Source organism: Nicotiana tabacum, chromosome 22 (genome assembly GCF_000715075.1).
Source record: "Nicotiana tabacum cultivar K326 chromosome 22, ASM71507v2, whole genome shotgun sequence".
NCBI classification, from domain to species: Eukaryota; Viridiplantae; Streptophyta; class Magnoliopsida; order Solanales; family Solanaceae; genus Nicotiana; species Nicotiana tabacum.
In genome coordinates, this window is record NC_134101.1 from 72,584,728 (window position 1) to 72,655,941 (window position 71,214).

At 38.3% G+C, this 71,214-nt stretch overlaps 4 protein-coding genes and 1 long non-coding RNA gene across 8 annotated transcripts; 3 read left to right on the top strand and 2 right to left on the bottom strand.

Moving 5' to 3' along the window:
• Positions 1-6,976: 6,976 nt before the first annotated feature.
• On the bottom strand, positions 6,977-15,428 carry LOC107791731 (ABC transporter A family member 7-like). Its single transcript, XM_016613853.2, has 18 exons — positions 15,265-15,428; positions 13,597-13,948; positions 13,431-13,501; positions 13,208-13,343; positions 12,457-12,576; positions 12,239-12,363; positions 11,420-11,578; positions 10,650-10,812; positions 10,432-10,557; positions 10,259-10,342; positions 9,401-9,753; positions 8,834-9,034; positions 8,510-8,619; positions 8,342-8,426; positions 8,118-8,246; positions 7,930-8,038; positions 7,648-7,736; positions 6,977-7,531 (listed from the first exon to the last, which is right to left on the bottom strand). Exons 1-18 carry the CDS (start codon positions 15,340-15,342, stop codon positions 7,238-7,240), a joined length of 2,784 nt encoding a protein of 927 aa, XP_016469339.1. The 5' UTR covers positions 15,343-15,428; the 3' UTR covers positions 6,977-7,237.
• A 780-nt stretch (positions 15,429-16,208) lies between these two features.
• On the top strand, positions 16,209-20,783 carry LOC107791737 (ABC transporter A family member 2-like). 3 transcript variants are annotated; one of them, XM_016613859.2, is made up of 16 exons: positions 16,210-16,643; positions 16,731-16,962; positions 17,053-17,222; positions 17,305-17,490; positions 17,588-17,683; positions 17,803-18,003; positions 18,095-18,254; positions 18,339-18,565; positions 18,656-18,773; positions 18,859-18,935; positions 19,032-19,121; positions 19,227-19,373; positions 19,459-19,728; positions 19,801-19,881; positions 19,971-20,147; positions 20,249-20,783. In XM_016613859.2, exons 1-16 carry the CDS (start codon positions 16,281-16,283, stop codon positions 20,480-20,482), a joined length of 2,829 nt encoding a protein of 942 aa, XP_016469345.2. In that variant the 5' UTR covers positions 16,210-16,280; the 3' UTR covers positions 20,483-20,783. The 3 variants fall into 3 exon arrangements, with proteins under 3 accessions (XP_016469365.2, XP_016469345.2, XP_016469353.2); XM_016613867.2 differs by having other exon boundaries at positions 16,458-16,620; XM_016613879.2 differs by lacking the exon at positions 20,249-20,783 and having other exon boundaries at positions 16,209-16,643; positions 19,459-19,631; positions 19,971-20,107.
• Positions 20,099-32,676, bottom strand: LOC107791753 (ABC transporter A family member 7). Of its 2 annotated transcripts, XM_016613889.2 has the most exons (19): positions 32,465-32,670; positions 31,938-32,220; positions 31,763-31,842; positions 31,474-31,594; positions 31,029-31,148; positions 30,811-30,935; positions 29,559-29,720; positions 28,013-28,175; positions 27,815-27,940; positions 27,625-27,708; positions 26,267-26,628; positions 24,905-25,105; positions 24,594-24,703; positions 24,393-24,477; positions 24,081-24,209; positions 23,879-23,984; positions 23,587-23,675; positions 21,580-21,902; positions 20,099-20,459 (listed from the first exon to the last, which is right to left on the bottom strand). In XM_016613889.2, the coding sequence occupies exons 1-18, from the start codon at positions 32,519-32,521 to the stop codon at positions 21,621-21,623; spliced, it is 2,685 nt and encodes an 894-aa protein (XP_016469375.1). In that variant the 5' UTR covers positions 32,522-32,670; the 3' UTR covers positions 20,099-20,459; positions 21,580-21,620. The 2 variants fall into 2 exon arrangements, with proteins under 2 accessions (XP_016469375.1, XP_075100113.1); XM_075244012.1 differs by having other exon boundaries at positions 27,815-28,175; positions 32,465-32,676.
• Positions 32,677-33,244: 568 nt separating this feature from the next.
• LOC142176625 (uncharacterized) lies at positions 33,245-34,863 on the top strand. Its single transcript, XR_012705323.1, has 2 exons — positions 33,245-33,448; positions 34,569-34,863. It is a non-coding gene; the product is annotated as an uncharacterized LOC142176625 (long non-coding RNA).
• Positions 34,864-49,757: 14,894 nt separating this feature from the next.
• LOC107774521 (ABC transporter A family member 11) lies at positions 49,758-56,079 on the top strand. The gene is made up of 16 exons (XM_016594070.2): positions 49,758-50,378; positions 51,283-51,517; positions 51,626-51,822; positions 51,901-52,086; positions 52,189-52,284; positions 52,361-52,549; positions 52,782-52,941; positions 53,036-53,289; positions 53,742-53,859; positions 53,957-54,033; positions 54,130-54,219; positions 54,421-54,564; positions 54,647-54,949; positions 55,030-55,110; positions 55,208-55,384; positions 55,750-56,079. The coding sequence occupies exons 1-16, from the start codon at positions 50,004-50,006 to the stop codon at positions 55,945-55,947; spliced, it is 2,880 nt and encodes a 959-aa protein (XP_016449556.1). The 5' UTR covers positions 49,758-50,003; the 3' UTR covers positions 55,948-56,079.
• Positions 56,080-71,214: the final 15,135 nt, after the last annotated feature.

Here is a 71,214-nt window from a genome sequence, read left to right on the forward strand (position 1 = left end):
TACTATTCTGTATTATCCCGTGAAGGCTAATGTGGTGGCTGATGCCTTGAGTAGGAAGGCGATGAGTATGGGTAGCCTTACATTCATTCCTATTGGTGAAAGGCCTCTTGCAGTTGATGTTCAGGGCTTGGCTAACCGGTTCGTGAGATTAGATATTTCAGAGCCCAGTTGGGTTCTAGCTTGTATGGTTTCTAGGTCTTCCTTACATGACTGCATCAGAGAGCGCCAGTATGATGATCCCCATTTGCTTCTTCTTAAGGACATGGTTCAACACGGTGATACCAGAGATGTTACTATTGGGGATGATGGGGTATTGAAGATGCAGGGTCATATTTGTGTGCCAAATGTAGATGGGCTGCATGAATTGATTCTTAAAGAAGCCTACTATTCGTGGTATTCTATTCATCCGGGTGCCGCAAAGATGTATCAGGACTAGAGGCAGCACTATTGGTGGAGAAGAATGAAGAAAGATATGGTGGGGTTTGTAGCTTGGTGTTTACATTGTCAACGGGTGAAGTACGAGCATCAAAGACCAGGTGGATTACTTCAAAAACTTAAAATTCCATAGTGGAAGTGGGAGCGTATTACCATGGACTTTGTAGTTGGACTCCCACGGACTTTGAGGAAGTTTGATGTTATTTGGGTGATTGTAGATCGGTTGACCAAGTCCGCGCATTTTATTCCAGTTGGTACTACTTATTCCCCGGAGCACTTGGCTTAGATTTATATCCGCGAGATTATTCGCCTTCACGGTATGCTAGTGTCCATCATTTCAGATAGGGGCACGCAGTTTACATCACAGTTTTGGAGAGCAGTGTAGCGAGAGTTAGGCACACAGGTTCAGTTGAGTACAACATTTCACCCTCAGATGGACGAAAAATCCGAGTGCACTATTCAGATATTGGAAGATATGCTACGTGCTTGTGTTATAGATTTTGGGGGTTCTTGGGATCAGTTTCTGCCACTTGCAGAGTTTGCTTACAATAACAGCTACCAGTCGAGCATTCAGATGGCTCCGTATGAGGCTTTATATGGGAGACGATATCGGTCTCCGATGGGTTGGTTTGAGCCTGGTGAAGCTAGGCCATTAGGTACTGATTTAGTTTAGGATTCTTTGGAAAAGGTTAAATTGATTCAGGATCAACTACGTATGACGCAATTTAGACAGAAGAGTTATGCCAACCGGAAGGTTCGCGATGTTGCTTACATGGTAGGAGAGAAGGTACTACTCCGAGTTTTGCCTATGAAGGGTGTTATGAGGTTTGGGAAGAAGGGCAAGTTGAGTCCAAGATATATTGGGCCTTTTGAATTACTTAAGAAGATTGGAGATATGGCTTATGAACTTACATTGCCGCCTAGTCTATCGGGTGTTCATCTAGTGTTTCATGTATCCATGCTCTGGAAGTATGTCGGAGATCCGTCTCATGCTTTGGATTTCAGTACAGTGTAGTTGGATGGCAATCTGACTTATGATGTGGAGCCGGTAGCCATTTTGAACCGGCAGGTTCAAAAGTTGAGATCAAAGAACATAGCTTCAATGAAAGTACAGTGGAGAGGCCAGCCAGAAGGAGAAGCTACTTGGAAGACTAAGCGGGAGATGCGGAGCAAATATCCACACCTATTTAAGGCTCCAGGTATAATTCTAAACCTGTTCGAGGACGAATGTTTGTTTAAGAGGGGGAGAATGTAACGACCCGACCGATCGTTTTGAGTATTACAGCCCTGTTCCCCCAATTACTGCTCAATTTATGCTAAAGTTGTTAAATGACTTGCCGTGGTAATTTGTTTGGTTCCAGTGAGGTCTTCGAATGAATGGGAACACTTAGTTCCAAAGTTTAAAACTTAAGTTGAAAAGGTTGGCTGGATGTCGACCTATGTGTAAAAGACCCCGGAATAAAATTTTGATGATTTCAATAGCTCCGTATGGTGATTTTGGACTTAGGAGCATGTCCAAAAAATTATTTGAAACCCGTAGCTAAATTAGGCTTAAAATGGCGAAAATAGGAAGTTTAAGTTTGGAAGTTTGACCGGGGAGTTGACTTTTTGATATCGGGGTCGGAATCTAGTTCTGAAAATTTTTATAGGTCAGTTATGTATTTTATGACTTGTGTGCAAAATTTGAGGTCAATTGGACTTGATTTAATAGGTTTCGGTATCGAATGTAGAAGTTGGAATTTGTTAGTTTCATTAAGCTTGAATTGGGGTATGATTCGTATTTTTAGCGTTGTTTGATATGATTTAAGGCCTCAACTAAGTCCGTAATATGTTTTGAGACTTGTTGGTATGTTCGGACGGGGTCCCGAGGGGCTCGGGTGAGTTTCGGAGTGATTTTGGACCATTTCTAGGCCATTTTTAAATGCTGGTTTTTGGCTGCAGCAGTGTGTATCGCAGAAATTTCTGCTGCACAGAGCTAACTTTGGAAGCTTATATCTTGTAATATGTAAGGAATTTGGAGATGATCAAAAAATGAAAGTTGTAGCCCTTTGTATCTAGTTTTCAGAAATATAAATCGTTTGGTAATTGGAGTTGGGTACAAAATGTTATGGATGATACACTATAGGCTATCTGGGAAGAGGTTTTGGAAGAGTTTGGTGTTTTGAGCATAAGCATGTAATGATCCAAAGGTTCAATTTTAGTTCTACAGATCAAAATTCGATTTCGAGACCTCCGAAAGTTTGATAATGAATTATAGGAATGATCTGGAATGTTTGGTCTAATTTCATCAAGTCGCGATTGAGTTTTTAACGTGAAACATTAGTTAATTGTTTAACAAGCGAAATTGGTATCGTACTGAGCAAATGAGCTCCGAATTGAGACACTAGGTTTGTATTATTATTTGTGACTCACAGGAACAAGAATCGTCGAATTCCGAGTTAGTATGATGGAGTTAGAGCCTTTTTAGTGAACAAATAAACTGTTGGTGCAAGCAGGTTCTGGTGCGGACTTTTAGTGACGGAAATTGGACCTTTAGCGACCAGATTAGTGTTATTATTGAGCAGTTTTGTTTTTTAGCTCATTTCAACATTTTTGGGCGAAGAACACGGGTTGAGGCAATTTTTGAGCGAGAATTCACGGGAAAACTTGAGGTAGGTCCCTTATGATCATTGTTAGTCAATAATAATGAATTATCATTGAGTATTCCGACTAGATTACGTATTTTTGAGGTGTAATTCGATAAATTGGGCCTAGGGATTTGAAAATAAGATTTGAGATTCGGAGGTCGAGTTAATGTCAAAATTTGGTATGGTTGGACTCGTGGTTGAATGCGCGTTCATATTTTGTAACTTTTGTCGGGTTCTGAGATGTGGGGCCCACGAGCGATTTTGAGTTAAATTTTGGATTTTGTTGGAAAATTAGAATTTTTCATATGGAATAAATTCCTATGATTGAGTGAGTCGAATTAATTATGACTAGATACGAGGCTTTCAGAAACTTCGCTAGGCAAAGGCATAGCAGAGTAAAGAATTACACGGTTTGAGGTAAGTAACATTTCTAAACTTGGTTCCGAGGGTATGAATCCCTGAATTTTGTGTTATATCAAGTGACGCACATGCTAGGTGACGAGTGTGTGGGTGTGCACCATAGAAATTGTGACTTGAATAAATTTTGTGGACTTGTAAAAAAAAATTAAGGAATCATGTTATTATCCACATATTCCCCACGTGTTAGAGAAATTGAGTAGAGACTCGTATTAAAGATCATGTTTAGGCTACGTGCCGATATTTTTGGGACCCATAGGGTCGTGTTGCTGTTGAATTTAATTGTTTAAAAATATACATTTCATACTCAGCCATGTTCATCCATTGTGAGGATATTTATGGGATCGGGGTTGCCCGCCTGCAGCAGGCCATATCGGCTTTATATATATTATCATTATATGGATCGGAGTTGCCCGCCTGCAGACTATATGGATCGGGGCTGCCCGCCTGCAGCAGGCCTTATAGGCTTTATTATTATACGGATCGGGACTGCCCACCTGCAGTAGGCCATATCGGCTTTATATCACGCTTGGGCTGAAGGAGCCCCTCCAGAGTCTATACCCCCCACAGTGAGCGTAGATGATTTATATTTAGGATGGACTTCTGAGGGCATGGACTTGCCTTACTTATTTATATTTGTGATGAATTTTTCTAGACATGGATCTTGTCCGAATCATTATAATTTGGGGATAAATATTTTCCTGGGCTGGATTGGCCATATACAGTACTGTGTGATCGAGTAATTGTGATTGGGATTATACGAGGTTCTTCCACTGAGATGTCATATTTCTCATATCATTCAGTTTAACTTGAAAGCATGCCTACATTTTCTGTACTATTATTTCTATACTGGACTGTACTTGCTGAGCTCGTCACTACTTTCAGCCCAAAGGTTAGTCTTGTTACTTATTGAGTTGGTTTTATTCATACTACACCCTGCACCTTGTGTGCAGATCCAGGTACTTACGGATACGGCGGTTGCCAGATTTGAGGATTTATCTGTTGGAGACTTTCAAGGTAGCTGCTTGGCGTGCGCAGACCTTGACTCTCTTTCCTTTCAGTTATTGTATTTTTCTATATTTTCAGACAATGTTCTCATCAGTCATACTTTGTTATTATTTAGATGCTCATGTACTCAGTGACACTGGGTTTTGAGAGTGTATTTTATATCAGTATGTGTGGGGGTTTTTCTATAAAATTTATATATTATGTTTTTAAACTTAATAAAAATTGTGGTTTATTGAGATTGTCGGCTTGTCTAGTATTGGGATAGGTGCCATCACGATATGCGAATTTTAGGACGTGACACTTCACTAATCGACTCATATTCATTTTTATACAGATATATATTTTTCAAGAATTCAGCATTATTTGATTCTATAACCGTATTATTATGAATGTCTGCATTTTTTGATTTATGAACCAGAAATCTATATACTTTACTATTGGTTGCATATCCTATGAAAACACAATTAACTGTTTTCGGTCCTATCTTAATCTTTTTGGGTTTAGGAACTTGCACTTTTGCCAATCACCCCCACACTTTAAAATAATTCAAGTTGAGCTTCCTTCCTTTTCATTTTTCAAACGGAATAGATTGTGTTTTGCTATGGGGTACTCGTTAAATATTCTGTTAGCCGTAAGAATTGCTTCCTCCCACAAGTTCGGTGGCAAACCAGAACTTACCAACAAAGCGTATATCATCTCCTTTAATGATCGATTCTTTCTTTCCGCAATCCAATTGGATTGAGGCATATAAGGGGCTGTTTTTTGATGAATAATTTCATATTCTAAACATATTTCTTCAAAAGGAGATTCGTATTCACCACCCCTATCACTTCTTATCATTTTTGATTTTCTTGTTAAGTTGCGTTTCAACTTCATTTGTATTGCTTGAATGAGTCTATTGCTTCATATTTACTATTAAGTAAGTAAACATAGCAATATCGAGTATTGTCATCAATAAAAGTTATGAAATACTTCTTTCCACCGCGATATGGTATTGACTTCATGTCGCAAATATCTGTGTGAATTAAGTCTAAAGAATATGAATTCCTTTCAACTGACTTATTAGGATGTTTAATACAGTTAGATTCCATACATATTTGATATTTTGATTTGTCACACTCAAACTTAGGTAATACTTCCAAATTAATTATTTTAAAAGGTTTTGTAATTGACATGTCCCAAACATATATGCCATAAATTATTTGACTCAAGTAAGTAAGAAGAAGCAGAAATTTTATTATTCTCAACAACCATTACGTTCAGTTTGAAAAGTCCCTCAATAAGATAACATTTTCCTAAGTACATCTCGTTCTTACTTATTACAACTTTGTCTGAAACAAAATCACACTTAACCCGTTCTTGACGAGAAGTGAAGTAGAAACTAAGTTCTTCCTTATTTCAGGAACATGACAAACATTGTTCAGAGTCACCAACTTGCCAGAGGTCATCTTCAGGAATATCTTTCCATAACCTTAAATTTTGGCCGTTGCAGAATTTTCCATAAAAATGGTCTCGTCGGGTTCAGCGGGAGCATATGACGCAAACACTTCTCTAACAACACAAACATGACGGGTGGCTCCAGAATCAATCCACCACTCCTTAGGATTTTTCACTAAGTTGCATTCAGATAACATAGCGCACAAGTCATCAATATCATCATTTGTTTCAACCATATTTGCTTGACCATTTTTCTTCTCTTTCTTTGGAGCACGACATTCTGCAGCTTTGTGTCCAAGCTTTTCACAGTTGTGGCAGTTTTTCTTGAATTTCTTCTTGCTGGGATAGTTCTTTTGTCTAGAAGACTTCTTCCTCTTTTTCGGATTAGTTGGAGCAGTCTCAACAATATTTGCTCCCATAATTGTTGAATTTCCCGTGTCTTCTTTTCTGCAACTTGGAGGTCTTGTGGTTGATTCTTTACTTATTGCTTGTTTACTGTGGGAAGTACTGTTTGATGGACCCTTAGTTTTTTCATCATGGTTGCTCCACCTAACCTCGAGGAAGGACAATCAACTACAAAACCTCCAAGATTCAACGAGAAGTACTATGGGTGGTGGAAAACAAGAATGCATGACTTCATCATGGTTTGAAGGTTAAATTACTTAATTTGGTGTAAATACTAGATGTGAATAAATTATTCTGAGGAACGACTTCAATCTCTCACCTTATGTGAAAGGGCAAGTCAAAATTCATAATTTCGATAGTTTAACCTTTTATATACTGAATTATGTAAAATATTTGAACAATAATACTGGTTAAAAGCAAATTTAGGTAGGTGTCAGTAAAGATCAATTGGTAACATGAAAAATACTATAATTGTCCTGTTATAATCAGTTATGTTACAGTGATATATTTAATTCTATTAATGTTTTAACATACATAAGTCAAATCCTTTGAGTAAACAAATCCACCTTTGCATCTACAAGCATATTACCTATGTGACCCTGCACGACAGGTTTGCTAGTCTAACATTATACGGTCTTTTTAGCTTGTTTGCACAACTGCCACCTTCATATCATTCATCTTCATAAGTAGCTCGGAGTACACATATATATAGGTGAGCTTAAAATATAATAAAAAATGTCTGACTAATTCTTTGTTGATACAACTTCTTTCTATTCCAATGTTGGCATCCTTGTACAAATATACATGACAAATAAAGCCACATATGCGCTGTACTTGATGCATCTACATGAACCTAATTTACAAAGGCAAAAACATGATCTAATATGTGTTTGATGCTAGCTGACATATCATTCATTGAAGGCCTGAGCAGTACTAGCAACCTTGATAAAAACATCCTCTAAAGTTGTATCAGCCATACCCCAAGCATAAACTGTAAATCTACTCTTTGCATTCTCAACTAGTTGAAATACATCTGCAATTTTAACTTCATGCTTTGGCAACTCGAACTTCTGTGTCCCTGATAAATGGTATACCCTATTGGCATTTGGGCATAGGCATCGCACCATGTTCTCAACTTCCACCTCATTATCAGATGATGTAGTGATAGAAAACACATAAGAGCCTCCATATCTTGCCTTCAACTGTTGATAATATAGTTGGAACGGTTTGAGAATTATTATGAGAATAAATAAATTCACAGTAGGACTACCACACTTCTGAAATTGAAGTATACAGCATTTCTATAGTTTGAAATTACCTCTGTAGAGTTTCCCACGCATTGCAAGCTTCCATCAACGAATATTCCTAATCGATCACATAAATAATCTGCTTCTTCCATTGAATGGGCTGAAATGATTATATTTGTCAGTAATCACACCATTAATGAATTTGGGATTTTGCTGTAGAATGCATGATGTTCCACTATGATTACCTTTAAGATGATGCAATTCAATCAAGTGTTTTACTAGTAAGCCGATGCAGTACTTTTATTCATGTCAAAAGGGAAAACAAGGAAACTAGAGATGGAAAGTAGATTTACTAGTGAGAATTATCGCTCTGCCTTTCCGTGCATTCTTGACAACGGTCCACAAGGTATTTCTTGAAGCTGGATCGAGTCCAGCAGTACTGGGCTCATCTAGGTAGACAACCTGGTAAATTTGCATATATATGAAGACATATCCAAATGTATTTTCGGTCCAGGAAATATGACAGGACAGACATATATACCTTGGGATTTCCTATCAGTGAAATAGCAACACTTAACCTTCTCTTCATTCCACCACTGTATCTCCCAGCTTGCTTGTCAGCAACGCCTCCGTTAAACAAGTTGAGACTTTTAAGAGAGTCTTCAACTGCCTGTAGGTTGTAACAAGTACTTTCGGATGTTAAGATCTATTTACAGGCCTTCCTCCTAAGCTAGGGTATCAATTTAGAATGGGTCCATAACTTACTCGATGTAAAGTCGCTCCTTTAAGATTTTTAAGCCTTCCGTAGAAAAGCAGGTGTTCCCTTCCAGTTAATGTATCCCAAAGTAAGCTGTCGATGATAAGACAAATTAGTATTTAATTTGGAGGTAGGAATCAGATGTCAACTTGACTTTATAGTGCACTGGTTCATACTTACGCTGAGGACATACACCCATGACGGTGTATATCTTATCCATCTCTTTACTTATATCCAGACCGTCAACATATGCAGCACCAGAGCTTGGCTTTATGAGCCCAATCATCTGTTAGCAAAAGGTTGGCTACTAAGATCAAATTTTATGTTTTAGCAACCCAAGTAATAAACAAAAGCTAATGTTGGATAGCATATCTAGGCTACAGAATGATGGATACTAAGACAAAGTCGTAAGGATTTGAACAAATCAAAGTCACTAATTTTAGAGATAAGATAACATTTTGCAAAATATATTTTCAGAAGATTGAGATCACAGAACTGACCATACTAATAAAAGAAGTTTTTCCAGCACCGTTCGGGCCAAGCATACCAAAGCATTCCCCTTCGGGCACAGCAAGCGACAGTCCTCTCACTGCATATTTATCTGGATTTCCATCTCTCCCCGGATAAACCTTTTTCAGGTTGTCAACGACGATGGGATGACCTGTTGTCGACGCAAGTACCATCTGTTCAACCCTTTCTCTCTGTTCAAAGGAGGGGACATGGTCAAGTTTGTGGATACAAAACAAATATAGTAATTAATGAGAGGGAATCTTCAACCCATCCCATTTTATGTGACATAGTTGGAAAGGGGATGAACTTTAAGAGACGTGGAAAACTATTAAGTCAAGTCTTATAACTTTCGTGTTGCAAATTGTGAAGAGAACACCATAGTTTTCTGTAGACCTTTTTTTAGTCTTTTATCCTAACAATGGCTTATCTAGAGCACTCTTGCTCTTGTTTCTGTGGCCAGGCATTTAGGCTTACAACTTGGTGCTAAAGAGAATAAGCATAATAGACTTGAGCTTTTATGAATGAAAAAATGAAAAAGTAAATGAATTTCAGCTCACCTCTTGGGCAACATCTTCTTTCTCCATTTCAAGACAAACTCCAGAGTCCTTTTCTAATAGGTTCATAGTGGATTGTGACTGCTTCTTGCGGGAGTTACCCAAGAAAAATAGGGGACTTTGCCCTGATGATGTGATCTGGTCTATGTAATAAGCAAGAAAGAGAACCACTATCCACTCTATGAACATAATAATCAAAACTTCTTTCATCCCATTGCTGGGATCATTCAAATCTTTCCATGTCATACCATCTCGTTGGCCCGTATAAACACTAGAGCCACTATATTCGGATAACTCAAATAATCCACGATAAAGAGAAAATACAGGGTATACCTCCAAAAGTACAATCCACCCTCCTACAATCATTTACCACAATTAATGTCAGCAGTATGTAGAAACATGAAGCAAAATACAAAGGGAAGTTACCACTAAAAGGCGTATAATCTAGTGGATACTGGCGGGACATGGAAGTCTTCAAACAATACATGTTGGTTTGATTCCTAAAGATTATATCATTATGCTTGATGTAGAAGACAAGGAAAATAAGTCACGATCAATTGCGTCATTCTCTTTGGTAAGATGAGGACCATTGTTACGGCCAGAAACTGAAGACATAAAATGGAAAGGCCCAAATTGTATCTTTTTTTATGAAGAGTCTCACCAACCAACCAAGCAACTGTAAAACCTCCAATATGTTAATTCTATAATGCCAACCTTCCTAATATAAACACACGAATAAAGTGTTTTAAGAAAAATAAGTTATCTTCAATCTGGAGGATGACTAGTATGATGCGGCTAGGAGAAGTATGATAAATAGTAGAGCTAGATCATGAAAGTGTTTTGCTTGTATTCTCAACTTACTTGACAGTGATGTATCTTCAAGAAAGTGATCGAAAAAGAATCCTCCTAAGAGACCGCTTGCAAACACCACCATGTAGCCCATGACTGATCATACAAATGTGGATGAATTAGTTTAATATCACATGTTATTTGCAATAGCGAGAGCTAGCTAGTAAGGATATCAGTCATCAGACCTGTGGCTGTCTTAACATTTGAGAAAAATGTGGCCAGAAAAAAAGCAAATGAGATTTGCAAGTTTATGTAGATGAAGTAGAACGCGAACTGGATGCTGTAAGCATTATAACGAAAGGTCTTTATCGCTGTAAATGAGGGAAAAGAAAAAAGATATACTATTATTTAGCCACTAAATTTGAGTTTACGGAAGGAATCAATTTACAAGCTGCGGCATTACCGAAAAGCGAGCCAAACCCCACAAAGCATAACATGTAGAGAGACGATACAACAAGAAAATAAGCATAAGTAATCGTCCAATAGGGGATGTCCTTAAGTCCATGCATTTTCATCATGATTCTTAGTTTCTGTTGCTTTTCATAAACCAGAGATACAAAAGCAACCTGTAAATAGTTAATCACAGAATGAATACGAGCAACTTAAAGAGGCAAATTAAAATATCATATGAAACTGATACCATCAGAATTCTAGGATGAAAACAACATGCAATCTTTTAATTTTATTTTTTATATGAACGACAAAGAGAAACTTAAAAGAGGAAATTAAGCTAGTTTTTAAAAGAAGATACATCTCTCCCACATTTTTGGAAAAGCTTAAGGTTGACAAAATAACCAAGTATATATGTAACACTATGAAAAGAAGTCGAAGCCAATGACTGTTCAAATTGATTGATTCCTACACGTATATCATGGGGTGTATACACTAAATTTTAGATTGCCTTAAACAAACATATTGTTTTAGCTCTCCAGAAAAATAAATTACTTTTTCACAGACCATTAGTCAGCAGAAAAACAGAAACAAGTTAAATTTATGGGGTATGATTGAATACAAAGTTTCTCCGAGAAGAGGTCAACACTAAACTTTAAGTATTAGTAGTTGTTTAGAGAAAAGATATCAGAGTTAATCAGAACAAATGGCATTAATAGAGCTTATTCCACTGACATGCTTGAACTTGTTCCGTCCTGATAAAACAGAACTTATTTTACTTACAGGAAAAAGCTGTAAAACCACCCATGAAAAGAATACTGGTCCAAGTACAGAAATAATATCCAGAACATTCCTAGATCCTCGCTTTGGCATTTCTTTGACAAAAGCAAATATCATATTGGTAGAACCTCCAAGCAAATACTGAAGGAAGGCATTTGATACCTGTACGAACACATAGTTTAATTTGATTATTGATTAGCTAATTGATGCACTAGTTTCATTAGCCAAAGTGTAGCACATCAGATGACATTTGTGTTGTTAGCTGTATTAGAAATTAAGTAATTTTAATGGAAGTCAACTTTATTAATGAAATGGTAAATTTTGCAATAAATGCACATGAAATATTTAACCAACTTTCATTAGTTAGTAGAGTCTTAATGACGAAAAACTGCAGAAATTATCTGCAGCTACTTAGCGATCTTGACCATTAGATGAAAATCATTTCATTTCCTTGCATGGTTAATACTCATACAACTGATAATTTCTATGAGCAACAAACTACTAGTCTTCCCTAAACTTACCATTTAGGGGAGGAAGTAAGTGAAAAAAATATTTCTAAGCATTAATTGCAGAAATTTTATATAAGCGATCAAATGCTCCACAACATTTTGAACCCATCCCATCCAGATAGTGACTCTATCTAGTCAATGCAGTCATGAAGTACGAAAAATTATCAAAGAAAAAAAAAAAAAGTTTCTTTCCTCTTGGAAAGCACATTAAGGATTAATCCGATCATGTTGATAGAAATCTGACAATTGTTAAAAAGGAGAGGAACAACAGGTTTTACATGTAAGAGGACATAGTAAAGAGCAAAAGATTTACCAAGTTCACCGAAGCAGGCACTCGTGTCATTTTTGTACCTTTTCCACTTCCTTCTTCCTTATAGGTAGCATTATACCAAATACTCACATTGAGCCTACTTCTATCTGTGTTTAAGAAATCATATGCTGCAAAAGGAAGGAGATCATACAAGTTGTTTATTGATAGTTTACATGATATTAAAAAAGCATGTTATGCATAAGGACATGCATGCAAAGAACCTGCTACTATCTCGTTTGTTGTTCTCGCTTGATTCCCCTTCTTGTAACCTTTATACAGCTCTTGATTGATCTCAGTGGAATTATTACGCCACAAGGGCAAACCTTCAAGACATTTCGCCTCTGCAGTAGAACATCAGGAAAGCTCAGGGCTACTTATAAACATCCAGGGGTCGGATGCACATGTTTGTTTTTGTCTAAAGAGAATAATTTTCATCAATAATACTAAAATAATAGAACTAGCAGTTTTAAACACCAATCTAAATTTTCTTCAATAGGGAAATGTAAGTAAAGAGTCTGCCACACCTTTTTCTATTCTATATTCATTTGTAGCACTAGCGTTTACATATGCGTCAGTATAGACAGCTCAGAATTATCAGATTAGATATGATGGACTCTTGGTGAAATCGTTGATGTGCTAAATTCGGTCATAACTATACCTAAATCACGAATGGGTTCTAAGAATCAGTGTGCTGGGACCGAAACATCTCAGAGTTTAAAGACCTTTGGAAGAGAAATTAATCCTGCTTGATTCATAAAGTCTAAACAAATAAAAGAATTTCTAAATCTGTCTTGTTCTATTTCCACGAAAATGTAGATCCAACACTTATAAAAATAAACATTAAACTAAACCAACTTTAGTTTTCAGCTTTTTGCCCTTGTGCCTTGTTCTTGAGTTCACATATGCAGAATCTAACACATCAAGAAGATTAAGGTGTTAAGGCCAGATAGCAGTAAGAAGCATAAGTCGTACCAACGTCGTGGTAACCTTCTATGCTGCCATGAAACGTGGAGTTCGGAGAACACTGAGATTGAATACTATAGAGTGAAGCATCTGGCGTATAAGCAGGGTCAATAAAATTCGTGCTCTGGGGTTCAGACGTCGAACCCTGAAAGAAACTTCACTATCAAACAGGGTCAAGGATATATACAGCAGTGAATCTCAAGAAAAACAAAAGAAATGAAAAGGGCCTCACCAGGATTAAGGTGGATGGATGGGTATCAGAATCTATAGCTGATTCATCACCGAGCAGGTGCTCACTGATACCTATGAAGTTCCATATCAATTGGACATACATACATTAGAAAGAAAGAAATCTCGTTTGGATTTGGTACATCAGAATCACAAAAGATAAAGCATACTTTCTCCAAAAGTCTGATTAGTTCCAGTCACAAGTATGATAGCTGGACAAGAACGAGACTTTCTGCATGAATCTTTGGGCAAGTCTGGATATGTAATAAAATCAGTTTGTACAGCAGTATATTCTTGTCCCGGTATCTGTAAAGTGGGTGGCCATTCAATTGGCTTAGAAACTTCACAACTGCTTGCTTGTATCTGATCTGAGTATTCCAGACCACATACATCTGATTTGCAGCCACATTTCAATTTTGGTGTATCCATCGTTATACCCATAAGAATACCAAGGAAATGTAGCATAATAATGAGTACAATAGGGACCGAGATGAGGCGACAATTTGTCTTGACATTTCGTTTCTGCAACAAAATGAAAACAAACCAATCAAAATACCACTTCAGTCTGTAAACAGAAAATGATACAGAATTTAATAACTTTAATACCGTAAAGAAATTATCACAATTTGCACCAAAAAGGAACATGTACAAAGTCTGTTATACACACACATACACACAGTGCCACAAAAGAAAGCTTGTTTTTGCTTCAGATGAAATGAATTGACAAGGAATCGAACAAAATATACGGGTCAATATCTTGAGATTAGTGACAATATTAGTACCTTCGTAGCTTTCCATAAACTCATCATATTTACTATAGAAAATTAAATTTTCATTTTTAGAGAAGCCATCACGTTCAATTGACCAAGGTGTCTGCTAATATTATCCTCAACAGCATATACAAATAGAAAAACGTAATTCCAAATTATATTTCCACTTTTTGTCAATGATAAATCTCGTGTACCCTTGCTGAGAATACTACATGCTCCACGTTGTTTTGCAATAATTTCCCAGAAGGTTTTATGATGATCCTTAGTTACTTCACCTACGTCGAGGTGGATGATCAGATTCTTTAACATGATATCTTGAGCATCTCCTCTCAAGAAAAAATAAATAAATAAGAAAGAAAGAAAAGGAAAAAAAAAAGTCTAGTAAACTTGGCCAACATTAATTAATTGTGTTAGAGGCTTCCTAAGGAATGTATAATAATCCTGTGGAGTTTAAAATGATCTTATGGAGCTTTAAAAGGAGTTTATAATGTTCCTAGCTGTATTAATCCATCCATTTCCTTGAATTTCGGATCCTAGCTGTATACAAAAGGAGTTTAAAAGGAGAGCAAAATTTGCACATACAAAGCCAAAAAAAAAATTGTTTTTCCAATATAGAACAAAACATGCAATTTTTCTTTTAATAGTGGCCGCGCGAACTTAAGCTGATAAGAAGATTGGCCTTGGCCACCAATTTTTCCCTATCCCATCTATGTGGGACTCAGCACTCTCAGCACGCCCAGGACGGGAACAATATAAGATGGGGGTCCAACATCGGGTAAACAATGAATTCGGTAAAAGATGGGGCCCAAATATCGGATAAACAATGAATTAGGATGAGCCACTATGATAGCATGATAAGAAACTGGACCTTCATCCTAAATCAACCCCAAAAGCTAGCTCAAGAACGATGATTGTCCAAAAGAGACGAATGATGTGGGACTCAACATAAGCTGGCACCCCTCCCAAGTGCAATGGAGGTCTCCAAACTAAGCCATGGGCTTTCTTGACTTGCAATTAGAAAGCGAAAAAAAGAAAATTGTCTCTGTAATTCAGAGTAAAAGATAATACCTGAAATGTTAAATTTTTCCTAAGCAAAGCATCGGCTTGAGTACAGAAACTCGCTGGAGCTGTCACCGAGTCCGCCATTGAAGGACCTCTGTTTCAGCCCCAGTAAGTAAAGTAAAAGAACAATCGTTGATTTTTTTATTTTATTTTTTAACTTACTACGATTGAGTTCGTTAGGAATGAGTAACTAACTCTTAAATAGGGGTTGTTACATAGTAACAGTGAACTGCCCCTACTTTCGGCTTTAAATCTGGCGGTAAGTTGCTGTCTTAATGACTCAATTGCCCTTCGCACGGTTAATTGACCACACAATTTTTCTTCTATTTTAAATATTTAGAGTTAAAAGCCACAGAAATTCAGATCAAGAAACTAATTTAACAACAACTTGAAATACTGAGAACTCATACCAGCTTCTTCTGCTGAATAGAATAAAATAAAGTATTGCAGAATCAATGTGCAGTAATCAATTCCACATTTTGTTTTTCAAAACCTAATAATTTGAATATTGTAATTATCCTCCTAGCATGTTAAGTGTTTGGTTTTAATGTAGTGAACAACTTGAAAGTTTATGGGTTCTGAAATTGTCATAGTAAATTTAATAAATTTTCTAATACAAATATATGGTATAATTAAAAGCGATATATGGTATAATTAAATTTTCCAATACAAATATATGGTATAGTTAAAACCGGTAAAGAATACTCCGAGGAGCAAAATGGTAGTTCAACATATCTGTCAGTTAAGGTAAGAAAAATTAAAATTCATGGTGGGTAGGAGTAGTAGCAGTAGCTTAGCCTAGTATTTTAGGAGTAGTACTTTTTTTCCTAACAGAAAAGTACGGTTTAGAATGAAAGATGGTTCAACGTTATAAACATCCTTATTTGCTTCCACATAAATCGGTTCGTCACTACTTGAGATCAGTCGGTTTATTACTTAATGATGGATTACAAGGTAGTTATTCCAGTTTCAAACTCTCGAGAAATTGAAGAGATAGAGAGGAAGATCGAGAGAAGAGCAATATGGAATTGCAGGGGGGAATCCCTCTGCTGGTGCAACAGTACAAAGCATTATTGAAGAAAAATTATTTACTTGCATGGCGTAACAAGCCAGCCACATTCCTACAGCTCTTCTCATCACTCTTCTTCATCTTCCTTCTCTTCAGCATTCAGAAAGCTAGCGAAGGGCGCTCGTCCTCTGTTGAGAAAGATTTGCCCGACCCTGACCCTCTTGTCACCCCACCTATCCCCCCCTGCGAGGACAAGTTTTTCATTAAGGTCCCTTGCTATGATTTCATTTGGAGTGGCAAAGATAGTAAAACTATTGGGGATATTGTCAAAAGAATTATGGCTAATAATCCTGGTAGGCCTATTCCTCCCAACAAGGTATATATGGATGGGCGTACAATCACTCGTTTCATTCATTGATTTTTGTCTTGTGTCATGATTCTCTTTCCTTAATTTCTTGTACAGGTTCTTGCATTTAACACTAGAGAAGAAGTGGATAAATGGCTTTTCGATAATCCTGTGCGTTGTCCTGGAGCTCTGCACTTTAATGTAATAAATGGAAATATTATCAGTTATGGTATACAGACAAACTCTACCGAAGTTATGAAGCGAAGAGTTTTTGAAGATCCAACTTTTAAGTTCCAACTCCCACTTCAACTAGCAGCAGAGCGCGAAATCGCGAGGACTCTGATTGGAGGTATATATATAGAGATGTGATGTGACATTAACTTGTTGTTATGATCCATTTACTAGATAATGATGGTTTCTTCTTTGTTCTGTGTTTCAGATCAAAATTTCCCCTGGGTTGTCAGTTTAAAGGAATTTGCACATCCTCCTGGTGAAGCATCCTCTACCACGTCTAGTGTAGGGCCAATCTTTTTCCTGGCAGTTGCTATATTTAGTTTTGTCTTCCAAATCACTGCTTTCATCACTGAAAAGGAACTCAAGCTTCGACAGGTATCGCCTTTAATTTTGCCATTTTGATACTGTTTGGCTGGCTAGTAAGTAATTATACCATTGGTTTATATTTGACTTACAGGCAATGACTATGATGGGTCTCTTTGATACTGCCTATTGGTTGTCATGGATCACTTGGGAAGGACTCCTCATTTTCATCTCCTCTCTTCTCACTGTCATCTTTGGAATGATATTTCAGTTTGATATTTTCTTGCGCAATAACTTCATAGTCGTGTTCCTTCTCTTTTTCCTCTTCCAACTTGCTATGGTACGGTATATATGCCTCCATAGAAAACTTTTTACTTTTGTTCTCCGATCCACTGAGATAGATTTATAATTAATTATGTTTCTGCTCCTTTTGCAAGACTACTTTTGCATATTGGCTGTCTGCTTTCATGAACAAGTCAGCTTCAGCAACAACTGTGGCTTTCTGCGTCTTTATTGTTGGTTTCGTTACTCTGGTAATTAATTAAGTCCATATATCTTGAAATGGTTTAGTGTTTATTACTTTAGTGATGATCAACAGAATAACATATATATATATATATATATATATATATATATATGTTCCATTTCTCAGATGGCTTCAAGTGGTGGATATCCCTATTCCCCTGGTTATAACCAAAGCCACAGGGATTGGTGGTCATTGTTCCCACCAAATCTTCTTAATGCAGGTCTTCAGTTACTTGCTAGAGCAACTGAAACTCCTAAAGATCCGGGTATTAACTGGAGTACTAGGGCAAAGTGTCTACCTGCTGAACCAACGTGCGTAATTACCATGGTAAGACTAGACCACACCTCTCAATTATTTGATTTCAGCATCTAATCTATATATATATTGCATGCAACTAATATATATATTGTTTTAACAGCATGATGTATATATAGGGCTCGTGAGATTGTTTTTTCTCTTTTTCGTTCTGGCTGTATACTTTGACAATATAATTCCAAATATCTCTGGTGTGAGAAAATCAAAATTCTACTTCCTATTTCCTGGATATTGGACTGGTAAAGGTGGAAGTAAAGTGAGAGGTAAGCACAAATTTACTAAACTATCTAGCTGCTACCTTTATAATAAATAAAACTGCTGATCCGTTAATTCCTTTTCTATGTTAGAGGGCGGTTGCTGTAGCGTCTGTTCAGGTTCATTGCCAAGGCCGCAAATTACTACACCAGATGACGAAGACGTTCTTACAGAAGAAAACACAGTTAAAAAGCAAGCTATGGAAGGTGGATATTCCAACATTGCAGTTCAAATACGCGGCCTTATCAAGACATATCCAGGAAAGTCAAAAGGTTGCTGTTGTTGTTTCATAACTGGTCCTCCTTTCCATAGTGTCAAGGTACTTCATCTATTTATCTCTATTGATGCTGCAAAAGTAATCCATCAGTAAACAAAAACTTACGAGTCCCTCGACCATTCATGACTGTAGGGCTTATGGTTGAACGTCGAAAAGGATCAGCTGCTTTGTCTTCTTGGGCCCAATGGAGCTGGGAAAACTACTACTATAAGTTGTTTGACTGGGATTAACCCTGTTACTGTTGGAGATGGTAATTAATAATGGCTTTGTTTCTTAATTACATTGTAGTATGATCATTCAAAGTGTTAACATGCATGGAGTGCTTCTTTCAACAGCATTAGTATATGATGAGTCCATACGAAGCTCTAGCGGCATGACAAACATTCGAAGGATGATGGGGGTTTGTCCCCAGGTAACTCCACTGTTTTTTAAGTCTCTAATATATAGAACAAGCTGCTAATCCACAGTTTTAGATTGGAGAAACTGACTCTTTGATTTCAATTTGTAGTTTGATATTCTTTGGGATACATTATCTGGTCAAGAACACCTTCAGCTTTTTGCCAACATTAAAGGTCTACCCCCTGCTTCAATAGACACGGTATGTATTGCCTAAACTATATCAATCCTTTTATAAAGATTCTATGGATAAACTTATAAATTAACAAGCTGTTTCAAATATTACTAAACCAATTTTCAAAAACAGGTTGTAGAAAAACTATTAGCCAAGTCAAAAATCACAAAGGTAGCAGCCAAAGTGAGATCCTGTAGTTACAGTGGAGGAATGAAACGACGACTTAGTGTTGCTATAGCCCTTATTGGAGATCCAACGTTGGTTATTTTGGATGAACCGGTTGGTAGTGGTAATTAATTAGAATTCTTACTTTTATGCTAAAAATAATTTTTGTTCAACATTTTCTTTTCCTGATACTCTGTAGACTACTGGTATGGATCCGATAACGCGAAGGCATGTTTGGGACATAATTGAGGATGCTAAAAAAGGGCGTGCCATTATCTTGACAACCCATTCAATGGAAGAAGCTGATATCTTAAGTGACCGCATCGCTATCATGGCAAAGGGAAGGCTTCGTTGCATTGGAACTTCAATAAGGTTGAAATCTAGATTTGGAACTGGTTTCATTGCTACTGTAAGCTTTTCTGGGGAGACGACATCTCAACCTGAAGCTTTGAAACACTTCTTTAAAAGTGTATGTCAATAGATACTTCTTTTGCTTTTCTCAGACTGGTAATAATTAACGACATATAAACTCTATTGACAGCGTTTGGACGTGGTGCCTAAAGAAGAAAACAAGTCCTTCCTAACTTACGTTATTCCTCATGACAAGGAGAGGGTGTTGACGGTAATACCTAGAATATCTTAAGAATTTAACTTATATATAAACAAGTTAAAACTCATATCCGTTTGATGATTGGCCTTTACACCTATCAGGACTTTTTTACTGAGCTTCAAGGTAGAGAGACAGAATTCGGTATAAAAGATATCCAGCTCGGTCTTACAACTCTAGAAGAAGTTTTCATGAACATAGCTAAACAGGCAGAAATTGAAAGTGCAGCAGCTGAAGGAAAATTTACAACTCTTACATTGAATACAGGGCAATCAGTTGGAGTAAGTCAATTATCAGAATCTTCATTTAGATAAAATTTGGTGGGAAAATATTTAAATCTAAATTCATGGTGGAATAAGTAACATTTCTTCTTACTGTTCAGGTACCTGTGGGATCAAGATTTGTGGGAATTCCAGGAACAAAATCTCCACAGAATCCTGGAGGTATTATGGTGGAAGTATATTGGGAGCCAGATGATTCTGGTAGACTTTGCATTTCTGGTCACTCGCAACACATGCCAATACCACCTCATATTCAACTACCAGATCCTCCAAATGCCAAATCAGCTAGAACCCTAGGAGTTGTAATTGACCCTGCACAACTCAAAATGTTATAGTCATAACAAAAATATTAGGAAATATAGGGACCTAGGTATGTAAACTCAGATAAAGTATGAGATTAGAAGCATCCACTGTGCATAGTCTTATCCTATTCGAGTCTCAGTTTACCATAAGCCGCTAGCGCTTCAAAAGGTGAAAGTTTTGCAGTAGGAGCCTTTAGTTTGTTGATTTGGTTCAAAAGTTTTGCATATCATTTACGTGTATAGAACCATAGGTAACATGTCGTAAATGTTGCAGTTTTCTTGTATCACAAGTATCTCCTTTATAATGACATTTTTGGCTAATGTATTAAACATATTTACTACAGTATCATAGTGATACCAATTTTGCAAGTTTCATATATGTATAGATTTTCTCTGTCAAAAATATAGCACTTTATAAATTCGTTACTAGTTTAATGTGCTTTCTGTGGCTCAGTGATGGTGAGAACTGAAGTGTATGAATATCTCTTGGTAAAGTCTAATTGATGCTTTATTTTGTAAACTCATCTATGTGAGCTTCGTAACCAGTTCTAAGTCCATTGAAAGGAATAGTGGTAGGTTAACAGTAGATGTAAACATATTTAGATTACAACGAGTCCTTATTATACTAAAATATATAGAGAATCCGTATCACTAACTTCATTTATTCTGGGATTGAGGCATAGTTAGTTGATTGCTTGTTATCCTTTGCCAGAGTGTTCTCAATAGCACATTATATTTTTATAGGCCTATTGCCCTTTAGTTCTGTCTTCTTCTTTTTTTTAAAAATCGACTCAGTTATACATGCTATATCAACTAAAATGATACATTTTCTAAAGTTACAAGTCTTTGGGACCACCATTTAATTGTTCAAAAATCTCAATAGTCAATGCCGTCAAACAATATAATGCAAACCAAGTTAGTAACAATAAGATTGCAACATTTATTTATTCATGAGTCGCTCACGCTTGAGAGTGAAGATACGGGCGCTAAGGGCAATAGAAGAACCTTTATGTGCTAAGTAACCATGATCATTTACTACAAATCAAGAATCATTCTTGTCTAGAAAAAGAAAAACTTCAATTCACATCTTACAAGCAAAAGAATGGAGGATTGAAGCAGATGAAACTTACTGTATAACATTATGCTTTTAGATTATTAGTAGAACTTTAAATCAATGTGCCTCAGTTGCCACCTTGATGAAGACATCCTCCAGTGTTGTGTCAGCCAAACCCCAAGACTCGACTGGAAATCTCTCCTTTGCTTGTCTAACTGTTAGGAACACATCTGAAATTTTCACCTCATCTTTTGGCAGCTCAAATTTCTGAGTTCCATACAATTGGTATGTTTTCTTCGCGTTTGGAGATAGACGTTTCACTAAGTCTTCCACTTCACTTCCATTTTCGGGTGATGTAGTCATGGTGAACATGTAGGATCCCCCGTACCTAGACTTTAACTGTCATTTCAAACATATTTAAATACTATATGATCAGAAGTATGTTCCAGCATACACACTATAGCTTTACCAGTAAATAAAACTCTCCATTCAGCGGGGTTATAAAGAGGGAGTTTCTGCTAATTGGATGGTATAGTGGTAGCGATTTTAGAGTACCATGATTTCCAATGAGGCATGAATTGTCAGAAATAGTCCCCTCGGGGAAATCCGATAGAAAAATATAAATAAATGGTCATAAAATAAAATCACGGGGGGCCAACTTCCCAAATACAGTATGCAGAACATTAAAAAATGAACTTAGCTTCCAACATGAGCAACCTATGGGGCAATAACACGTAAGTATTTATAGAAATACCGGGGGTTCGAATCCCTCTCCATCTGCGAGGTCATAAGTTCTTTCTTGTGTTATCTATAGATACGAACGAATCAGATCGACTCAACTGATATGATAGATGGAATGGGAGTTTGTGCTCTATTTAGCTAGGACCTTGTCTCCCTTTCGTTATCTTCAGCTCTCCTTGTATAGGTTGGGAAAGGGCCGGGTGAATTACCTTTGGGACCTAAGTCGAAGATCTCGGTGGTCTTGTGAGTGGTTGATAAACTGCGATTGCAGTTTTCTTTAGAAAGTCCCATAGCTGTGAGGCTTAGCAGATAAAGAAAACGGTGGATACTTTTTCGGGTAGAAGTGACAACCCTAATGAATTGACTATGAAAATGTCTCTTAGCTACATCAACGCTCAAATTCCTTAATTGTTATTGCCCAGGCATCAATGATCAACCCCTGGCACATTTAGGTTTTGATCTTCAGCCATCCTAGTCCTCAGGACCCAACACTATATTATTCAACTATAGTTCCTTTAAAATGAAAAGATGCAAAAGGTTTTTGATACGTCCTATCCACATAGAAATCTTACCCTCTTCCACACATTACATTACTGGTGGATGCTACAGCCGCTATCACTTTGGCTGCAGGATGGGAATGAAGGTCGAGGAGGCAGGGAAGAAAAGGTTATTCGCTATTGGCTTACCCTTATATCAGGCCTTGGTACGGCCTATATACGATAGATAAAGGTTTTTGGCAAGGTTAAGAATGGATGGTACCTATAATCAGAGTTGCAGTACTTGAGAAGAATACGATGTGTATTAAAGCTAACATGTTTATGCGGACATATTATGGCTTTGAATTTCATACTCATTGAAAGTATGCTCATCTCATATTCTGCAATTTAAAATTCACTTCCAGATTCCAGAATCCGTGTTTTACACAATTTCATTGTGACTTAACTTGTTTCAGAGCCTTCCTTTTTTGTTAACAAAGAATTATGGAATCACATAGATTTTTCCAGTACTTCTGCTAGAAGATATTCATATGGATCAATGAAGTGAGCATCACATGATGAAATTAACAAAATTTGATCACACTCGATAAGAATTTAGCAATCATATAATGGAATGGTTCAGCAAATAAAAAAAATAATTTAAATATCCAAGCTCCAATTGCCACTCTCCCTGCCCTATACTCGCCCACTCCTTCAATAGATGTTATCCTAGCTAATTCAGTAGGAAACTAATCTAGAATAATACCTTTCTCCCGCAATTCCGAAAACAGATACAAGCCTCAAATGTGATAGTCAAGTTCCAAAAAATTGAATTGTAAACTAGCTGGTAAGGTCATAGCAGTCACCTCATCTGTAGTTCCCAAGCACTGGAAGTTTCCGTCCACAAAGATACCTATCCTATCACAAAGATATTCTGCCTCATCCATCGAGTGTGCTGAGAGGAAGAAAAAGAACAAAATGTTATCCCTATATGACAGCAGAATGGAACATAGAGCCTAAGTTTGCTCCATTTCCTAAAGATGCATAACAATGTTACGGCATGTAATTATCGCATGGTAATTGCAGGCAAAACTTCAAGACAACTAAATAGTAACAACCCAAAACAAAACTCGTATAAGTAAGAGTGGAGTAGAGTACTGGTGAGAATGATTGCTCTATCTTGCTTTGCATGCTTCACGACATCCCACAACATTTTACGTGAAGCAGGATCAAGTCCGGTGCTGGGCTCATCCATATAGACAATCTTAAAAAAATTGACTTCTGTTAGTAATAGCCAATTGGAACCCAGAATTTCAGGACAATTTCAAGGCATAATATAAGAGGACAGATCTGTACATACTTTAGGGTCCCCAATCAATGATATGGCTACACTGAGTCTTCTCCTCATACCGCCACTATATTTCTTTGCTAATCTGTCAGCAACTCCTCCTTGGGAAAGATTAAAACTTTTAAGAGATTCCTCCACTGCCTGTTGCAATAGGATGGTATCAAAGAGAGGAAACCAAAATGCAATAAACAGTTCACCATCGTGATATAGGGCTTTCTCGGAATATCACTAAGCAAATTAATAAGAAAACTATCCAAACTGTTCCTCAATTTTGGCTTTAGTTAAGCGGGTGTCATAATGGCGTTGATGATTATATTTACATACTTGGCTTAAAGCAGCACCCTTGAGATTTTTCAGTCTTCCATAAAAGAGTAAGTGTTCTCTTCCTGTTAGGGTATCCCAGAGCAAGCTAATAAGGATTGAAGAAACAGAGAAAATGGTATGAGTCAACACTTTAAAATTCAAAACAATAGCAAAAATGATGCCGTAAGTGTTCTTGGCCATGATGAAAACAAATAAACTTACTCATGTTGTGGACACACACCCATGCTACCATATATTTCGTTCATTTGAGTCCGCAAATCTAAACCCTCAACATACGCACTCCCAGAGCTTGGCTCCAAGAGCCCAGTCATCTATCATTTTGCACCATAGCTTGCTTGATAAGTTCCAATATTTTGAAAATGATAGGAAAAAAGTGCAATTTACATAATTCACACCAGATCTTTATTTACCCCATGATAACATGGCGCATGTTTTGTTTTTTTTTTCTATATAACATGGTGTATGTGGATAGCTAACATTCATTCCCAGTTACTTTAGATAATTTTACTAACCATGCCAATAAAAGTAGTTTTTCCTGCACCATTTGGTCCAAGCATGCCAAAGCATTCCCCACGCGGTAATGCGAGAGTTAATCCTTTAACTGCAATTTTATCAGGGTTCCCGTCCTTTCCTGGATACATCTTTTTGAGGTTGTAGCAAATGGCAGAATAATTCGAATGTGGCTTTTCTAGCAACTGTTCAACCTTCTCTCTCTGCAAAAGAGAGCCAGAAAACTAGAATGAGATGACTCCAGTATAGGCATAGTGCAGGTAAATTCAAGTGACAGCGACTAAAACATGGAAAGCCTCCAAATAATCATATTGAACATTAGACATAACTCAACCTCAAAAGCTAACTCATAATATGAGGATTTTCCAAGACAGTATAAGAAGACAACAACCTATACAGTGAACCAATGTGAGACAATTTAATAGATAGCACGGCCAGGCCTAGACATTTCAAAGGTGGACAACATAATATACGGGACCCAACATTGGGTAAACTAAGAATAGAAAAGGATCCGACTCTAATACAATGTAAGAAAATAGACTTTCCGTCTAACTTAACCCCAAAAGCTAGCCCATGAGGTGATGATTGCCAAAATTAGGAGAAAATAGTTCATTCCCTCAACCAATGTTGGACTCTCACACCCCATCCCCTGCTTCCCCCTCCCCCTCCTGGACTGGACATCTGGCTTAAACCTTGATGCACACTGGGTGTAACTCAACCCCAAAAGCTAGCTCATGAGGCGAGAATCGCCCAACACCATAAAAAGACAACATCCTGTTACTTCAACTAACATGGGACACTTAATACCTTGTACGCCTAAGATTGGACATTTGGAGCATGAACAATATAACTTGGGGGCCCAACATTTGATAAACCAAGAATTGGGATGAGTTTGCCTCTAATGCCATGTTAAGAAAATCAACATTGTCCAAAAATATATAAGGAGACAACAACTCATTCTATCAACCAGTGTGGGACTCTACCACCCTCCCCAAGGTTAGACATTTGAGCGTGAACAACATAATATGGAGGCTCGACATTTGGTAAACCAAGAGTGAGGGTAGGTTTGACTGTGATATCATGTGATAAGAGTAGACATAGGACATAGCTAAACCCCAAAAGCTAGCTCATGAGGTCAGTATTGCCCAAGACCATATAACAAGACAACAACATATTCACTCAACCTATGTGGCACCATAACAACCTCTGCAGCTCATGACCGGATATCTGGAGTGTTGACAATATATTTTCGGGGCCCAACTTGTTCGAAGCATTGTACTTGCATTTATGGTCCATGAGTTCATGAACCACTTCAAAGACTTTTGTACATGAAAATCTTAAGTAAAGGAGGCAAGATGAATCACCTCTTCGGAAACGTCATTGTCTTCAATTTGAACACTAGATTCCGCACTCTGAAAAGAAGGTTTCTCCAATGATGGTAAATGCTTCTTTTGAGAATTTGGCAGGAAGAACAAAAGACTCTGATGGTTTCCACTTCCAGATGATATAACTTGGTCAAAGTAATAGGAAACAATCAGAAATACCACCCACTCCATTGACATGATAATCAGAACCTCTCTCACGCCATTATTGCTGTTACTAAGATACTCCCAGGACATCCCATAAGTCCCTACCCTGAATCCCCCTCGGGCATACTGGGACAGCTCATATAACCCTCGATAAAGAGAAAATCCAGGGTATAATTCCATGAAAATTATCCAACCACCTACTCCACCCAAAAAAAAAAAAAACACCCCATGTTATTGTAGATGAGAGATACAGGTAGAATCCAAATATAATGAATAAATGAAGAAAAAAGCATTAGACCAGAAAACAAAAATACTGCTTGAAGTAATCCACCAGAATTTCTAATTCTACTGAAACACAACAGGAGTAGATAAACAGCCATAATTGTCCAAACCACCAGATCAGGTAGAGGAATTATACCACATTGGTTGTCCAGAATACATAATGGTGACAGGCTATGATGGATCATAACTACACCATTCTTTTCAGAAGTATTTGCAAGAAGTGTCTTTGGAAGAGAACATGGAACATCAATTAATATATAATTGCCAAATTGGTGGGATTTTTTCCCCTGTGAAGATGATCTATTTAAGATAACATGAAAAATATGAAAGGACAGTCGCACTGTTTCATTTGTCATAGGTACAAAGAGCCAAGCGATCTCGCAGAGAAGCAGACTGATCGGATGCGTAACTCGTAACACAATTTTAGGCCTTCAACATGTGGACATGCCTTGTTTCCTTAACCTTGAGTTGATCCAAGTATTTTTCAATTTTGATCCTCTAAAGCTACTTGGAAGAAAAGACAAGAATAACGAGTCAAAGGCTACATCTAGAGCTGCCACCTCCCAAACAGCTAGTAAAATATGCTCAAGTGGACTTAAACAATGATTAAGATACAGAAAACAAATTTATCTCTCTTATTTTAGATCAGAGGATTAAGATAAAGTTCCCGGCAGCTTTGCACCTAATCCAAGATGTATTAAGCAGTCTTTATCGTGTTATAATGTAAAAGACGTCAGTTAAAAAGAGTACAAGATCAGTTCCTTGATAACAAAATGAGTCTTATGAAGTTGAGTGAGTTGGCAAAGCTATAAAAAGCCCGCATTTATCAGAAGATAATTGTCTACCACAGTTAAAGGTTGAATAATAGATTTATGAAATTTGGAACAAAGTAATTGGGTTAACCTACTTACGAGGAAATGATGTATCATCAACTAGGGGCTGGAAAAGGAGAAAAGCCAAGATCCCCGTCCCAAAGACAATTGTATAGGCAACAACTGCAACATCCAATGTTAAGGTTATTATTCATGAAAATCGATCCTCTTTTGAGTTGATTACTCATGTTTGTAAACTACTTCTACAGACTTCCGCACTGGAACCAACCTGAGGCAGTCTTCAGATTTGAGAATACTGCAGCTAACAGAAAGGCCATAGAGATTTGCAGGTTTGTGAAGACAAAGTAAAAGATGCACTGGACACCATATGAATTCAGCTTGAAAATCGTTAACCCTGTAAAACAAGAAAATATATTGAACCAGATCGTGTAAACGTGAAATAAGCAGCTGAACTGTACACTATTACCTGTCAATACACCAAATCCAAAGTAACAGCACATGTAGATCAAAGATATGACAAGAAAATACGCGTAAGTAATCATCCAATAAGGAACATCTCCAAGGCCATGCATCTTCATCATGATCCGTAACTTCTGTTGCTTCTCGTAAACCAGAGATGATAATATAACCTACATTAAAAGAACTCTCCTCTTATATCAAGATGGAAGAAGTGAAGCAGTTCCGTAGTCAGATAAGTCTATAACTCTACATAGAAAATGTAGCTCTACATAGAAAATGTAAGAAAGTAACTAATATCCTTCTCTTAAATACCAAAAGAATCAAACTCTTGCAATTTTTGGTCTCTGGAAATGCCTTTCAAGGAGGAAGTTATGATCAGAAAGACATAGTAATCACATAAAAAAGAGAAACATTTACTTTCATGAACATAGAGCAGTTACGGTTTTATTCATGCATGTATCGGATGTCAATATATGGCCCATCCCATGGTTGCATCATTTAGCTTTCCACTTTGGATATAATCAGGATGCAAAACAGTTACCTAAAACATCTATTCTTTTATATTTAGAAATGGTTTTCCAGCCTAAGATATTTGATCACCAAGACTATCACACCTAATTATGAAAGAACACACAAAAGTATTGATCTCAGTAATTCTGATATATTCCTTTCTTCTCTTAGTTATTAACAAAATATTTATGATGAACTTTCTCAAGATGCTGGGATAAACTAAATATTATGCCAATCACAAGATTTTTATGCAAAAACACCTTCTAAATTCTAACCAAAATTTGGATATACCTTAGCTCCTAATTTCTATAGGGAAAAACTTAGTATGACGAGAAAAAACAAAAGGGAGAAGGGGCTTAAAAGTTAATAATCATGTAAGATCAATTGAAATTGGCTCTTAAAAGTTTTAACAAGGAATTATTAACTGAGAACATCTTAAGCACTAAAATATATACACATTTGTTTCTCCAAATGAATGCTTTTTAATTTGTTTGTTGTATTACATTGCATAAAAATGTGACGAGAAGTCTTTCTCTTACAATTTATGCTTATTTAGGGAAATGGAAAGACAGAACTTTAATTTTCTTGGAGCATTAGATGTATGTACTTTTGTTCTGAACACTGAAGTGAAGATTACGAATACACTTCATTTGTACGGTGCTTTTGCAAATCTAGATGCTGTAAAGGATTTGGAAACAGCCTACTATCAAAAGGTATCGCATGAAGTGGATCTCTTACCAAGTAATTGTAGTTATAAAGTAAGTATTTGCAACTGGGCTAACTTCAAAAGTGGATTTGAAGTTCCAGGTCATCTCTAATGTAATAAAAGAAAACAATGATAGAATATAAGTAGACAAAATCATTTTTTCATAACGGCTGAAGCTCGTAAACTATATTTATGGACCGCTAAACTGAGTCAACTGGAAAGAAAGTAAATCATCAAGACACTAGAAACTTCTAGTAAATGATAAATGCAATAAACTTCCACCAGAAAAGCATCTTTTGACGCAACCATACTCTTCACAAACTAAATAAATATTTACCGGAAATATTTGTAGAATGACCCATGTAAAAAAGACAATATTGAGAAACGTAGATATGTCATCTGGCCTTCGGAAGCCACCAGGAATTGGCATCTCAGCTACAAAATCTAGAACCATCTTTGTAGAGGGACCACGTAAAAATTGGAGATAGGCATTCGCTACCTACACAGAAAAGCATAAGAATGTCACATGCCCAACTGCTGTCAACAGCATTCAAAAATTGTTGTACAATCAAGGAAATTTAGAACAATAAAATGTGAAATACATTGCATCAAGAAGAAGGTGTGCAAATGTTGGCACCAAGCGTTAGAATAACTGAAGTGAGTACTTAAGGTCTAAGTTGCTCCGACATGGCAATTTAGGTGCCGCACCCGTGTCGACACGACACTAGTATGGGTGTGGGTATGGGATCCGTACCGGATCTGGTCAAATAATTTTGGGTACTTTGATCACAACGGACGGAAATATTCGACACGAGATACAATTTGATTCCTAAAATCAGAACCAAAACTAGGATAAATTTGAAGAAAATAGCATACCATATCTAAGAAATCAATCCTTTACTTATCTATAATTTGAGAATAAAAAGAAATCGACACTTTACAAGCTATACTTAAATATTCCACAAAATTTATCATAATTTAAAGATATTTTTATATTTTCTTTTGAATTATTTTTAGTCGGATCCCTGCACCCGTATCCGTACTAGGATCCGTATCCCCGAATCTTAAAATTTACATATCGAAGGATCCGACCTCTAGATCCGCACCCGTGTCCGAGCAACTTAGTTTGCCAGCACATATTCTCAAATGTTGACACCAAGCATTAGAACTTAGATCACGTTAGTATTTGCCAGCACATATTCTCTTAGTAACCAAGCTGTCTGTTGCATCTTTAAATCTGTTCGCTATAGAGTCTATCTAAAAATTACTGCTCATAAATTTCAAGCTTTCATATTTTTGCTCCTTTATCTACACAATTTCTCATGATTCCTAATTTGCTATGTTAATTCAAGTCCGGATTACTACTCCCATTCAAATGATGCTCTCTCACAATTTGTTCAAAGCTAGGAGAAACATCATTTAATGCTGAAGATGAAGATTTAGGTTAATTTGTAAAAGCAGCAAGCAACACCTAAAAAGTACAATCCAACAATTAACTGAAAAGAAATTAAAAACATCTAAGCTGTATAGCCTTTTTATTTATTTGGTAAAGCTTCTATTCAGTGCATAAAAAAGGTATAAAGATATACCATATTCTCAGCACGGAGTATTTTCAACAATTGAGGTTCATCACCTAGATGAAATTCCTCATAAGTAGAATTGTATTGAATGTTGACATTGAAGATCTCTCCACTTGTATCCAAGAAATCATAAGCTGTGTGAGACGAGAAAAGTATCAGTGGGAAGCATATCCCTGCAGGGATATCAAGATATGAAACTATAGATTCCAGGCATCTAAGAGAATAACCTGCCAAAACTTCATTTAGTTTCCCCTCTGTATTTCCTTCTCTGAATCCTTTGAATAGCTCATCATTAATCTCCGCAGAGGCATTGCGCCACAAATTTAAACCTTCCACGCATATGACCTCTAAATGTGGTGTAGAAGTAAAATTTAGTGCATGTTACAGACTTTTACTGTTTAAAAATATCACACAATAAGAAATGGGTACATTATAAGCATGTAGAAGGCCTAAGGACAGGGAATGAACAAATAAAATTCAAACTAAGAGTCGGATTAAAAAGTTTTGCAGAGTAGCATAAGAAACGATTGGACTTCACGGGCTTCATTTTAAATTGTTTTTTTACTGCATAAATGTGATGACATTGCAGAACTTGGAAAATAAACCAAAAGAGATAGATCCAGCTATGTTCTAAAGATAGTAGCACCAATAGACAATATCAAAAGACATTACCAAGTTGCAGTCTTTCTGTTGTGGAGTTTCTGGAGAGTGAAGGTATTGCAGCAGAACATTGAGGTCGAACATGAAACAGTAAGTTCGGGACATATGACGAATAATAGCTGATGTTTGTTCCCTAAAATATTTTCCAAAATCATGTATTACAGAATGGTAATAAAAAACATGATAAGCAGAATAAAGACTTCAAATTTGCTACAACCTAATCCAACAACGAAGACCAAGATTCAAGGATAAGAAACAATAGAAAATGAGGCAATCAGAATGAAGAGGAAAGAGAACTCACGAAAACGCCATTGGCAATAGTTTCAAAATCAGAAGTTGAATTTGGTTCAGGTGAATCTATGAACATTTTCCCAGCAACACCTAAAAAAGTCACAAATTAAAATTAGAAAATTCACCAAGTAACATTTTTTTTTCCCCTTTTGGTACTAAAGGTAGCTACGTCAAAAAAAAATTACTTTCTCCAAGGGTTCTATTTTTCCCTGTGATAAGTAGTGTTGCAGGACATGAACCAGTTTCTCTGCAAGAAGCATCGGGCAAGCCAGAAAACGGCAATGAATCGGTCTTCACGGCACGAAATTGGGGAGAAGGGATTTGCAACAAAGGAGGAAATTCAACAGGAATGGTGGAGCCTTGTTTCTCTCTTTTAGCCTTGTTGCTGTAGCTTTGCAAAACACCTAGCAATATAAAGAGAACTGCTGGGAACAAAATCACCTTCAAGTGTGACCTCACATGCCGTTTCTAAAATGTGGAAGAAAAGAAAAAACAAATAATAAGATCAGAAGAAACTAAAATCAATAGTCAGAAACTATATACTACTATGTGCTTTCTCTTTTTTCAACATAAATAACTTGTTAGAAACTAGAGGAAAAGATCATTCTTGAACACAATCATGTGACTAATGAAATCAAACTCAAAGAAAAAGAATCCGAAAATAGATACAGAAAATTGGGTAATTAAGAAAACAAGAGTTCTTGAAACTAACATGGTATATGAGGTTTTTGCGGAACAAAGCATTAGCTTGGGTCAAAAAGTGAGCCATTGATGAAAAAACGTTACTGTTTCCGAATAAATACAAGAGAAGAGCTGTGAATTGGGATGTCCCTTTTACTTCACATTCACATTGGTGCAACTAAGTGCATGTTCGACTTTACCGATGACTATGAGCTTATGCCATTTGTAAGGTTCTTCAACTGCCTTTCTGAAAGTCTAAAATGCCCCTCTTAATTTTCTTCTCTTAAAATATTTTTCTCGAGAAATACATACTATACGATAGTTAATTCGTTAATTACAATAAAATTCCAACTACGAATATTCGCTGCTTGCAAGAAAGAAGCATCCTCACTGCTGCTATATACTTATCATCATTAATCTCCATATTGATATCCGTTTCTGTGATATTCTCTACCTATTGAAAATGGGAACTTAAGGTTTAAAACTTCTTAGCAGCATTCATGATTGATACCAATAATTTAAGACACCGGCGAACCAGAAATTTATACATTGGGATTCAAAAAATTCTAGGATGTTACAATTAGAATTTTAAACTTATGATCTAAAGCAATTTTGAACCCCCTTTACTATTATACTTTAATTTTACTGAAAGTAATCAAATATATATATATATATATATATAGATATAATTAAGGGACATTGCCAGGTGATGTGGCATGTCTTATTGATCAGAAATTACTTGTATCTTTTTCCACAACGTTTTGCCTTTTCCTATGAAAAAAGGCTATTTAAACGACACATACCCTTTAAACGACACTACATTCTACAAAGATTCATAACTGTATACCTATACCTATAAATTATAAAAACCTTTTCTCACCCTTCACATCCATTCTTACACACACACCCCAAACAAAACAAGCGTGATCAGATGCATAGAGAAGTGTTTTTTGGATCTCCGTCAGACCAGCATTTTCTTTCCATGTGCTTTTTCCCTTTATCTTCTCTTTGAAAGGTGCCCCTTAAAATTTAATTTTTGGATCTTTATTGCATACTTTTGTTGTTGTTGTCATTTTTTCTCTTCAACGCTAATTAAGCCATGTACAAGACTTTGTTAATGTCTTTTTTCATGCTTGAACTCCTTGAAAACTTTTTGGATAGACACGGTCAAATTCCTGTTAGGTAATGTTGTCCCTTTCATACCACATGTTGGAAACAAATGAAATTATATGCTATTATTGCTTGCGCGTATTATCGTTTCATGCAGAAGCGGGTTTGTGTTCAGGAACAATATAATGGAGGTAATATTTGCTGGCTTAATTTGCTTTGTTTGGAATCTATATTAGTACTTATTATTTTCTAAAGAATCACACACACACCCAAATACAACTCTTTTTGAGAGACTAAGTTTATAGAAAAGTGATCAGTATTTCCAAATGATGGGAATAATTATTTGCAAAAAGAAACATATACAGCAAATTAGGAGAAAATGAAAGAAGACATTTGTTTTCTGACTTGAGAGTAAAAAGACATCCGTTGTTACCAAAGGGGAAGAAGGTCATGAGGGAGAAAGAAGGTGTTCGTTTTGGGAGAAAGATCTAATGAAAAGGGTCCAAAATTGGTGCTACCATTATTTCTTTCTACTTCTTTTTCTAATTATTTCTTCTTATTTAATTTTCTTCTTTTTTATCATAAAAATAGCAGAAAATTATATGAATAGAAGAATTTAACTTTTATCGAAGGAAATATATATACACGGTCTTCTTGAAATTCTCTTGGATAGCCAGAAAAATTATTTATCTTCTTAATTTCTCAAATTATTGTTTTTTTCCTTATTATAAAGGGTCAATTCGTCTCTGAGTTCTTTTCATTTTGTACCTCTAATGTGTGTCCTCTTTTTTAATTTGCACCATATCCTACCTTTTTAATGATTTGCATCCTATCTTTTTGGTTCTTTTTCCCTCCCTTATTTGTTTTTAAAAGAATAGCTATTATTATTCTTTATTGTGTATAACAATGGAGAACTGAAAAGTGTGCATCACCTTTCAAGTGTTTTCCGCCTTCTCCTCTTCATCACCGTATTCTTCGTTTGAGCATTTGTTATTCACTTGATTTAGTTTATATGCAAGGACCAGGTGGAAGGAAGCAGAACATGCAGATAAACAGTTCAGTATGTAGTGCTCTGTCATTTATTCTAAAAGCACCAAATCAATACGGTCAAGCTACTTTGATACAGGAATTGATGCATTTTCTTGAATTCGATCCTCATGTCTTTGCTCATTTCAGATAGAGATAAAACGCATGGTGTGCGCGTCCATAAATTTTGTATTAGAAAATGACATTTGTTTTTATTATCATTTATCCATTTCGTAAACAATTTTTAGTAGTACATCTTATTTCGGAATTACACCAAATATATATGTTTTGACATGGAGGAAAGATTTGTGTACTCCAGTTTATTTTTTGTAGAGCCCTAGCAAATTTTGCAAAAAGAAATAACTTGATGCAAATTGATTATCGGTCTTTTGCTGATCTTGAAGTCACAATTTTCTCATATTCTTTTTGTTAAAGAATTTTATATATGGCACCACTAAGACAACTATCAAAGAATATTTAATTAAATTTTAATTTTTTTTAGTACCGCGCAAAGCGCGGATATATATACTAGTTTACATATAATCCAAAAAGATGGTGTTTACTTTATTTGCATAGTGAAACTTTTTGACAAAGGGGATTTAGTTGAACCCCTTGCTATGCTTAGTTGACCTATCACCGGCATCTCACTAAGGTTGGATATTAGAGAAAAAGCCACCTAAATTAAAGTTTTAATTTGAACTTTCATCTCCTATTATTTTCACTTACTTCTTCATTAACTATTAAGTCGCACACTTTAATACCAAAATACAGACAATTTCATCTTCTTTTTCTCTTAAATTTTTCAACCAAATGCATGCTTATTTCAGTATAAGTGGACATTGTAGATGCAAACTAGAGGAGCTGCAAAAGCATATTCAGCTTGCCAAATGCCAAGCATAGCACGTTTATACCAAATAAAAATTTGTGCCGGTAAGAATAAACCCTATTTGGTAAGCTCCAGTTTATACGTTGTTGGAGATGGAAAGGTAATTATGGAAGAACAATGCAAAATGATGTAAGAGTGAATTCCTTCCTTGTTTGGTTTGCAAGAAATGGAAAGTTTCTACATATTATCCTTTCTAATAAAGTCCCACAAAGATAGAGCAATTCTTCTTCTTGCAGTTTCTCTTTCTTTTCTTTTTTTGTTGTGTGAATACTCAAATCAATGTTAGCAATTGATAATTTCACATTCAACCATATATATCCACAGAATTTTTGTTAAGGGGTGTCAAAATATATAAAAGTAAACATACCAGAAAATTAAGGGGAGTCAATACATAGTATATATACATATAATTTATTTTTTTACCTAGCTACACAGTATATTTTCCCTGCGAAGGGGTGTGCCACCTATAAGGTGGCTCTGCCACTGTATATCCGTCTGTCAAGGGAATAAGAACGCGGATTGTATAAACCTCACTGTGTATGGGTAAAGTCGAGGCTAATGTTACCCTGATTTCTCGGTAAAGAAACGAGAGGGAAGCATGATCTTATACAACCTCGAATAAAGCCGAAGGGTTCCTCGTTTCTGAGCCCGGGGAGGATGAACTGTGCATCCGGGATCAGACGCAGCTGAACATCGGGTCCGGGCAGAGTAAAGGTTCGAGACTAAGGAAAAAGAGGAACGGTTAAGCACGATTAGCGGAGAGCCATAATATCCGCCCTCAACCAGGAATTACGGTGCAAATCCCGCCCAATATCAATTGCAGATCAACATTTACAGAAAAAAAAAGATTTTTACCTTATTTAGACTTATATTAGGATTGAAACTCCCCTACTATATAAAGGGGAGAACTTTTTCCATTTTAAATCATTATTGGCACGCATATCAAAGAAATAAAGTTTATTTTTGTCTTCTAGTTGTTGTTCAAAGTGTTCTTTAGTTCCTCTTTTCTTTAGTTACAACCGAGCATATCTCGAGGACTCGATCGGAACCAGTTTCAGTGTTCAATTCAAAGCCAGACTTAATTGTTCCATCGCGTTTGGTTTGATCGTTTTATCTCTTTTTAATTTAATTATTTGTTGTTCTTAGATCACTCATGTTAAATTAAATCATGTATCATTTAAACCGTGAACAAATTTAATTATTACTCATTTTAAGGGTAAACAGTTTAGCGCCCACCATGGGGCAAAGGATAATAGTGGTGATTTAATACGAATCTCCATAACACACCCTATTTTACACTTGCTCTTTAAAGTTTGATTTCAGGTTAATCTAAGAATGTTAAATTCTCACTCTACTCACTTGAACGTTGACGCCGAGTCAGACCACCATGGTGAAAACAATAACGTAGTACCCAGCAATGACGTACCCCTAATTGATCCCAATGGTGTCCCAATCGCTGACCTGGTCAACGCTAACTCACAGGTTGCCATCAACATCAACCTACCAACTAATCCCTAAAAACAACATTCGCGAGGCACCCCCGCCATTGGCTCGAGAAGCACCCGAAGGGGAAGGTGATGCAGTAAGCATGCGAAATGTTGCAAGCTCAGCAAGCGGCAATAGCGCAGTTGCAGACCCAAAGTCATGTCTCTAACAGGACCGAGCCCGAACGGGTCAGAGAAAACACTTGAAGGGATGAACAAATTACCGTGAAACCGGATGAATTCGGGCCCGTGAAAACTTTCGAGGTGATGAAAATGCTTGAAGCACTAACAAAGCGGGTGGAGTCTAGTGAGAAAAGATAAAGGCAAATGACAAGAAGGTGGAAACTTACAATTCCAGGGTCGATCAGATCCCGAGAGCGCCTCCAATATTGAAGGGGCCGGATTCCAAAAAATTCATTCAAAAGCCTTTCACACCGAGTGCGGTGCCGAAGCCAATCCCGAAGAGATTCCGAATGCCCGATATTCCCAAGTATAATGGGACACAAATTCAAACGAGCATGTAACCTCCTATACGTGTAAAATCAAGGGGAATGACCTGGAAGACGACGAGATCAAATCGGTGCGATTGAAGAAATTTAGGGAAACCTTGTCAAAAGGAGCGATGATATGGTATCACAATTTGCCTCCAAATTCTATTGATTCGTTTGCTATGCTTGCAGATGCTTTCGTAAAAGCCCATGACGCCGCCATTAAGGTCGAGACGAGGAAATCAGACCTTTTTAAAGTCAAGCAGAGAGATAACGAGATGCTTAGGAAATTTGTGTCGAGGTTCCAGATGGAGCGAATGGACCTGCCCTGGTCATAGATGATTGGGCCATTCAGGCATTCACTTAAGGGTACAACCCTCGAAGTTCCGTTACTTCTCAACAATTGAAGCAAAACTTGGTGGAGTACCCGACGGTTACTTGGGCCGACGTCCATAATAGGTATCGGTCAAAGATCAGAGTCGATGACGACTAACTTGGGGCACTTCAGGGTCTGTTTACCCCAACAAAGCGAATGATAGATCTAAGAGGATTATGGACCAAGAGCCAGGGCCAGTCCAGGATCGGTACCAGCCGTACGGCTCGGACAGAAGGGGAAAAGGATCCGGCCATCACCTAACCAGGAACGACAAAAGAAATGATCAAGGACCGAGCAACCGGGGTCTAATGAGTAAAAACGGTTTTGACAGATCGCTCGGGGGTAGGGAAGCACCGAGATTATCGGAGTACAATTTCAATGTGGATACTGCAAGTATAGTATCGGCCATGGTCGCATCAAAGAGACCAAGTGGCCTAGACCACTTTAGTCTGATCCCACACAGAGGGATCACAACTTGGTGTATAAGTACCATGGTACTCACGTTCATAGGACTGAAGATTGTCGACACCTAAGGGAAGAAGTGGCTTGACTATTCAACAACGGACATCTTCAGGAATTCCTAAGTGAACGGGCCAAAGCTCATTTCAAAAACAGGGACGCCAACAAACAGATTGAACAAGAGGAGCCCCAACACATTATCAACATGATCATTGGGGGAGTGGATGTCCCACAAGGGCCAATGATAAAACGCACCAAAGTTTTTATCATAAGGGAAAAGCGCACTCGGGATTACGTCCCGAAAGGGGCCATCTCGTTCAGCGACGAGGATGTCGAGGGCATCATACAGCCTCATAATAATGCACTAGTAATATCCATACTTATTAATAAATCTCGAGTTAAACGTGTATTAATTGATCCAGCTAGCTCAACCAACATCATCCGATGGAAGGTCGTAAAGCAACTGGGCTTATAGGACCAAATCATATTGGGGGTCCGGGTGTTGAATGGATTCAACATGGCATGTGAGACGACGAAGGAAGAATCGCCCTACAATTGAACTCTATCGGGACCATTGATAAGTGTGAATTTTGACCACTTATTAGAACCTTTTTACTTTAGTTTTAGTCCGAAAGTGTTGATTTATATTCCCAAAACTAATGAAAGTGTGCAAATTGCAGGAACGTTAGATATTTTGACTCAAATGAAGAAATCTAACTCAAAAAGGATTGTTCCAGCTCAGAAGGCATGAAGGGAAGCAACAAACCAAAAGTGTGGTCCGCAGAAGAAAGCGTGGACCGTAGAATTCTCTTTGCAGACGTAGATCTGGTGTTGAAGATCAGAAGTTAATTGAAGAGAAGTATGGACCGCACACAATTTGTGCGGCCGCAGAACATGGTCGCAGTGACAAGAATTCAAAAAGTTCAGAGAGTGTGCAAAATGACTAAGACTGAAGCCTTGCCAGAAGTGCAGACCACACATGGAATTGTGCGGCCGTAGAAGCTGAAGTGCAGCCGCAGGTCAAATTGTGCGGCTGCCGAATCCGTCAACCTGCAGACTCGAGCAAATTGAAGCCCGCACATAAAATTGTGCGGCCGTAGAACCTCCCGAAGGGTATTTTTGTTAGCGAATTTTGGGCCACTATAAATAGACGGGAATCACTTTTTAGGTCATGTTTTGTAGTATTTTGAGTTGTAGCCGTAGTAGTTTACCACTTTGGGTAATTTGTGACCAATTTGGGTTAAAAAAATAGTTTATCATTTTAGTTTTATATTATGGATTTAATTAGTGTTTCTTCTTTATTTTTTTCAATTTCTACTAGGAGTAGCTAGACATTTACTAGGGTTGTGACCCAACCCTAGTGTGTAAACCTTATGGGTAATTAATCTAATACTTGTTTATGATTGGGTGTTTGTTATTTAGCCTTTTTCATGCTTTAATCTTAGAATAAATAGTTACAAATACTGATTTATGCCTTTTTAACTTGGTCTTTACTTGAGAAAGAGAGACTTAGTTTAGGAAGACTTGGCTAACAAGAAATCGGGCTAGTTAAGCTTTTGCTTAGCCTAATTAAAGGGTTTGAACTAGAGATAGGGAAAACCCAACTTGAGCTCATATCAACTATTTGGTTTGATACCCATTTGGGCTTGAGAAAGCCAAATTAGGCAAATCACTCTATGACCGAGAGGTATTGAGTGTGTAATTTAGAGTTGAAAGTTATAATACACCCCAATCACTAAAACAAGTGTTAACGTAATTAACTCATTAGGCTAACACCTAGGCGAAGGTTACATCCATAGGCCTTTTACCTATTTGAAAACAACCAAATACAATTAATCACTTTCTAGTTTCATTTCTCTAGTTAATCATTGCTAGTATAGTTTATTGAAGTAATTTGCAAAACCAACTTGTTTGGAAGTATATTTAAGCTATTTCTTCTACACGCATCAAGTGTACACTATAACACCCATTCTTAGCTCCCTAAGAAAATCGACCATGACTCATAGTTGGCTACTATTCTTCCAACGACCTCTTCCACTCATTGTTGAGTGAGGATTGGGAGTGGATCTACCACCCAGGAAACAAAGTTCTACGTGATCGAGGGGGATATGAGATACAACGCCTTGTTCGGAAGGCCATGGGTTCACAGCATGAAGGCAGTGCCTTCAACCTTACATCAGGCATTGAAATTTCCCACTCTGGGAGGAGTCAAAACAGTCTACGGGGAACAACCAGCCGCAAATAAGATATTCGTTGTCGATGAAGTGACCTTGGTGCCCATAGTCTCGAAATAAAAAAATAGAGGACTAGTCGAAGTAAAGGAAACCAAATAGCAATCAACTATCCCGACCTCGATCGAGAAGGAAAAAAAGGAGGAACACACGATAAATGATGAGGATGATTACGGTGCCCCGAGATCTTTTATAGCACCCGATGACATTGATACCACTAAATCAACAATCGAGGAATAGAAGTAGGTTATATTGATTGAGCACCTACGGGATCGAAAGGAATACCTGGGCACATGGTTAACTCCCGAGCTTAGGAAAAAACCTATTGATTTTCTTAAAGCTAATACCGATTGTTTTGTCTGGTCCCACTTAGATATGACAGGGATCCCACCGGAGGTGACAACTCACAAATTGAGCATGGATCCAAAATTCCACCCGATCAAACAAAACAGAAGGCCGCAGTCCGAGATCAAACACATATTCATCAAAGACGAGGTATCTAAACTTTTGAAAATAGGTTCCATCTAGGAAGTTAAGTACCCAGATTGGTTAGCTAACGTAATAGCAATACCTAAAAAAAGAAACAAACTTAGAATGTGTGTAGATTATAAGGACCTAAACAAGGCGTGTCTCAAGGATTCATTCCCTTTTCCTAACATTGATGGAATGATCGATGCGACGGCCGAACACGAGATACTAAGTTTTCTCGACGCCTATTCAGGGTACAACCAAATTTAGATGGACCGGGGCGATCAAGAAAAGACTTCTGTCATAACAAAATTTGGCACCTACTGTTATAACGTTATGCCGTTTGGGCTAAAGAATGCTGATGCCACGTATCAACGCCTAGTTAACCAGATGTTTGAAGAATAAATAGGGAAATCAATGGAGGTTTATATTGACGATATGTTGGTTAAGTCCCTGCGAGCAGAGGACCATTTGAAGTATTTGCAGAAAACCTTCGACATATTGAGGAAATACAACATGAAGCTAAACCCAGAGAAGTGTGCTTTCGGGGTCAGCTCGGGCAAGTTCCTCGGGTTCATGGTATCCAACCGGAGAATAGAGATCAACCCGTACAAGATAAAAGCTATAGAAGATATCACTGTAGTTGACAACATGAAGGCAGTACAAAGACTGACCGGGCGGATAGCCGCATTAGGTCAGTTTATTTTGAGGTCATTAGACAAGAGCCACCGGTTTTTCTCATTACTAAAAAAGAAGAAGAACTTCTCTTAGACCTCGGAGTGCCAACGAGCTTTGGAAGAACTCAAACGGTACCTATCGAGCCTTTCCTTGTTGCACACTCTGAAGACAAACGAATAATTGTACCTCTACTTGGCAGTTTTTGAGGTAGCGGTAAGTGGTGTCCTGGTCCAGGAAGAAGAAGGTACGCAATTTTCTATTTATTACATTAGTAGAACCCTAGTTAATGCCGAAACAAGGTATCCACACTTAGAAAAATTAGAGCTCGCCTTATTGAGTGCATCTAGGAAATTAAAACTGTACTTTCAGTGTCACTCCATATGTGTCGTGACCTCTTACCCGCTGAGGAATGTTATACACAAACCCGAGCTCTCGGGATGGCTGGCCAAATGGGCCGTAGAGATTAGCGTGTACGATATCGAGTACAAATTCCAGACCGCCATAAAATCTCAGATTTTGGCGTACTTCGTGGCCGACTTTATGCCGGCCTTGATCCCCAAGGTTGAGAAGCAATTACTGTTTGCCTCGGGGACTAGCTCGGAGATCTGGACCCTATTCACGGACAGTGCCTCCAACGCAAAGGGGTTCGGGTTGGGCATCGTATTAAAACCACCTATGGGTAACGTAATAAGGCAGTATATTAAAACTGTAAAATTGACTAATAACGAAGCCGAATATGAGGCAATGATTGCAGGTCTGGAACTAGCTAAGAGCCTAGGGGCCGAGGTGATCGAGGCCAAATGTGACTCCATCCTCATCGTCAACCAAGTCAACATGACGTATGAAGTAAAAGAGGAACGGATGTGGAGATACTTGGATAAGTTGCAGGTGACGTTACACCAATTCAAAGAATGGACTCTACATCATGTACCTCGCGATCAAAATAACGAGGTCGATGCATTGGCCAATTTAGGGTCGTTAGTCGACTCCGACGAATTCGACTCTGGAGCAGTAGTTCAATTGATGAACTCGGTGGTAGAAGAAGGACACGCCGAGGTGAATTCGACAAGCTTGACTTGGGACTGGAGAAACAAGTACATAGACTACCTTCAGAAAGGGAAATTATCGTCAGATCCCAATGAATCGAGGGCCCTACGTACTAAAGTTGACAGGTTCAGCTTGGTCGAGGGAAAATTATACAGAAGGTCATTTTTCAGGCCACTAGCTAGGTGCTTGGGTCCGGGGGAGACCGACTACGCAATGAGGGAAGTACACGAGGGTACTTGCGGAAACCATTCAGGAGCAAAATCCTTGGTTCGAAAATTGATCAGAACCGGTTATTACTGGAACGAGATGGAGAAGGATGTGAAAGACTTTATTCAAAAATGTAAGGAATGCAGAGGCATGCCCCGATGATTTATCAACCGGGGGAAATGCTTCACTCGGTCTTATCGCCATGGCCATTTATGAAATAAGGGATGGACATCGTCGGTCCCTTACCATGGGCACCGAGTAAAGCCCAATACATATTGTTCATGACCTATTACTTCTCTAAGTAGGTAGAAGCACAGGCGTTCGAGAAGGTTTGGGAGAAAGAGGTCATCGACTTCATCTAAAATCATATAATAAGCCAATTTGGGATACCGGCCGAGATCACTTGTGACAACGGAAAGCAGTTCATCGGCGGTAAGGTAAGTAAGTTTCTTGAAGACCACAAAATTTAAAAAATCTTGTCAACACCCTACCACCCTAGTGGGAACATTCAAGCAGAGTCAACAAACAAAACTATACTCCAAAACTTGAAGAAGAGATTGACTGATTCAAAGGGAAAGTGGAAAGAAATTTTGCCCGAGGTCTTATGGGCATACCGAATGACTTTGAAGTCAAGCACCGGTGCAACCCCGTTCTCTTTAGTCTACGGCGCGGAAGCTCTGATCCCAATCGAAGTAAGAGAACTGAGCCTAAGTTTCGAGTACGCTATCGAGACGTCAAATGAAGAGGCCATGGCCAAAACCTTGGACTTATCAGACGAGAGGCGAGAAGCCGCCCTGGTCCGGTTAGCGTCCTAAAAGCAGTGAATGAGGAGATACTACAACCGAAGGGCTAACCTTCGACACTTCCAAGTCGGGGACTTGGTATTATGGAAAGTTACGCTACACACTAAGAACCCAAATGACGGAAAACTAGGCCCGGATTGAGAAGGTCCGTACAGAGTTGCCGGTATAACAGAGAAAGGCTCATATAAGCTCGAGTCAGGGAACAGTGTACAACTACCGAACAACTGGAATGTGTCACACTTAAAGCGGTACTACTTCTAAAGTACACAATTTCCTTTGAAGTTTGTTATGCTTTGGACTAACCTATGCAGGTATTCGGTCGAGGTTAAATCTGACGATTAGGTCAGAAAGCACGTGTTACACTCTTTTTCCTTGGACCTGTTTTTCCCAAAGTGGATTTTACAACAAAGTTTTTAATGAGGCAACAGTAAAACATGCTACCCTAGTTTTGAAGACCGGCCCGAGACTTGGATTGCTGATCACCCGTACAGAATCGATAGTATTCGAGCCTTCACGAGCTTAGTATCGAATACTGGGGGAGCCATTACGCCCTAAGTCAGGATCCTTAGAAGGCATTTTTTATTTGATGTTAAAAGCCAAGGCTTGAATATTAGAAATATTTATAAGGGTCAAACGGTCAACGAATCGTGCCTGTGTAGCTCATTCTCACCATGGCAGAAAGCTTTTGTGCCTTCCATCATGTACTCTATATGCAAAGTAATAAAAGAAATTTGCCCTCTATATTTCATCACTTCACATTTGCACCAGCGATATTATTGTTAAGTTACTTAGAATCAACAATGGGTTCAAAATCCTAGAGCCTACGGGCCTGCCCGAGTCGGGGATTGATGTCCGATAATAAGATCGGACAACTCAAGCTATCGAATCTTGAAGGCATCGACCCTATTAGGCAGGGCCCGAACATGAAAGGCTACGGCCAATTTAAAATGACTCGGAGACGTCCAAGTCCGTACGTAGAAAGTAAGGTCCTTAAACATGGTTAAAACCTATGAAAAGATACTACCCGGCTATAAAAAAAAGCATCATCGTGTCCGGCTGAAACATTCAAGTATTTTTAAGACTTTTATTTTTTATCAGATATTCCGAAGCCAAAGCAACTCGGGGTTATTACTTAAACCAGGCCTCATTCGGGGTCTGGGAAACGAACACTCTAAATTATGTCCAATTCTATACTAAGGCATTAATGACATATTTCAAACAAAGAGTTGTAAGCGGATGCCGAAAAAGTAAAGGACATAGTATAGCTGAAGGAAATATTTTTATATGTGTCAAAAATATTTATAGAGGCACTGTAAATCGACCCCAAAATTAAAAATGTAAAAAAGAAAAAATAAACTAAGGCTTTTCCCCCTAGTCTTCACCAGAACCCGATTCACTACCTGAACCCTCGGGCTCGTATATCTCCTTGGTCTCAGCCTCTTTGCCAATTCGATCTCAGCCAATAGATCGAACCCCCGGGTGTGAATCTCCTTGAGGGTCTCCCTCCGGGATAACTAGTTTATATACTCGGACTTTGTTATTAAACGGGACTCGGCTATCTCTACTTCATTCTTGTATTGGGCCAGTATATCCTGTACCTCGGAGGACTCGTTCGAAGCTGCATCTAACTTGGACTTCAACGCGGTGTACTCTCGGCTGAGGGCATCCTGTTCCGAGACAGCCGAGTCCAGTTGTGCTCAGAGCTCATCATTCAGCTGAGACCACTTATAGGCTTTATCCTTCATCACCCTGAGCTAGCCTTTGGCCGAGGCCAAATCCTCTTTAGTAGCCTCCTTTTTCGAGGACAGAAGATCCATCTTGCTCATCAGCTCCTCGGCCGAGTCTTTGACCTGGTTCATCTCGGTCCGGAGTTGGTTAATTAGGTCTATCTTCTCTTGGACCTGCGAGGTTGCGGCATTAGCATCTGCACTTAGCCTCTCGTTATTAATCTCAAATTCCCTTACCTTTTCGACCGGAATGACATGCTCCCATTTCACTGACGAGGCCTCCTTTTGAGATTTTTCCAGCCCAGCTTGGAGGATGGGGAGGTCCTTGAGGGCTTCATCTCTTTGTTCGCTAAGTTCTTTGTACATGTCCTTCTACCGGACCTGTTCCTTGAGCTCGAACTCGAGCTGGCTCACCTCCAACTGAGACAGATGGAAGCTCTCGTGATGAATCACTGAGGCCTGAGAAACAAAAATTATGAGATCATAAGAATATGCTAAGGTTAAATGAACACTTCAAGGGATACAAAGAAAGAAAATCATACCCTATTCAGTGCCTATTGTGCCTCTTCGGCCACCAAGAAGAAAAGGTAGCTGGCAACACCTAGGTATCCACCGGAATCGTAAACATGACCGTTCTTTTGCGGTCGAGATCCACGCTCGGGGCGAGGAACTTCTTCACCAACTCTGGGAATAAGCTCGGTCCACCTGACTCCGACAGCACATCCTTTTTCGGGATCTCCACCGATGTCCATGCCTTCGAAGAACAGGTTGAGGGCCTCATCTATGACCCTTGATGTCTCGGTTGGTTTTTCTTTGATGGCCTGAGCCTCGTCAAATAGAGACTCCGTGTGAGACGGCGACTCCAGGATGTCAATGACACCGATGACTTCTCTCGGAGTGGGAGTAGCTTCTCGAGAGGCCGTAGCCTATGGCTTTCATTTGGGCTCTCGAGCCAAAGAGGGTTCAGCCTCCTGATCACTTCCCTATGATGTTGCCCGCTCTTCTGCATCAATGGCAGACCCATGGGTGACGAACTCCAAGTCGTCATCTTTAGGGTAGTCCCTGAGCCGGTAAAGGGATTCGGGGTTCGGTACCCTGGCCCGGGTGCTCTTCTTGTTGCTCTTTCGGACCCTGGCCGTGACCCTCCTCTTCTTGGCCTCGGCGTCCAGGGAACCGGAAGACCCCCTATTTTTTCGCTTTTTCTCCTCCTTCTTCATAGCGGCCTCTGTGGCAGGCTATCCCGAAGCAGAGGGTTTAGCAGGTGAAAATGAAGCCTCATCCTCGTCAACTGCCCGAAGCTCAGTGGTCTTGGGAAAACCTGTGGAAGGAAGAAAGGGACTAAGTAAAGGTGACAGTTGAATAGAAAAAGGAAACTTAATCAGGGGGAGAATACTCACCATGAGAACGGGCCTCCCACTTGCCCTTTGAGAGTTTGCGCCATTCGCGCTCGAAGTACGATAACTGTTTGCAGATTCCATCGACCAACTCTTTGAAGCGGGGAACTGTGTTGGGGACTCGGGCAACCGCTGCACAACGGTAGAACTAAACGATGAGAAAGAAGAACAAAACCCAAAAAGTATTATAAATACTCAAGAGGAAAGGAACTTGTGTGTTAGGTTCCATTTTTCAGGGAACGGCAGGAACTCGGGGAGAATGAGATCCTCGGTCTTCACCCGAACGAATCTCGCCAGCCAGCCCCGATCGCTGTTTTCACCGATGCTCGAGAATGGAGCTTTTTTTGCCCGACGGATGAGCTTGATTAATCCCCCTCAGAAGATTCAGGGACTGTAGAGGCGAAGAAGATGGTCGATAGTAAATCGAGGTTCCTCCGTGTTATTGAGGAAGTGACGAGAAGGATCACGATCCTCCAAAAGGAAGGGTGAATCTATCCAAGGCAGACCTCGTACCTTTTGCAAAAGTCGAGGACTATTGTATCCACTGGGCCAAACGTGAAGAGGTATGCATAAACACTTAGATACCCCTCCACATGTGTGGTGATGTCCTCATCAGGGCCAGGGACGACCAGTTCCTTGCCTTCCCACTTGCAGTCCTCCCAAACTGTGGGGAGCGTGTCCTCAATGATGAAGCATATATACCTCCACACCTCCTCCCCTCGATCCCCTTGCTTGGAGGCTTTTTCGACCTTAAATTCATTTTTTATAGACCAGCCTCCGGGGATGAAATTCTTTAGAAAAAAGAGGTCCCGGGGCCACTTCAAGTGCGACTAGCTCGACATTCGTGGCTGGGTTAGAAGTTGAAGGGGCAGTCTGTTGGGGCACATATTTCGAAGTTTTCTCCATCGAATTCTAGGAATATGAATGTATGAAGGCGGGTATGAAGGCAGGTATGAAGGTTTGAAGATGAGAATGAAGGTTTGAAGGTCAAACTTGAAGATTCAAGGATAAAGTATGAAGATTTGAAGATGTGAAGAACAATGTATGAAGATTTGAAGGGATTAAGAGCAAGTAAAAAGTTCGGGGGTAAATTAAGAAGTTTTGAAATCGAAAAGTAAAAAAGTGAAAAAAGAAGCGAAACTTTTATAGGAGAGAGGTAATCAATGCGTGACGTTTCGCATTCGAGGACGGTCAACCGGCGGCTAACACGTATTCGAAGTCAGAACGACATGACTGATGGAATGTTTCACTGACTTATCGACCCGATTGCAGCGTACGAAGAAAGGAGCTAGGGTCAATTAATCACTTCTCGTCGCTTCGATAAATCTGCTCTCCGAAAAGTGAGGGGACTATTTGTGTACGGGTAAACTCGGGGTTAATATTACCCCTGATTTCCTGGTAAAAAAATGAGAGTGAAGCATGATCTGACGCAACCTTGAGTAAAGCCGAAGGGTTCCTCGTTTATGAGCCCGGGGAGGATGAACTGTGCATCCGGGATCGGACACGACTGAATATCGGGTTCGAGCAGAATAAAAATTCGAGACTAAGGAAGAGGAACGATTAAGCACGATAAGCGGGGAGCCACAATATCCGCCCTCAACCAAGAATTACGGTGCAAATCCCGCCCGATATCAATTGCAGATCAACAATTACCGAAAAAAGAAGATTTTTACTTTTTTAGACTTGTACTATGATTGAAACTCACATATTATATAAAGAGGAAAACCTTTTATATTTTAAACCAGTGTTGGTACGCATATCAAAGTGATAAAGTAAATTTTTATCTTCTAGCTGTTGTTCAAAGTATTCTTCAGTTCCTCTTTTCTTTAGTTACAAGCGAGCCCGTACCGAGGGCTCGATCAGAGCCAGTTTCGGTGTTCAATTCAAAGCGAGGCTTAATTGTTCTATCGCGTTTGGTTTGATCGTTTTTCTCTTTTTAATTTAATTCTTTGATGTTCTTAGATCATTCGTGTTAAATTAAATCACGTATTCTTTAAACCGCGAACAAATTTAATTGTTACTCATTTTAAGGATAAATACTCACTCTTTTACTTTTTTTTAAAGTAAAAAAATTAATTACAGTCAGGTTCTTTTTTTTTCTTCCGAAATACTATCTCATTATGGTTTCATACATGTAAACATCAATTTCCTATAGTAACAACAAATCAACAATGGACAGTGACATTTATGTATATTTCAACCGTGCAATTAATTTATGAATTCTTAGACTTTACCCAACTTTTCCAAAAGCAGAAAAAGCAAAATTTCCAGTCCAAAGTGTCAATCCTCAGTGGAAATTTTTAGAATACTGGATCCCTTTCATTTTCCACAATAAAGCAAAAAATGTTATATAACCTTATCAATATTTTTAAAAAAAACTTAAAACTAATTAAGTTTGTTAAGGTATGACCAAGAGATGTACAGGATTGGCAGAGATTTCTCTACTCTTAATATAAAATCTGAGCCTTAGAAATTGGTTATTTCTTTAAAAAAAATATTTTTTTATCTCTTTATTTTATTCAACGAGAATCTAAATTAGTCGATTAATATATTCTAGATAAGAAATACCTAAAGAGAATAAAAAGAACCAATAATATGATGAAATGGTTTACTTCAGCATTAATAAGGAAAATAATCCAAACCATTACAATAATTGCAATCTGTTTTTTTCTCGTCGTACGCAAATGGTTTACCAAGTCACCGTCAACGCTTCGTCGCGCCTATGCTTGATATCTTTGGATCTTTTTCTGTCTGTTAATGACGACACACCTTTTTTATTTTCCAACTACTGACAACAACCTTTAATCTAGTATTTTTTTTTATTTTTTCCACCAGATTTTATTTTTATTGGAGAAGGGCAAACAATATTCTTAAGGACAGAATAGTCTTTTCAAAAGTGAAAATGGCGGAAGTATTTAAACGGTTTTTGTTGGTTTCCCCGGAGAAGAATGAACAAAAGACCCGCCATTGCCTCTGTTAACTTCACCATGCCTATAAATTTTTCCATATTAAAACCCAATATCCCAATTTTTTAAAAGTGCTCCTTACTATAGAGAAAGTTGCTTAACACTTGATCATATATATATATATGAGATTGTTTCCACGTCTTGAATGCATTCATCAGAGTGAAAACTCTGCCCAAAATTCGCCTTATTTTTGAAAAAACGGAGTGACTTGGAAATAGAAATGGCAATGGAATTGCAAAGAGGATTTTCATTGTTTTGGCAGCAAACAATTGCTTTACTGAAGAAGAATTTCTTGCTCTCAATGAGAAGTAAGAGAGCCACATTTCTTCAGTTATTTTCGTCGCTCTTCTTCTTAGGTCTCTTGTTTGGAATCCAAAAGGCCATGGATTTTCGCTCCAAGCATCCATCCGCTATAGGGGCAGTCAACGATCCTCAGGCTCTGATGAATCCTCCTATACCGCCATGCGAGAACAAGTTCTTTATCAAGCGTCCGTGTTATGACTTTGTGTGGAGTGGAAGTGGCAACAGAAGAATTGAATCCATTGTTACTGGAATTCTGACTAATAATCCAGGTCGACCTATTCCTCCTACCAAGGTACGTACAACTACCTCTTTCCATCTGCTTTTTTTAAAATTTATTTTGATGGATGTATTTGCTTGATTTGTATGCCGATGAGTAATCCGTTCAATAGCTTGATTTTCTGGTCAAAGGGATAATTTCTTACGGAGAAATTTAAAATTAAAAAAGGCATTCTCCATGCACAAATTAACGTGCTCTAAACCAGAAGTTGGATCTAGGATTTCTAAAACATGGATGCACTACTAAAGAAAGGAGAAAAAAGAAAGTACACCAATATTCACCATTAACCCTTGAGGGAAGGGGAGAATAGCTATGTAATGCAGATTGCATTTCTTCAAAAAGGTTGCTTCCATGCTTCGAACATGTGAGTTGTGACTTACGAATCGCTAAAGAAACAACTCTATGGTTGCCATTAGCGTTCACCCCGGCCCAATTTGACATCAAATAGTAATTGAAACTAAAATTCCACTATTTAAAAAAACAATGCTAGTTATAATGTATATATTGTGGCAGGAGTACAATCCTGCTTGTATATGGTAGGTTATATGGAATGAAAGGAACATCAGATGTTTTGAGGAAAGCACAGAATAATAGATTAAAATTACAATCGCTTTCCCCTTTGGCTTTTTGGCGTATATGGAGAATGCAGAGTAGATAACTTATAGGCTTCCTGAGCAATTCCTTTAAAAATTCGAATAGACAAGGAACTGAGCTTTTGTAATCACCCTTTGCAAATATGCAGAGTCTTAGTGCTGGTATTTTTTTATCAATAAAGCTCATTTCGTTTACTATCATAAAAGAATACTGTGGCAGGACTTACATTTTATCAAGATAATGTATTTTCAGTACAGAATTCGGTTAGGGATGTCGGACACTCAAGGTCTGGATGAATGCAGCCATTAAAGTTTTAATTTTTCAGGTCAAGTCATTTAGTACAAAAGATGATCTGAACAATTGGCTTCTCAGTGATCCAATGCGTACCCCTGGAGCTTTGCATTTCGTGGAACGAAATGCCACAGTTATAAGTTATGGTGTTGTAACAAATACATCTACATACATTCAAGTTCCAAGGGTATCTGAAGATCCAACTTTCAAATTCCAACTTCCCCTTCAACTAGCTGCATCTCGAGAGATTGCAAGGTCCTTGCTTGGAGGTAGTATTAGATAGCAGTTTTCCTTTACCATGATAATTAATAAATTCCAAAAGAGTTATCATCAAAATAAAACATTTGTAACTTTAAGATTGTATCCTGATTTCACAGATTCAAAGTTCAGCTGGAATGTTGGTCTCAAGGAATTTGCGCATCCTGCAATAGAAGACCGTGAAGCTGGAGATTCATTTCAAAACTTTGCTTTTGTTGCTATTTTCAGTCCAATCTTCTTCTATGCAATCTCTATGTTTGGTTTTGTATTTCAGATCAGCTCAATGGTTCTTGAGAAGGAGCTCAAACTTCGCCAGGTAATATATCCATTTTGATAAAAATACTTGACCTGTATTCAACTTTTTTTTTTTTCTGATTTCCAATTTGATTTACAGGCAATGACTGTGATGGGACTTTTTGATTCTGCTTATTGGTGCTCGTGGCTTATATGGGAGGGAATTATGACATTCCTTTCATCCCTCCTCATTGTTCTTTTTGGAATGATGTTTCAGCTTCACCTTTTCTTGAAAAACAACTTTTTGATTGTTCTACTTTTGTTCTTTCTTTTCCAACTCAACATGGTGAGTTTCTTACTTTGGACTATTATAGTGATCATATATGACTAACTTAGCCATCGTTGCAGTAAATCAGGACCTAAATCTTTTTGCATCTTGATGTACTAGGTTGGTTTTGCTTTCTTAGTATCAAACTTCATCCGCAAGTCCGCTTCAACTACATCTGCCAGCTTTGCCATATTTGTAATTGGTTGTGGAACTCAGGCAAGTCAATTCCTGATCTAAACTTGCAGAACTCCTAATTATCTCTTTGTAACGCGTTTGTTTTATTCTCTTACAGACATTTTCAGGGGTTCTCTACAGTGACACAAGCCATAAAACAAGCTATAGAAGAACAATTTGGTCCTTCTTTCCGCCTAATCCCTTTTCAGGAGGTCTGAATCTGTTATTATATGCAGCAGACAATGGCGGGATCAGCTGGAGTAGGCTTTCCGAGTGTGACATTGATGATTCGTATTGCTATTCAATTGTATGGTAGAGTTTTATTTTAAATTTCTCTTTATTGGTTTATAGCAAAAGAATCTTATGTCTTGTAATTTATGATCTCTTCTGAAATCTAATTCTCCATGTACCTGAGATGATAAGAGATCCTATAACCTAGTTGCTGTGCTTTATCTCTTGCTTATGCATGTTAAAACTTATTACCCTATATTATAAAATGAAGTTGTTTGACCATTTCCTGAACTATTTTGACTTGCTAGCTCCATTACTATCGATGGCTCATTGCGACGTTCTTCCTGTGGCTTATTTTGGCTATCTACCTTGACAATATCATACCCAACTCAGCAGGTGTAAGAAAACCCTTATATTACTTTTTGAAACCTGGATATTGGAGAGGAAGAGGTGAAGAAAAGTTTAAAGGTACTACTGAGTTTTTGACTTATTAAATCTCATTTCCTCAGAAGTTCTATTGCCATCCTTCAGTAACCAAGCTTAATCTTCTTTTAAAATTCAGAAAATGCTCCATGTTGCGGTTCTGGTTCTGCGCCGCCACTTGACAGTTTTACTCAAGATGATGAAGATGTTCTTGTTGAGGAAAATAGAGTGAAACAACAAGCGGAGGAAGGCAATGTTGATCCTAATGTTGCTGTGCAGCTACAAGATCTTAATAAGATGTATTCTAGGACAATAAGCTTAAGTTGCCATTCTTGCTGCCTTCTCTGTTGCTACTGTAGATGCAAGATTAAGAAACCTTATAAGGCTGTCCAGGTGAATTTATCATGAACCTTGGTTAGGAAGTAGTATTTGGTTAAACTAAATGAGAAAATTAGAATTTCTTTATTTCAGTAATAAGTCATCAGATATTGGACTTCCAAAGTTGACTTAATAGAAACCATAGTTGGTTTTTGTTGCATCTCCCTGTAGTAAGATGGCTTGACCCTTACATGATAGAAGATGCATGCTCGCCAAATTTTCTCATTTAGAATCTGCACTTGAAATAAGTGAAGGCATCGTCTATTATATGGTTCTCATCAAACATTTTGCCCTCCAATATTTCTGCAGTCTGCTTCCCAAGGCTACATTATCAAGACAGCATAGGAAAACTTTTGAAAATTTCCTTTTCTCATTGTAGCATAACAGAAGATGTGTTGCAATGCAGAGAAGGTGCCCTTTCATTCAGGATGTATAGTTAAATATTAAGAATGATCCTTTTTGTTCAGGGTCTTTGGTTAAATCTTGAGAAGGATCAATTGTTCTGTCTCTTGGGACCAAATGGAGCTGGCAAAACAACTGTAATTAGTTGCTTGACTGGTATAACTCCAGTCACTCATGGAAATGGTAATAGCAATCCTTTTGAAAAGTTTCAAGTTAAACTGTTTTCTCCTTTGATTGAGAATGAATGATCACGTAACTCATATTTGTTGCTTTCTGACAGCACTGATCTATGGAAACTCTGTTCGAAGTTCGAATGGTATCTCCAACATAAGAAAGCTGATTGGAGTCTGCTCGCAGGTTGCTTTTCTGTCTCTCTTTGCTTCTCAATTCAAGTTTATGTGCTCCTTCTTGGCTTGATTTTTCTTTCATTAACTTTGTATGGCCATATTGCAGTTTGACACACTTTGGGATGCATTATCCGGACAAGAGCACCTTGAACTCTTTGCCACCATCAAAGGCTTATCACCAACTTCAAAAAGATCGGTAACTATATGAAGCAACCCTTATTCTTTTGGGGTTAGAAAATTGGATATTATCATCTATATCTACGTATTTATGACTTCACTGGCTTATAGTCTTATGCATCCAATTAGATTGCCGCAATTTTTCATTGACTCTTTGATTGGAGAAGTGGCTATTGCATATGATTTCTCACAAAACCTTATCCATTTACTTGAATGTCAGGAAACTAAAAAATTGTTGGCTGATGTGAAACTTGATGATGTTGCCAAAGTAAGAGCAGGTGGCTACAGTGGTGGAATGAAGCGTCGCCTCAGTTTAGCAATAGCATTGATTGGAGATCCAAAACTTCTATTTTTAGATGAACCAGTATGCAATGTTTAGAAGCTACAGTCTAGCATAATCCTTATATTGTTTATTCATTTCTGAAGTAAATTCATGGAACTTGTAGACAACTGGTATGGATCCTGTAACTCGAAGGCATATCTGGAGTGTAATTGAGGCTGCAAAGCAAGGACGTTCTATTATTCTGACAACACATTCTATGGAGGAAGCTAATATTTTATCAGATCGCATTGGGATTATGGCAAAGGGTAGACTTCGTTGCATTGGAACATCAACCTTGCTGAAGTCTCGATTTGGAGTTGGCTTTATCGCTAAAGTTAGCTTCAGTAAAACTGCTGACAATGTGAATTCCATGGCAAATACACTAGACAGCAAGCATCATGAGGCTGTCAAAGAATTCTTCAAACAGGTACTTTCAAGTAATAAAGCTTTTAAAAACCTTCTTCAATTGATGAACAAGTGATCTTGACTTATGTAGTTGTTTCACAGCATTTAGATGTCACACCAAAAGAGGAAGATAAATCCTTCTTGACTTTTGTTATCCCTCATGAAAAGGAGAAGCTACTAGAAGTAAGTACCTATCACGAGGTTCCTGAAGACAAGCATAACATATATTTTGATCACTCAACACTATGTTATCCTGATTTTATTTGCACATTTGTATCAGAATTTCTTTGCAGAGCTAGAAAATAGAGAACTGGAGTTTGGCATATTAAATATCCAAATTGGTATTACAACGCTAGAAGAAGTGTTCTTGAACATTGCAAAGAAGGCAGAGCTTGAAGTGGCTGCATCCGAGGAAACTATCATGCCGCTGATTTTACCATCAGGAACTACTCTCCAAGTAGGTGCACTAGTTGGGAATTATATTTATGTTATAGATTTAACTCATATACACTGCCACTATAAAGATGTTTACAATATCAACATACTTTAACCAATTATTGCAAGTTATTTATTGCATTAAGATTACAATAAAAATATACTTATTTGTTATTGTTGGTCATCTTAACCTGACGGTGTAAGATATTGTACATTGTTTGTGCACATAAATTAAATTCGTGTCTTATAAGCTGGTTGAATAGCATTCAGATGAAAAAGAGAACTTTCAGTTTCGAGATGATAATGAAAGTTTTCGACTATACACTAAAAAAGAAAGATGAAAAACAAAGTGATTGATTTGCATTACAATTTACAAATAAAATACAGGTACCTCTAGGATCAAAGTATGTGGAGATCCCTGGCACAATTTCCACAGAGAACCCCCGAGGCCTTATGATCGAGGTCTATTGGGAGCAAGATGATCATGGAAATCTCTGCATTTCTGGCCATTCAGATGAGATTCCAGTGCCACCTAATCTTCAAATATCAACTTCCACTTTAGTTATTGCCAAGCCGAAAGTCTAAGATTGAGAACAGTGAACAGTTTTAAGTATTTTCTTCTGTTGTTTTTCTATGTTGTATAGTATTTCCTAAGCATAAGAAAAGATTTTAAATGTTTTCTTCAAAGTTTACATAGGAACCGCGGAACCTTTTTTTCTTCTGGATATTCAGAAATAGAGAAACTTGCATTTTGGAACTTCGATAGTAGTGCTTTTTTGTTTTTGTTTTGGTAAACCAGATACTTAATTAATAATAATTACAGTGCAAACATGTTAGTAGGGCTGTCCAAGTGGCTAACATTGTTAGTTCGAGTGTCGTTAGACCATAGTTTTCCTACTAAATGTAGTTTCTAAGATGTCTGCCCATATTGCATCGTTAGCAAACACCGGAAGAGCTACCAAAATTCATGCCTTGTTAAAAAGCTTCCTCTTTGCTCCCTCTTTAGCTAGAAGGTCAGCCACTTGGTTCTGTTACCTGAATCTATGGCCGATGACTGGGTTCCCCAGTCGATCCATCAAAGACATGCATTTAAAAATAATAGGATTGTAAGGCAAATGACCAGTATTTAACATCTTAATAACTTCCATTGAATTAGTGTTAATGCTCATAGGAGTCAGGTTATGTTCTACTACTAATCTAAGTCCTTGGAATAAATCACTTAATTCAGCTAGGTTGTTAGTGATGTTAGGAAAGCCTTTCATGAAAGCAATAACCCAGTCGCCTGAATGGTTCCTGATTACACCTCCCATGCCCCGTGTCCCTGGGTTCCCAAAGAAGGAGTCATCATGTTTAGTTTGTAAGTACCCCTATCGGAAGGTTCCCACTTAACCTGGATGGTAGTCCAATGTTTTTGGGATTTATTTCTTGCCACAAGGTGGTATTCCATAGCCATGGCAATGCCATTCTGGACTGGTATATGGTCTTTATTGTTGAACAGATTGTTGTTCCTAGTTAGCTAGATGTTCCAGAAGCAGAAGGGGATAAGAAACTGCCACTGGATACTGTCATTAAAAGCCATATTCTCGAGCTTAGACCAAGTATCATTTCAAGAGGTTGGGTTAAAATGGAGGGATTGAGCTAGTGCTTGTGTCACACCCCAAACTCGGGGAGCGCGACCGGCGCTCAACCGAGTGAACCCGGCCGAGCAAACCTGTTAGATTTCCTTCTGCCCAAACTCATCCATGAATAAAGAGGAGATGTACTCCATTAATCAAACACTGAGAAGATTTCATTAACAACTTCCATTTTATTTCCATTAGCAACTTCATTCATAATTTCCAAAATATTACGAGTTTATAGAATTAGTGAAAAATATAATTTCCAAATACCAACATTTCTAGTTCAATTCCCAACATCAACCACAACCCACAACCTGTCTACGGAGCCTCTAAGTACAATAGAAGAGTAATATGAAAATGCCGGCAATAAGGCCCCGGCTATACCTCAAAACACAGTACATGAGAAACAAAAGATACATGACCTCGAAATGAAGTGGGGATCACCAAGTCAGCTGGAAAAAGAGTGTACCGCTATCACTGATCAATGTCGTATGCTGTAGAACCACCTGAATCCATTAAATATGCAGCGCCTCCGGCAAAATGGACGTTAGTACTGTCGAATAGCACTAGTATGTATAGCTAAAAGTCCTCTTTCAAAATAGAATGCCCATATAAGAAAAAAACAAAACATAGAAACATCAAGGCACAATCAACAATATTCAAATGTCCAGTTAAAACATAATAATTTTTAAAATACGAACTTCATATACAATTTTGGTTGAGAGATCATTAGCACCGATATAACACCGTCTTTGTTAGCACGAAGTCTGATCACGCCCGATCGGCTAGGCCATCTCTCCACGAACAATGTGGTTTGACATGTGATGCGAAAGAAAGTTGTTACCAAGAGTACTACCACCATGTGCGCAACACGACGTTCGATCTCCACCCGATCAGCTAGGCCGCCTTCCCACATATGCCGTGTGGGTTGACTTTTTCAATTCACAGTTATTACCAGTTTCATCCCAATTAAGGGGAATAATCACAATTTCACCAATATTTCAATTTCATTCCAAATAAGGGGAATAATCACAATCCACCCCTACACCGGCACGTGTAGTTTCAGGTGTGGGCCTTATGACCCACTCTTACTCGATTTTGCTAATGATGCTCCCAAAAATATCTTTTTGATTTGATTTGCACACAAAGGTAACATAAATACAATTGTACTCACATCAACATCTTTCACTTTGTATAAATTCTCATTAGTATTTTCAGTCATTCACAACAATAATATTTCCTTGGCTCATTTGGCCATTCACAAGATTCTTTATTCCTGGCACGATGGCAGTATTTCATATCCCACACTTTCACCTCTTTCAAATTCAAAGATCACCATCAAATATTAACATATAGAATATTCCGGAAATCACAACTTTAAGTTCATTAGAAATGAACAATTTAAGCACAATAAATTTTTTTACGAGAAATGGAGTAAAATAATTGGCAATTGATGCGCAAGTTAAAATCATCAACAAGCAACACATCATTTATTCTTGAAATACTTTCCCCCAAAAGGGGCAATACACAATTTTCACTCACGAATATGTAAGAACGCAAAACACATTGAAAATACTCACAAAGCATAGTATTTGTTAAAATAGACACATATGGCATGACTTGAGTACAAAAGCTTTTAGGCAATTCTGTTTTCGAAGTCATTTTAAAACAGTTGAGTCGAGGCTCATTTCATAATCTTTATCATATACTCTCATTTCATTGGCACCACTAGCCACAACTATAATTTAAATTCTTGGCACGTTGGCCACACTCTATTTCTTCAATTCGCTTATTTCATTTTCAAGCATCTTTAAAAATTATCAACAACAATATATTTTCAACCAAGACTTTAGGTACACATATGAGCAATTATGAGTCTTAAGCATATCGAGTTTTTCTCACCCAATTGGTATACTAGTTTTCATTTAAAATACGACTCAAGCCACAACATTTTAAGACGCAAACCATACTTTGAACATCTATCTTTCGACATAAGGCTCATTCGGAATAATCAAGTTTATAGGGAATAACCCGGAATATAGAAGTTAGGAATCTTGAGTCAATCATACTTGATCTTACGGAAACATTATGGATATCGATTATAAGAGAGAAAGTTTAGCCAACATACCTCGCTTTGAGCTTACATTAAATTGCTATAATATTTCAAAAATTCTAGCAATCCCAATCTATTTTGAGACATAACAAAATTGAACCATAATTAGGAAGATATTCATGGTCTCAGCTCATTTGAGCATTTTATCAAACACTAGGTGTGCAAATTTAACTACAAGGTTCTTCTACAAGATTTTCTTTACTCTACAACCCAATCTTTACCTATTTGAGCTCAACAATCTTCCCACAAACCTTATTAGTACAGACATGTATAGATAATACTCTTACACCCAAGAATCATACTCCCAATCACCCATCTTTTACCCCAAACTCGAAATTGAAGACTAGGGGTTTGAATCTTACCTCTTAGATGAAGATCTTGTGATTGGCTTCCTTGATTCTTGAAGATTGGTGAAAGATTGGATGATTAGAATGTTAGGTTTCCTCCTTCTCTCTCTAAAATGCTCTTACCTCTCTCTAAAAACCTCAGAAAAATACCCCAAAATAAGCCCCAAAGGCTATTTATCAAAATGGGGTTGGATTATGAAAATAGAAAAATTAACCCTCCGAAATCAGGTCTGCGGTCGCATAATGGACTGCACAATTGGTATGCGGGTCGCACAATGCACCGCAAAACTGATGCCCAGAAATGGGCTTCAATGAACAGGTCTGTGACCAGTTTTTCGGTCGCATAACCACTTCTGCGATCGCATAATGGTTCTGCGGTCGCAGAATTGGCGGCAGAATCGCATTCTACCAGCCTTTGGTAATTTGGTCATAACATCTTGTAGGAGTGTCAAAATGATGAACGGTTTGAAGCATTAAAAATTAGACTCGAAGATATTTCATTTGATATGTAGATCATCACATAACTCCTTATATATATGTAGATATGCTCGTTCAAAGTTTGGTATTGTGCGTACCCATTTGAAACTTTAGTCTATCATGAAATTTTCAACTTGACTTGGACTTAGGGCTCTCCTTAGACCCCACATCACTTATAATATGTCTCGTACACTTATTATCATATCCAATTGATATCCATTATATTAATAGTCCTTGTCTGCACACAAAATAATATAATTAGCGCACATCAACTTTCTTAATAGCGCTTAAGTACTTCAAAATTTTTCGGGGTGTTACAGCTTGATTTAGGGAATATTAACATAAGTTACACCAGAAAGCTTTGCATTGGTGCATTGAAAGAATAAGTGATATATGGATTCCTCAGGATCATTGCAGATAGTGCAAGAAGGGCTTAAATGGACCCCTATATTATGGTATTTGTTGTTAGGCAGTCTGGAGAGAGCTAGGAGCCAGGTGAAGAATTTGATCTTATTGGGTCATCCAGTTTCCAGATCCATGTGAATGAGGTATCTTGGGCTGGGGGTTACTTCCTTAGGAGTGAATAAGTGAGTAGGCTGATTTTGAAGAGAATTTTCCACTACTAGTAAGGCCCCATATGAGGTTGTCCTCCTACTTCTCAGTTAATCGAGATGAAAGTGTTGTTGATAGTGTGGATGGCAGGCTCATGGATGTGGAATGAAAGGTTGTCCAGGTTCCATTTTCTATTACTGAAAAGGGAGAAGATCTTGATGTTGTCCTCCCCAGGCATTTTTGGACCACTTATCGGGCTATCAATGGGTGCTAGATTTGGTACCCAATTATTAATGAGGAAACTACTCTATTCCCTTTATTTATTACCCATCTGGATGCTCGAGTACAAACTCTGCAACCATCTAGAATGTACTGTCAGGTCCTTGATAAGGGCTTCCTTTTAGTAGTGGGTGAGCTACAGTGTTTTGCAACTAATGTTTTATCCCATAATGTATTAGGTTTGGGGAAAATTCTCCTAGAAAGGCCCGAGTGGCAGGCCTTATTCTTCAGCTCAGTTTTTTGGATGCCAAGACCACCTTGTATCTTAGTTTCGGTAATAACATCCCAACTGAGCATATGCATTTTTGCTTTTCTCAGTAGTAGTATCCTAGATAAAATCCATCTGAATCTTATTAATCTTCTTGGTGATGTTAATGGGAAGCTTAATGAATTATATTACATGGCTAGGATACTGCCAAGGCTAGCTTTAGCCAGGGTTGTATGCCAGCATGTTGAGGAACTTGGTCTTCCAGCCAGCTAGCCTAGTGTCCATGTTGTCAATTATAAATTGGAAGTCCTCATTGGTGGCTCTCTTATGGAAAATTGGGAAATCAAGGTACTTGCCAAATGAAATGCTGACTTTAATGCCTAGGATGCCGGAGAATAGATCTAGGTCTTTAGACATAATGTTTCTAGAGAAGAAAACTTTGGACTTGATCATGTTGACCTTTTGACCTAAGATAGAGTTGAAAGTATTGAGGTTCTCAATATGGTCTCAGAGTTTATTCTGTTGGCTCTGGCAAACAGTGTGAGGTCATCTGCAAAGAATAGGTGAGAGATTCTGGGGCCACCTCTACTGATGAGAATTGGAAACTAATTGATTTGGTCAACTTACTGGTCAATCTGTCTAGATAGTCTATCTATGCATAGGATGAAGATGTATGGGGACAAAGGGCCCCCTGCCTAATACCTCTAAAGGGGGAGAAGGGTTCAGTTCTATTTCCACTAACTAGGATAGAAATGGTGGTTGGGGTGATACATGACATGATGAGCTGAATCAAACTTGGTGGGAAGTTTTAGAGATGATGGTACTCCTGATGAATGACCACTAAAGCCTGTCAAATGCCTTTTCTAGGTCAACCTTTATGATCATGTTGGCATTCCTCCATTTCATTTTGTTAAAGTAGGAGATATTCCTAGACAATGATGGCATTGTAATAGGCTTTCCCATTGGAGAGGAAACTAGCCTGGCTAGGACTAATGATAGAGTTCAAGTGGGATTTTAGTCAGTTGACAATGATCTTGGTAACCAATTTATACATGGTGTTGCAGAGCCATATTGGTATAAAATTCTTAAGCATAATGGCATTGGCACACTTAGAGATGAGGTAGAGGTAAGTGGAGTTCATCTCAGGGGCATTTTAATGGTGGACAATACTTTCAGACAAAACTCATTGACCTGCTGTGATACTAGACTCTAGTACTTTTGGTAGAAAATTAGATGGAGGCCATCAGGCCCAGGCGCCTTAGAGGGCTTGAATGAATTGAGTGCCTTGGTGATATCATTGATGTTGAGTGGTTCGTCAAGACTATGTTAGGCATTATAAGACAAAGTATTGTAGCCAGTGGTGTTATGATTATCATTGAGTAGAGTAGAGAGATGATAAGTGGTGTAAATGCTAGGGATGTTCAAAACCGAACCGTAACCGTTAATCGAACCACAAAAACGGCTTATTATCTTATTGGTATCGGGTTATCGGGGTAATGATTGGTGAACGGATTAAAATTTTATAATTAACGGCTTAATAGTTTAGAGGCGGATTACTCAATTTTCTTATCGGATAAACTGTTAACCCGTTAAGAATTTTTATATTTATACTTTTATCCCTATGTATATAAAGTAATATTTGAAACCCTAAATCCCTAATTTATCAAATCTCAATTCAACACTAGGAGTAGCAGCCCGTAACAGTCATCTCTTTTCTCTTCTATATCACCTAAAATTCTAATTAAAATTTTACCCAAATTCCTAATCTCGTCATAGAACATGTAAGGTTCAAGAATTTTTCTTGTTGAGAATATTTAAATATTTGCTCAGCTAGACAGCAACTTCATTTGAAGTCTGAACTTTTTTCCATAAGGATAGACATCCCATAATCACTTAGCTTTGCCATGTGATGCTCATCAAGCAATATATTACTCGTCTTCAAGCGGTTGCTAAATGAAAACGAAATTGCGTTGATAGCCTCTGAAGTCAGACAATATGACAAATTATCTAGTTCTCTACTTCTCTTTTATTGTCTATTTTATTTAGCCGATAAACCGCCCGATAATCGTTAATCCGATACCAATTTGTCTGATGTCTTATTGGATGGCTAGTAGATTATTATATTTATGAACTAATAACCGATAAGCCGAACGATTAAGAATAAATATCCGCCCGATCCACCCACTAAGTACCCCTAGTAAATGCCCCTGAAGTCGGATAGAATCCTGTCCTTGATGCCTTCCTGGTCATGGACCCAATGTCATACCTCATTTTTCAGGGACATGATTTTGTTCATCCTTCTTCTATTGATGGTCGAGGTGTGGAAGAATCTAGTATTAGCATCTCAATCACACAACCAATTGATCTTGGCTTTGAGCTTCCAGAAGTCCTCCTCACATCTCAAGATGCTAGAGAAATCCTTCTGAAGCTGGGATTCTAGGTCCTGAAGAAATCTACTGAAGGGGTATTGAGGAGACCTCCGGATACTAGCTAATATATCCATGATATGCTTTTTCTTATGGAATATATTCTCAAAGACTTCTTTGTTCCATTGTGGGATTTGGATTGGAAACTGAGAGAAACCTGAGTGAAGTTGGATGAGCTAACTAAATATTGTTGGATAATGTTTGGTAGGTTAGGTGACTGCACCATATTTTATCAAAAAAACCCTGAAAGGCCTAGAGGGTGGGATTTTGGTTGTTGTAGAGAGACAAGGGCAAGGGGCAGTGGTCCGAATAGATTCTGGGAAAGTGAGTGACATTGGACTCAGGGTATATGTTAATCCAATCACTTGTAGCAAAGCACCTATCAAGCCTTTCTAGAATAAGGCACTACCTATTAGTGTATCTCTTGTTGCTCCAGGTGTACTTAGTACCCTTAAAGCTAGATCTACTAAGTTACACTAATTTAGATAATTACAGAAATAGTTGGTTCTATTTGTATTGATGTTATTGCCTCCAAACTTATCCCTGGCTTTCATAACCTCATTAAAGTCACCTCCTACTAACCAGCTTCCCTTAAAGACAGAATCAAGGTATACTAAGTTCTCCCAAAGTTTAAGCTTATCACTAAATAAGTTTCTAGCATAACAGAGAATAGGAAAAAGTTGGGGGGGAGGGGGGGGGAGGATCGGGGTTGTACCTTAACCATAACATGAACTCCTTGCGGAGTAGTAAAAATATCCTCCAGCTTAATGATGTCATCCTTCCACGTAACCACAATACAACCAGACTGACCTATAACGGAGGATTGGATTTGGGCATTGAACAGAAGCTCAGTAGTGAGGTATTTTGTGATCAACCATATGGGTTTCCAGTAAAACAAGCATGGATGGATTTTGGAGCTTGACCATGGAAGCATAATGCCTTTTAAACTCTGAGCTATTGGCTCCCCTAGCATTTCATATTATGAAGTTCAGCAGTAGCTTCTTATTGATGTGGTGTCTTCCTCTTTACACACTTTCCCTTCCCCTTGGCTACTGTCGTAATTTTCTCCCTATCCAAGGCTGGTTTAGGGCAATTATTGAGTTCCCTAAGTTTTGCTATGAGTGCGTTTGGAGATCTAGACTGCAGCTTGAGAGATTTCTTGGACACAAAGCAATAAGCATTTCGCTGAACGCTCTTTAAACTATACCCTCTGGCTTTCTTACAATAATATTACTTTTGTTTTTGGTACCCCTAGACTTGCTAGTTGATCTCCAAGTCCGGATTGGACTCCTTCAAAAAGTCTAGGGTTTGGTTCAGCACGCAGCCGCTGGTCTCCTTTTGGGGAGGCAGTATCGGTGCTTGTGGTGGTTTCATTATCAGAACTACTTTCGATACTATTGCTGGTGGTCATAGAAGGAAGGTGGGGGGGGGGGGAGGGGGCTTTGGTGGATTCTCCAGGGAGACTTTTGGAAAGAAGGGCATCGTTTGGCATACCTGACCCATCAGAAAGTTGAAGTCCTCCATTGTCCTAAGCCCTGACGAGTGCTGAGCTTGTATAAGGGTGGTGAATCATAGTTGGTGGCCAAAACTGGCCAGTCCTTGGTCCATCCCCATCGTGATCGATTGGGCTAGGAAGATGGGGTTTTGTACATGCACTGCTACTGGGATTGTGCCTATGTTTAGATTGAATTTGTCTTTGTCCCTACTTCACCATTTCTAGCCAAGAGCTCGGAACATGGTCCGGTGGTAGAGGCATCGATACCAAAGTCAGAGGCGGTAGTGGTTCTGCCTCCATCTTTAATTTTTTGGAGTCCGGTGACTGCGACGTTGGTAGTATTGGAGTTGGTATCAGTTATGGTGGGTGGGTGATTACCCAAAGTGATAATATAGGTCTCATTAGACCTTTCTAGTTGGCCGTTAAATATACACTCTGAGCCGTGCGTCTGATTGAAGTGATTGTTGGTGTCACTTCACCTGCATTGGTATGATGATTACCTATCGCAAGTATCTAATTTGGTATGGATTTTGTTAAAGAACCCACACCGGAAGTGATTATCGCAGAGGGCGTAGGGGTAACATAGATGGTGTTGGGGAAGAGTGTATGGGAGGGTGAGAGTATGTGAGTGATGGAGCGTGTGCAATCATGTGTTATCAGTAGGGCCCTACTAGAGGGCCCATCCTCCCTTTTGGATCCTAAGGCAGGTCCCTTGTTAGCAGGTCGAATTTGGGGTGGATATAAAATTTAGTACCCTTAAAAGGCGTAACAGCTCTATTAACATCATCTAAAGGGGATCTTTTGCAAGAAGCATCTCTTGAAAGATGTTGATGCTCCTTAATTCGAGAAGCATTTTCATTTTTGTTAAGATTTGAAGCAGGGGCATCACTGTAAGGGGGCAGGTCCATTGAGTTTCTTTCCCCATATTGCTTTCCTAGGTCCTCTTATTTGCACTTGTTTGAATTTTATTTTTTCCCTATATTAGAAGGTTTGTGTTTCGAGGAGCTTACCTGATGAAGCATCAGATATTTTTACTTGGATTGCTTTTGATTTATCATCTGGTTTTGTTTGTTATTTAGCACTCTTTGTTTGCGCTATCCTATTTCTTGGGAATCTGATAGTTTGCCATCCATCTTATTCGTGAGCTGGGAATTGGGATGGTTGCCTCGCCCTGTCTTGAAATTGGGATTGTTTGGTGGTTGCACCTGCCTGCCGTATGGACTATGCTCCCACAACTGATACATAGGACGCCTTTCCCTTCATAAATGATAGGTTAAATGTGGGTGGGTATGGTGACACTATTTATTATAGAAATTTTTCCTGGGACTTGAATGCATATTCTTGCGTATCTGACTCTTAAGTAGATGTGGTTCAGGAGTCCACTTTAAGGAGTCTTCTTACTTTTAGCCCAATTTTCTCCAGTATTTCATGGTTGTAGAACTTTGTTAGTAATTGGGGAAGCCTTATCTAAATAGCAGTGGAGGTCAGGTTGATGTCTGCTGGGATAAAATTTGGTTCCCTTCTTCCAACTGTGAGGACATGGCTGGAGATGAACTAAGGGTCTTCATGTAGTACCTTAGTCATGCTTTCCTCCAAATTGAATTTAATGATGAAAAGGTCCCAGCCAGATCTATCTGTATTAGATTCTTCACATGTTTTCATAGTTCATTAAGCTTCGGTTTAAGTGTCAAGTGTGGAACTTTCCATCCAAATAGCTTAATGATAATAGAAAATCTCCATGGATGATAATATCTTATTTTATCCTCTTGTGACAAAGTAATGGGATCTCTATCCCTTAGTTGCTATGGCTGAGGATCACTGCTGAGATGGTCCCTTACATGGGAGGTAGTTGTGGATAGTCTCTTGTCCTCCAGTGCATCTTTGAAGGATAGTTTGAGAAAGGAAATTTCCTCCATCGCATAGTCCGCTATGTTGGTTGGTTGATCAGGAGGTTCTAGTGGGATTTGAGTGGAAATCTCTATAATAGAGGGTGGTGATGAAGCCATACCTTGGTAGATGTTGAGAGAGAGTGTGTGTGTGTGTGTATGTGTGTTAGTGAGAATTATAGAGAGTGGTTAGAGTCTCTTTCTCTAGTCGAAAATAGCGCTTTTCTTTTGATGAAGAAGGCTATCCTTGTTTTTTTTTTTACTTTGAATGAGTAACACACATAATTAGTACAAGTTGGCTAGTTGCTATTTGGTACACAGTTTTTATAGAGCCCTAAGATCATTCGTCCTTCAAAGTTGTGGTCCATAATACCTGAAGGAAACATAACCTTGTAGACATTAAAATTCTATTGGATCGCGCTCATATAAAATTTGGGCTAAATTATAAATTGAAGACATATTAACGTAAGTCAATAATTTTGGTCAATAAATATAGATTTATTAAATTCAAAATCAAATGACTTAATTTAGGCCTCTATAAGACGAGCTTAATCCATGTTCTTCAAGCTTAGGAGCCCACTAGAGTTACTTGGAGACTACTCTACCTAAACCCTACCTTGTATCTATATAAAAGAGTCACCTACTTCCTTTTAAAGGCATCTTAACTGGTGGAAGAAAAGAAAAGAGCAAAACATATTCCATATATTTCTTAAGAAGTCCAGAGCAAGAATGAGAGTTTGCGAGAAGTCTTTCCCTCAAGAACAATGCGAAGTGGTGCTCAAAGTTCTTGACCATTCAACACATCACTAGAAGTACATTTTTCATTCGAGAACATGCTTCATTAGCCCTCAAATCAAGGCAAGCAAATCGGAGATTAGAATCAGGGGATACAAACAAAGTTGTACTCATAAACGAAAATCAATAAACTATTATTTTTTACATTTATTTTGTTATTTTGTTATTTTTTTAATGCAAAACTTGTGACGAATAAATTTTTGGCATGCCCGATGGAACCACTCTACCCCTTATATCTTTATCTCATAGATCAAATATCCATATTGCGGAGTCGATTACTGTGATGGCAAAAAAAAAAAGAATTATGGTGCCCATCCAAGAATAAACAAGTAGTGACAACTACAATCTCTGGTGGGTAACGTCTTACTATGGTTGTCCAATGCAGTTTTTCAAACGAATCCAACTTTAGCAAATCTGAAGATTCGTCAAATTCGTCAACTTCAAACGTGGTGAAGAATGCATGGTGGTCAATGCGGCTAATGTGGATGCGCAACTTGCTACGATGATGCATACCATCGAAGCCTTGAGAAATCCATTGAGGACAAAGATCGCCAAATTGTAGAAATCATGAGCAAGTTGGAACTTTACAACCCTGGTGAGTCAAGTCACGATCCAACACCATAAGCGGAGGTTACTGCCAAGTCCATCAATGTCCAAAGTGTTGATCAGTCAACTTCAGCTGCAACGTTATTGTATTTTTTTTATTAAATTTTTCATTATATTATAATATATATTTTTTTATTAAATTCCACTAGGCGTTGCGCCTAGGATTAGTTTTCATATATATAGAGAGTAAAGTACAACAAAGGAGGGGGACATGAACCTTACCTCCAAAATTATGACGGATATACACTTGGTCCTCCAAGCATGACGACCAAGTAAATCCTGAAATTTGATGAGTTAGGCCTATGATGATGTATCAATTGCCTATTCTTAAGTGATAGACAATTGTATATACAAAAATAATATGAAATGACTCTAGGTCAACTATACAAAAATGCACAAATGATCCTAAATCAACTAAACAGATGAGTAGGAAGGTCATCTTCCATATACAACAAGACCTACATCTAGAGTAAATGTAGATTTCTCCTATGGAATATGGCAAAAAACAGACGAGTGTGCTATAAACTATCTTCAACTTGGCTCTGACATTGAGGCCAAAGAAAGCCAAGTTGAATATAGCTATCAAAATGACCCACGTAACTGGGCAGAATTATTGCTGCTGAATGATATTTTTGACAGAAGAGAATGAGAAAATTCATGCTTCTTTCATCCAGAATACTTTACAGCAGGCAGGTTTAACTGGTGATCCAGAGCTGAGTGAGTTGCAGCATCCTGTAAACTTCTGCTTATGTAAGCTGATAGGGAAGTGTAGGATAACTAGGTTTGGACCCCTAAGTGTGTCCTGCTGAGTGCCTGCAGAGGAAGCAGGTTGGTGCTGGTGTCTGAAAGTATCCATTTGGGCAGAAACTTTCTACTGGTGAGTTGAAGAATAAGGTGCTAGATGTTTGCGGTTAGGTGTTGAGGTCCCGGTTTGTGTAGTAGTGTCCTTCTGAGAGCTGCATGTTGGTGTAACAAGTTGTGTAGATGGGTTGAAAAATCTGAGGGTTCTCTGAAGGATCCTTCCAGAAATGTTTGTTTGTTGTGACAAATTTGTAGGATCTTTATGACATGTCTAAGGTGATTGGTATACTTGCAAGAGATTGAGCATATGAGATGCTAATACCATACTTTGCAAGTGCAACAATAATTTGAATCTGTCTCTTGTACTTGCAAAAAAACAACAAACACGTTAGAAATAAAGGGTGTTTGGGTTGGTCAGTGTTCATCTTTGGAGAATTACAAGTATTGACAGCAGTGAGCTGCAAGTCTTGTAAGTTATTGCTCTTTGAACACTGAGTAGAGGTGATGATATATGTGCCCAGGTTCTTGTGGTTTCTGGGGTATATTTGTTCTGGATGTACTAGCTGCTATGATAGATTTCAGGAAGCTGGTGTTGGTGAGTTGATGTGATTTCTTTAATTAGATATTGGAGCTGATTATGCTTAATCTTGTAGATACAACTAGTTTTAGTCAATTGATACACTCTCAATAGGATGAGCACTATAAGTACTAATACCACACATTGATGGTATGTCAATTGTTTTAAACTGTAGGTACTTGCAAAAGAAAAACCATGGTTAGAGACAAAAAAGGACATTTTTGTCAGATAGGTGGGCATCCAGGTTCTTGTGTTTACTGGTCCCTGAAGAAATGCTGGTATGGTGGTGGTGTTTTGGTTTTTGGAAGCATTGAAGGTGATTGGATTACTAGATGGTAGAGGCTTTGTGATGATGGTGTGGTGTATAACTGGATTCCTGGTTGTTTGGTGTGAGCCTAGGTTGCATATATGGGTGATGAGGTTGTTTGTGGTGTTATTGTTTATGTTTCTTCTGATAGAGGGTAGGGAAGGTGTATGTGTGTGTGTCCTTAGGAGCTGGTGCTTTTGTTTGTGTTGGTGATGTTTTGGAATCCAAGTGTTCCCATAGAGATGGCACAATATGCCTGCTCCTATCCCCTGATTGATTTCCAACAAAAAGAGTACCAAAGGAGTTGATACCACACACTGAAAAAGAAGCAGTAGATAGGGCAGGTTAACAGTGGATTCACCTACAAAAAAGGAGGAAACTGTTTGTAACGACCCGACCGGTCATTTTGAGCATTTGCACTTCGCTCGGTAGTTTACGGGCGTGAGTAGCCCCATATAATGTATTTTGACCTGTGTGAATCATCGGTTTGGTTTTCAGGTTATTCGGGACTGATTTGAAAGAATGATTCTCAACTAGGGAGCTTTAAATTTGAAAGAGTTGACCAAGTTTGACTTTTGACATTTGACCTCGGATTGGAATTTTTATGGTTCTGTTAGCTCTGTTGGGTGATTTTGGACTTAGGAGCGTGTCCAGATTGTGATTTGGAGGTCCGTGGTTGAATTTGGCTCGAAATGGCAAAAGTTAAAATTTTGAAAAGCTTGACCGGGACTGGACTTTTTAATATCAGTGTCAAATTTCCGATTCCGAAAGTAGGGGCAGGTCCGTAATGTCAAATGTGACTTGTGTGCAAAATTTGAGATCAATCGGACGTGATTTGATAGGTTTCGGCATCGGTTGTGGAAGTTTGAAGTTTCAAAGTTCGTAGATTTCGATTTGAGGTGTGATTCATCGTTTTGATGTTGTTATGTGTGTTTTGAGGCCTCGAGTAGGTCCGTATCGTGTTATGGAACTTGTTGGTATATTTGGATGGGGTCCCGAGATGCTCGGGTGAGTTTCGGACGAGGTTCGAATCATTTCATTGCATTTTGGATTTTTGCTAAGATTTCTAGTTCTGGTTTTTCCGCATCTGCGAAAGAGTGGGCGCAGATGCGAGTCCGCAGATGCGGACAATTGGCTGCAAAAGAGTTGCAGGCCATGGAGGACAGGGGTCGCAGGTGCGCAGAAATTCCCACACCTGCAGTAGCGCAGATGCGGACAAGTGGACACAGGTGCGGGGGCAGCCAGGAGAGATTGACTCCGCAGAAGCGAAGCCAGGGCCGTAGATGTGCGTTCAAAGGTGCGGAACCTGGAGCGCAGGTGCGGGACTTGGAGGTGCAAGTGACTTCTGCAGAAGTGGCATTCTC

Excerpts from the sequence above, each read along its gene's own strand:
- LOC107791731 (XM_016613853.2), bottom strand. The coding sequence starts at position 15,342 with ATGGCGGACTCGGTGACAGCTCCAGCGAGTTTCTGTACTCAAGCCGAT. Across the intron at positions 13,502-13,596 it reads TAATCAGACTTTTGGAGAAA|GTATCAGTGAGCACCTGCTC; the intron begins GTATGCTTTATC and ends GGAACTTCATAG. Across the intron at positions 10,343-10,431 it reads AAATGTTAAGACAGCCACAG|TCATGGGCTACATGGTGGTG; the intron begins GTCTGATGACTG and ends TTGTATGATCAG.
- LOC107791737 (XM_016613859.2), top strand. The coding sequence starts at position 16,281 with ATGGAATTGCAGGGGGGAATCCCTCTGCTGGTGCAACAGTACAAAGCA. Across the intron at positions 17,491-17,587 it reads TCCTCTTCCAACTTGCTATG|ACTACTTTTGCATATTGGCT; the intron begins GTACGGTATATA and ends TCCTTTTGCAAG. Across the intron at positions 19,374-19,458 it reads TGGTTATTTTGGATGAACCG|ACTACTGGTATGGATCCGAT; the intron begins GTTGGTAGTGGT and ends GATACTCTGTAG.
- LOC107791753 (XM_075244012.1), bottom strand. The coding sequence starts at position 32,521 with ATGGCTCACTTTTTGACCCAAGCTAATGCTTTGTTCCGCAAAAACCTC. Across the intron at positions 26,629-27,624 it reads TGATGATACATCATTTCCTC|GTGGTTGGATAATTTTCATG; the intron begins GTAAGTAGGTTA and ends TGGGTGGAGTAG. Across the intron at positions 24,704-24,904 it reads AAACTACTTTTATTGGCATG|ATGACTGGGCTCTTGGAGCC; the intron begins GTTAGTAAAATT and ends GCAAAATGATAG.
- LOC107774521 (XM_016594070.2), top strand. The coding sequence starts at position 50,004 with ATGGCAATGGAATTGCAAAGAGGATTTTCATTGTTTTGGCAGCAAACA. Across the intron at positions 52,550-52,781 it reads ATTCGTATTGCTATTCAATT|CTCCATTACTATCGATGGCT; the intron begins GTATGGTAGAGT and ends TTGACTTGCTAG. Across the intron at positions 54,565-54,646 it reads TTCTATTTTTAGATGAACCA|ACAACTGGTATGGATCCTGT; the intron begins GTATGCAATGTT and ends TGGAACTTGTAG.